Source organism: Caretta caretta, chromosome 19, assembly GCF_965140235.1.
Source record: "Caretta caretta isolate rCarCar2 chromosome 19, rCarCar1.hap1, whole genome shotgun sequence".
Lineage (NCBI taxonomy): Eukaryota > Metazoa > Chordata > Testudines > Cheloniidae > Caretta > Caretta caretta.
Genome location: NC_134224.1, coordinates 18323641 through 18394405, shown reverse-complemented (window position 1 = coordinate 18394405; position 70765 = coordinate 18323641). Strand labels below are relative to the sequence as shown.

General features: G+C 47.2%; 2 protein-coding genes across 3 annotated transcripts; one reads left to right on the top strand and one right to left on the bottom strand.

The window, feature by feature from the left end:
• Positions 1-24741: 24741 nt before the first annotated feature.
• Positions 24742-51110, top strand: CTPS1 (CTP synthase 1). Of its 2 annotated transcripts, none has more exons than XM_048825857.2 (19): positions 24742-24864; positions 25875-26052; positions 27077-27247; positions 28266-28366; positions 29261-29377; positions 30701-30784; positions 31039-31119; positions 33202-33353; positions 37427-37559; positions 38931-39019; positions 39890-39984; positions 40974-41036; positions 41765-41808; positions 42794-42890; positions 44430-44485; positions 44572-44668; positions 45500-45644; positions 47859-47949; positions 49873-51110. In XM_048825857.2, the coding sequence occupies exons 2-18, from the start codon at positions 25887-25889 to the stop codon at positions 47941-47943; spliced, it is 1776 nt and encodes a 591-aa protein (XP_048681814.1). In that variant the 5' UTR covers positions 24742-24864; positions 25875-25886; the 3' UTR covers positions 47944-47949; positions 49873-51110. The 2 variants fall into 2 exon arrangements, with proteins under 2 accessions (XP_048681814.1, XP_048681812.1); XM_048825855.2 differs by lacking the exon at positions 24742-24864 and adding an exon at positions 25416-25652.
• Positions 51111-59007: 7897 nt separating this feature from the next.
• Positions 59008-66290, bottom strand: SLFNL1 (schlafen like 1). The gene is made up of 3 exons (XM_048825961.2): positions 65480-66290; positions 62999-63688; positions 59008-59185 (listed from the first exon to the last, which is right to left on the bottom strand). Exons 1-3 carry the CDS (start codon positions 65879-65881, stop codon positions 59054-59056), a joined length of 1224 nt encoding a protein of 407 aa, XP_048681918.2. The 5' UTR covers positions 65882-66290; the 3' UTR covers positions 59008-59053.
• Positions 66291-70765: the final 4475 nt, after the last annotated feature.

The following is a 70765-nucleotide window of genomic DNA, read 5'->3' as shown; positions in this document are numbered from 1 at the left end:
TAACAGTCAAGTAGGCAATACTGGCAGGAGAATGACTGTACCCAGCTGGGTGAGGAATCTGGGCGAATCTGAGCAGAAACAACTAAGATGTTTGTACATCAGTGCAAGGAGCCTGGGTAACAAAATGAAGGAACTAGAAATACTGGTGCAGGAAGTGAAGCCAGATATTATAGTAATACAGAAACATGGTGGAATAGTAGTCATGACTGGAGTATACATATTGAAAGATATGTCTTGTTCAGAAAAGACAGAAATCAATGTAAAGGTGGTGCAGTAGCATTGTATATTAATGATGAGGTAGATTGTAAAGAAACTAGAAGTGATGGAATAGATAAAACAGAGTGTGTTTGGGCCAAAATCACTTTGGGGAAGAAAGCTACCAGAGGTTCCCTGCGATAGTGCTTGAGGTGTGCTATAGATCCCTGGATCCAATTAGGATATGGATAGAGACCTCTTTAATATTTTTAATGAAATAAATCCTATTGAGAATTGTGTGATTATGAGAGACTAATTTCCCAGATGTAGACTGGAGGACAAGCATTACTAATCATGGTAGGGCCCATATTTATGTGATAGCTGACAGATTTCTTGTGAGGCCATTTTAGCTTTAGTATTGGTTTGAGTGATCATGAGTTAATGCAGTTTAAACCAAATGGAAGGAGAAACAAAAAGAGGTCAGCAACTACGGTTCTTGATTTTGTAAGTGAGAGAAGTGACTGGACTGAAGAACTCAAGGATCTGAATGTGGAGGAGGTTTGGAATTACTTTGTCAAAGTTGTAGAAGCTATCTGAAACCTGCATCCCAAACAAGGGGAAAATATGCATCGAGAAGGTGTTGCAGACCAAACTGGATGAGCAAGCATCTCAAATGGGTTATTTAAAAAATAGCAGAAAGCCTACAAGGAATGGAAGAAGGGATGGATCAGCACGGAAAGCTACCTCTTGGAGGTCAGAAAGTGTAGGGGAAAAGCGAGAACTGCAAAACCCAAGCCTTTGAATCTTGCAAAGGAAATTAAAACCAACAGTAAAAGGTTCAATGGCCATATAAATAAAAAGAAGGAAAGATGAAGTGGGACGGCTCAGCACGGAGGATGGGGTGGAGATTAAAAATAATCTAGGCATGGTCCAACTCCTAAACAAATACTTTTCCTACATTTGTAAAAAGGATCATGAGGAATTTAGGGGTAAAAGCACGGTGGCTAATAGGAACAAGGATATGGAAGCTGGCTAGATCGTCGGGCTCAACAGGTAGTGATCAATGGCTCGATGTCTAGTTGGCAGCTGGTATCAAGCGGAGTGCTCCAGGGGTCTGTCCTGGGGCCAGTTTTGTTCAACATCTTCATTAATGATCTGGATGATGGTATGGATTGAACCCTCATCAAATTCACGGCTGACACTAAGCTGGGGGGAGAGGTAGATATGCTGGAGGATAGGAATAGGGTCCAGAGTGACCTAGAAAAACTGGAGGATTGGGCTAAAAGAAATCTGATGAGGTTCAACAAGGACAAGTGCAGAATCCTAACTTAGGACAGAAAAATCCCAAGCACCGCGACAGGGTGGGGACCAACTGGCTAAGCAGCAGTTCTTCAGAAAAGGACTTGTGGATTACAGTGGACAAGAAGCTGGATTCAGAGTAGCAGCCATGTTAGTCTTTATCCGTAAAAAGAAAAGGAGTACCTGTGGCACCTTAGAGACTAACAAATTTATTAGCGCATAAGCTTTCGTGAGCTACAGCTCAATTCATCAGATGCTCTAAGGTGCCACAAGTACTCCTTTTCTTTTTAAGAAGCTGGATAGGAGTCAGCAGTGTGCCCTTGTTGCCAAGACGGCTAACGGCATATTGGGCTGCATTAGTAGAAGCATTGCCAACAGATCAAGGGAAGTGATTACTCCCCTCAATTCAGCTCTGGTGAGGCCACATCTGGAGTATTGTGTCCAGTTTTGGGCCCCCCACTAAAGAAAGGATGTGGAAAAACTGAAGAGTGTCCAGTGGAGCACAACGAAAATGATTAGGGGGCTGGGGCAGATGATTTATGAGGCGAGGCTGAGGGAACTGGGCTTATTTAGTCTGCAGAAGAGAAGAGTGAGGGGGGATTTGATAGCAGCTTTCAACTACTTGAAGGGGAGTTCCAAAGGGGATGGAGCTCGGCTGTTCTCAGTGGTGGCAGATGACAGAACAAGGAGTAATGGTCTCAGGTTGCAGTGGGGGAGGTATAGGTTGGATATTAGGAAACACTATTTCACTAGCAGGGTGGTGAAGCACTGGAATGGGTTACCTAGGGAGATGGTGGAATCTCCATCCTTAGAGGTTTTTAAGATCAGGCTTGACAAAACCCTGGCTGGGGTGATTTAGTTGGGGTTGGTCCTGTTTTGAGCAGGGGGTTGGACTAGATGACCTCCTGAGGTCTCTTCCAACCCTAATCTTCTCTGATTCTCTGATTCTAAGTAGAAATTACCACATCCAATATGGAAGTCAAACCGTGTCATGGGACCAAATCGGGGGGCCCAGATAATCTCCATCCAAGAATATTAAAGGAACTGGCACATGAAATTGCAAGCCCAATAGCACAGATTTTTAATGAATCCATAAACTCGGGGGTTGCACCCTGTGACTGGAGAATTGCTAATATAGTACCTATTTTTAAGAAAGGGTGGAAAAGGTGATGCAGGAAACTACACACTCCATTAATTTGACCTCAATCTATGCAAGGCCTTGGAACAAATTTTGAAAGAGAAAGTAGTTAAGGACACAGAGGTTAATAGTAATTGTGATAAAATACAATATGGTTTTACAAAAGGTAGATTGTGCCAGACCAACCTGATCTCCTTCTTTGAGAAGATAATTGATTTTTTAGACATAGGAAATGCCGTAGATCTAATTTACTTGGATTTCAGTAACGCATTTGATACAGTTCCACATGGGAAATTATTAGTTAAATTGGAGAAGATTGGGATTAATATGGGAAGTGAAAGGTGGGTAAGGAACTGGTTAAAGGGGAGACTACAACGGGTCATACTGAAAGATGAACCATCAGACTGGAGGGAGGTTACTAGTGGAGTTCCTCAGGGATCAGTCTTGGGACCAGTCTTATTAACATTTTCATTAATGACCTTGGCAGAAAAAGTGAGAGTGTGCTAATAAAATTTGTGGATGACACAAAATTGGTATTTATTGCCAATACGGAGGAGGACTGGAATATCATACGAGAATCCAGATGACCTAATAAAAACAGGATGAAATTTAGCAGTGCAAAATGCAAGGTCATGCACTTAGGGACAAACAACAAAAATTTTTGCTATACTCTGAGGATGTACCAGTTGGAAGTGACAGCGTGTATTTGCGGGAGCGGCGGCCAGGACATCCCTCGGCCCGCGCCACTTCCTGAAGTCCCCAATGGCCTGGAACGGCAAGCCACGGCCAGTGGGAGCTACGATCGCTGCCGGTAAATGCTGCAGGTAAACAAGCCGTCCCGGCCCGTCAGCAGCTTTCCCTGAGGGGCCGCGTGCCAAAGGTTGCCGATCCCTTACCTACACTTTCCTTTGTCTTTCTCTTGATCCTTATGCATTTATAAAGCCTCTTTATATTGTCTTTTATATCCCTTGCTAGGTATAACTCATTTTATCCCTCAGCCTTTCGGATTTTGTCCCTGAATGCTTGTGCTATTAATCCTTAACAATTTGTCGTTTTCGTCCACTTTTGTAGGATTCAGTTTTTTATTTGCAGATCATAAAAGAGCTCTTGATGGAGCCATATTGGCCCTGTACTATTCTTCCTATCTTTCCTTTGCATCGGGATAGTTTGCTGTTGTAACTTTAATATTGTCTCTTTCAGAAACTACCAGCTCCTGAACTCCTTTTTCCCTTAGATTTTTTCCCATGGGACCTTATCTACCAGTTCTCTGAGTTTGTTAGTCTGTTTTGTTCAAGTCTGTTTTCCTTGTTCTGCTATTCGCACCTTACCTCTTCCTTAGAATCAAGAAATCTATCATTTCACAGTTTCGTTCTTACAAATTGCCCTCATCCTTCAGAAATCTGCAAACAATTCCTCCCTCTTAGTCAGATCTCAAAGATCTGTTCCTGTCCAAACAGGAATTAATTCAGGGCAAGTCTCTGGCCTCTGCTGTGCAGGATGTCGGACTAGATGATCACAGTAGTTGCTTTTCAACCTATGAAAACACTTTACAAAGGTCAGAATCATTCTCTCCTAGTTTACAGATGGGGAAACTGAGAGGAGAAATGACATACCCAAGATCACTGCAGAGCCAGGCATAGAATCACAGAACCATAGAAGATTAGAGTTGGAAGAGACCTCAGGAGGTCACCTAGTCCAATGCCCTGCTCAAAGCAGGACCAACCCCAACTAAATCACCCCAGCCAGGGTTTTGTCAAGCCTGATCTTAAAAACCTCTAAGGATGGAGATTCCTCCACCTCCCTAGGTAACCCATTCCAGTACTTCACCACCCTCCTAGTGAAATAGTGTTTCCTAATATCCAACCTAGACCTCCCCCACTGCAACCTGAGACCATTGCTCCTTGTTCTGTCTGCCACCACTGAGAACAGCCTAGCTCTGTCCTCTTTGGAACCCCCCTTCAGCTAAATTGAAGGCTGCTATCAAATCCCCCCTCACTTTTCTTTTCTACAGACTAAATAACCCCAGTTCCCTCAGCCGCTCCTTATAAGCCATGTACTCCAGCCCCCTAATCATTTTCGTTGCGTTCCGCTGGACTCTCTCCAATTTGTCCACATCCTTCCTGTAGTGGGGGGCCCAAAACTGGACGCAATACTCCAGATGTGGCCTCACCAGAGCTGAATTATCACTTCCCTCGATCTGTTGGTAATGCTCCCACTAATGCAGCCCAATATGCCGTTAGCCTTCGTGGCAACAAGGGCACACTGTAGACTCATATCCAGCTTTTTGTCCACTGTAATCCCCATAAAAAGAAAAGCAGTACTTTTGGCACCTTAGAGACTAACAAGCAAGTCCTCTTTTTCTTTCTGCAAATACAGATTAACACGGCTGCTACTCTGAAACCTGTAATCCCCAGGTCCTTTTCTGCAGAACTGCTGCTTAGCCAGTCGGTCCCCAGCCGGTAGCGGTGCATGGGATTCTTCCATCCTACGTGCAGGACTCTGCACTTGTCCTTGTTGAACCTCATCAGATTTCTTTTGGCCCAATCCTCTAATTTGTCTAGGTCTAGAACCCAGCCCTCCTGAGGGCTAGTGACTGGCCCATGCTGCCTTCAGAACTATAATAGCAATTCTTCCTCCTATCCCTGCCTTTGTATTATACTTCTCCACTCTGTTCTCAGCCCCTCATCTTACCCTCCCATCAGATTACAGCTGTTCTCCTATCTCCTCTCTGCTACCACTTTTGGTCTCTACGGCACCTTCTGGCAGCCTCATTCCTTGCCTCCTTGCTGGCTGCACCAGCAACGGGAGAGAGCAGAGTCTTTCTCTCCACAGAAAAAGAAGAAGGGGGGGGGGAAGGTAGGTGGGTCCTTGCAGATGAAGAGACCCCACTGAAAGGAACAGGACCTGCAAGGGTGGGTCACAGCTTCACAGCCTCTACAGTACAGAGGGAAACCTCCAATAGTCTCTACTGTGCAATATCAGACCCACATTTAGAAGGACACTATTTGCAAATCCCATCTAACGTTTGTAGGGTGTGTTTCACGGCACTGCTCCTTGATGGAAATCGATCAGAAAGATCTGCCTAGATGGCACTAACACCTGGTGACCTGTTTGTTGCTTTAGCTATTTCCACTCCCCATTGCTCTTTTACGGATCAACACTATCATCTAGTGGACAGTTCTGATAAAAGACACAGGATTTTTGCCTTAGCCACGTATTGCTTGATTAGGACAAGAGTTATTACTGAACTGGGTAATCTGACACTCGGTTAACAGCATCAAATTTGCTCGAGTTCTATTTCAGCTTCAAAGCTTGCCTACGCCCTTCTCCAGAGACTTGCCAAACCTCTATCCCACTGGTGGAAAACAGATACGTGTAGACAGCATGTGATAGCAAACACATGCCCAGATTCAGAATGGTGTAAGAATTACAAAGCCACTGACATCAACAGAGTTGCACAGGCTTACTCCAGGCCTCTATTTGGCCCATGGATAAAAACTGGCTCTAGTTTAAAGAAGTGGTGGAGAAGGTTCCAAGGGAGTATCCTGCTAGCAAAATTAGAGGCAACATCACAAAGCCAAAGTGTGTAACTGATAGTTGTTTAAAGGTGGGTCTGCAAACATGGCATTGTGGAGTCCCATGGCTATCATTTGGAAATGACTTCAGATCAAGTGTGCTGAGTTCAGAGCTAAATATGTTGGATGAGATTCAGTGTGGAGGCCAGTGCAGAACTTGTAACCATGGTGGGGCGGGGACTAGAGAGACTTGAAACCACTTCTGCACCCTAAGTTATGGTAGCGCACCCAGATTGTTCTATTCGCTCCAGCACTATCCAAAATCTCAGCACTACTACATGCCAACTGTCCCTGACACAACCCCTAGAACAGGACTTGCAGTGGGAGACGCCTTTATCTATCTCTGCAGTTCCTGCATCAAGGGAATCCTCCCTCAACTGGAAACGGGTCTTTTAACGATCCTTTATGCATCTCTGGACTATTATGTGGTGTAAAAGGGCTGGAAATGGGGTGAGGGTATCACTAATTTTCTCTAACTGCCTGGCCTGCCGACTGCCCTTCAGATCATCTGAGACTGAAGTTTGGTCCCTTTCTCTCCGTGCATCATAGCCAAGAATAAGGGTTCAGCTGGTCAAATTAGGCTCTTAGTGACACCTGTGCCATCCCAGTGTTTAGATTATGCCCTCGGTGACACCTGTGTAACCGCAGTGCGTAACTGACTAGAATTTAGGAAACAATTGTATTGATGATGCACAAGAAGCAATAGAACCCAGATCATTCCTTCTTAGCTGAGGTGGCTCTGCAGGGCTAATAGCAGTACAAATTCACGTGCTCACAAGTCAGCAGATTTCACGCTGTGTACAAGTAGCAGATCTGCTGAGTAGAAAGCACTGAACCGGCACCATCACGGATGTGCCAGACTTGCTGTGTAGTGCTCTCTCCTTAGAGGTCGGAGATCTTTCTGTTTGAGAAGAAATGTAGCAAAAGCACACGGCTAGTCAAAGATGAGCCTCTCAACCGTAAAACTGTGAAGTGACTGAGTGTCTTCAGAATAATGGGCCACTAGCTTAACTCTGAAGCCATGAAACTGCTGAGGACTCCAGTTATCTTTACTACCAGACACACAAACAGAGATTGTAGGGTATACCATAGAGCAGTGGTTCTCAACCTGTGGCCCAGTCAGCACACAGCTGCGGCCCATGTGACATCCTCAGGGCCATACAGGTATTCCCACAATGGTAAATAGGTTGAGAACCACTGCCATAGAGCATGAGAGCTCCCCCACAGACACTCACATACATAGATGTGAGCACAGGTGCTCTGACACAAGATGAACGTGTAGCCTACATATGAAGTTCTGCAGGAACCTGTCAAAGAAAAGGCCCAGGGAGTTTGTGGCCTGCAAAGTCAAAATGTAATGCCCCAAAAATGCTCTGCTCAAATGTGCTGATATGTTTTAAAGTACCATGGAGCATCATTAGCAGCTCCACAATTAAATGTGCAACTGGCTTCCCATAATATAAGTGATTTGCAGACTCCTGTGGAAACTAATCCTTCTGAAATTTCACATGCCACACGTCAACCCAGGTTAAAGTTTTTCCCGGAAGTCTGAACAAAAAGTTTTAAAGTAAAACATCCCTGGTCAGTTTTGAATTTTTCTAACTTTTTCATGATATCTCCAAAATGACTTCATCTGCAATTTCCAATTTTACTTCGTTTTGTTGGCCTTGCTGAGTGAGATGAAAATCCTTCCCTGTTTTTGTGCTGGTGGTGGGGTGGGTGGAGGGAGTGTAGAGGGAGGGCCAGGAAACCCGTGGGGCAACTGGAAGAACAGAACCAGCTATTTTCGCAGGTGTACAATAGCAACTTTAAAAATGTTCATAAATATTCATAATTATAAACTTAGCTCCTTACTTGAGACTGTGCTGCCACAGCGGCTGAGATGAGCCTGGGCATCGGCGATAGGAGAGTGGGGAGAAATGCAGAGGTGTGGGAGTCTAGGAGGTAGCATAGACAGGAAGGGGGAAAAGCAACCAGAAGGCACAGGGAGTGGGGTCACAGACCAGTGTCATGGGCTATACTTCTTGATCTCAGAATTGAGAGGCTCGGGGGAAGCTAGACAGAGGTCCAAAATGGAGAAGACTGGTGGGGCATGGATGGAATGCAGGAGAGCAGTATGGATGAGGGATGTCAGTGTCACGCTCCTTTAACCGCTCTGGTCACAGAGCTTCCTTCTGAGCAAGGTACACACTGGATGTGTTCATTGTAAAATCATGTAATGATCTGCCAGGTATGTCTGGGGTTAGCTTACATAAGCTATGTTACAAATTGTGCTAAACATATAACACAGTTTAACATTCCATAGCATCTCCCCCTTTAAGTTCTGCCTTCCTACCATTCACAATACGTACACCATCACACTGTCTTCAGCTTGGAAAAGAGGAGACTAAGGGGGATATATTAGAGGTATATAAAATCATGAGTGGTGTGGAGAAAGTGAATAAGAAAAAGTTATTTACTTGTTCCCATAATATAAGAACTAGGGGCCACCAAATGAAATTAATGGGTAGCAGATTTAAAACAAATAAAAGGAAGTTCTTCTTCACTCAGCACACAGTCAACTTGTGGAACTCCTTGCCTGAGGAGGTTGTGAAGGCTAGGACTATAACAGGGTTTAAAAGAGAACTAGATAAATTCATGGAGGTTAAGTCCACTAATGGCTATTAGCCAGGATGGGTAGGGAATGGTGTCCCTAGCCTCTGTTTGTCAGAGGGTGGAGATGGATGGCAGGAGAGACATCACTTGATCATTACCTGTTAGGTTCACTCCCTCTGGGACACCTGGCATTGGCCACTGTCAGTAGCCAGGATACTGGGCTGGACGGACCTTTGATCTGACCCAGTCTGGCCATTCTTATGTTATCATTGAAGTTCAGTACTGTTCAGTCTGTTAAGTGTCTCTGAATCATACTGGTTTTCTAAGTACACAACCTGAAGCGTTACAATTTGGTCATCTGGCCGCGGTCAGTTTGGAATCCTTGAGTTTTCTTCTTGTTCTGCATCTGCCATCTGTAGAGTTTGCTCTGCTGACTGTTCTTTCTGAGGAACAAACTGTAGATGTCAGTGGTTTCTACTGAGCTCTCCACTGTTGACCTCGATCGCAAGTCATCTGGGTTCTGAATTCTCTCTTTATGACAGCTGGAGTTGTCCACCCTTTTTCTCCATCCAGTTTGACACAAACGTGGTCACTGGGATCTAGATCCAGCAGTTCACTGAGCAACGTCTGGTGTAAAAGTGTTCGTAACCTCTTTTAGAGTTTTTATCCAATTTGACTACTTTCCTCATGACTGGCCACTTTGGAGATAAATTTGTTTCCAAAATTGGAACAGTAGTTCTGAGTTGTCTACCCATCAGGAGTTGTGCTGGACTATATCCAATATCGGTGTTATTCTGTAACTCAGGAGAGCAAGGGATGGATCTTCCTGCAGTAGGATTTTCTTGGCTGTTTGTACACCTCTCTCAGCCTCTCCAGTCACTTGTGGATAATGTGGGCTGCTAGTGATATATGATCAGAATCATATTTTGTTCAGAATTATTTAAATTCTGCTACAGTGAACTGTGGTCCATTGTCCATCACTAGCTGTTCTGGAGTACCAAAATGAGTAAAAGTGCACTTGTTTCTTCATAACTGTAAGGGTGCACAGATGATTGGCCATCCCTCCCTATCAATCTCGGAGGAAGGCCATGCCCCCGTGCTGTCTTGTTCTGTTAAAGGCAGTCTGGAAAAAGGGGGCAATTCGCTATCTCTGGTGCCCAGGCCCTCTGAGCTGGGCTCAGTCTCTGGGACTCAAGCCCTCAGGGAGGGTAAAGCCCCAAACAGTCTAGGACTCTGGCCCTCAAGAAGGACAGAGCAGTCAATAGTCTAGGGGCCGAGCCCTCAGGCAGGGCAGGGCACCACACAGTCTTAGGCTCCAGCCCTCAGGCAGTGCGGAGCAGTGAATAGTTTAATGTCCTAGCTCTGGTGGATGGTAGGCTAACAGGCCTCCTGGCCTCAGGTGGGGAGGCTACCACCTGAGGGGCGGAGTGGCAGGGGATAGGGGGACCTGGGCCCACCCTAATCCACCAGATCCCAGCCCAGGGCCCTAACAGGGGCAGAGCGTTCTGCCACTGGGCCAGCGGTAGGGTTGCCAACCGTTTAATCACACAAACCCGAACACCCTTGCCCAGTGATGAGCTGCCAAAATCTTAACAACCAGTTCCCTCCTCACCCCACAAGGGGGTCGTGACCCACCCCCGCCCCCCGGGACTCCTGCCCCATCCAACCCCCCGCGTTCCTTGATGCCCCCGCCGGATCCCTGCCCCATCCATCCCCTCCTCTGTCCCCTGACTGCCCCCAGAACCGGGCAGGGGGGTCTCATGGGCCACCGCAGTGGGCGCCCACCCCGCCCCTAAGAGCCAGAGGGACCTGCCGGGGGGCGAGGTGGGGAGTCCCGGCGGTGCTTACCTGGAGGGGGCTCAGGGCTGGGGAAGGGAGTTGGGTTGTGGGAGGGGCTGAGGGGCGCTGGCTCCGGTCGGGCAACGCTTACCGTGGGCGGCTCCTGGTCTGCGGCACAGCGGGGCTAAGGCAGGCTCCCTGCCTCCTCTAGCCCTGCTGTGCTCCCAGAAGTGGCCAGTACACTCCTGCAGCCCCTGGGGAGGAGCCGGGGGCTCCGCACGCTGCCTGCGCCCCGAGCACCAACTTCGCAGCTCCCATCGGCCAGGAACCGCTGCTAATGAGAGCTGTGGGGCGGAGCCTGCCTTAGCCCTGCTGCGCTGCCGACCGGGAGTCACCCGAGGTCATCGGGGCCAGGGCTCCGTGCGCTGCCCACTCCACGCGCCGTTCCTGGAAGCGGCCAGCACGTCCCTGCGGCCCCTGGGGGAGTCAGGGGGCTCCGCCCCCGCAGCTCCCACTGGCCGCAGTTCCCAGCCAATGGGAGCTGCAGAGTCAGCGCTCGGGCCAAGGGCAGCACGCGGAGACCCCTGCTCCCTGCCCCCCAGGGGCCACAGGGATGTGCCAGCCGCTTCCGAGAAAGGCGCGGGGCCAGGGTAGGTATGGAGCCTGCCTTAGGCCCACTGTGCCGCTGGACTTTTAGCGGCCGAAAATCTCCTGGTTTGGCTTCAGGAGCCTCCAGGAGACTCCCAGCGAAACCGGGAGGGTTGGCAACCCTAGTCAGTGGGGAATCCAACCGCAACACGCTGACCTGGGTCAAGGCAGCAACACAGCTGGACTAGAGCCGACTATCCCTAGACTACTTCCTACCCTCTCTTCAGTCAGTACCTGAATCCCGGGGTCGTCCTCCGTCTCCCCATGGTGAGACAATCCCAGCAGTGACAATCCCAGCAGCTCCTCAGAGTCTGGCATGTCCAGCAGCTCTGGTGAGTCCTTGAGACAGCAGCACTCTTCTGCAGGCTCCTGTTCCAGCAGTGGGTTGGAAGCATCTGTCTCCCTCGGCGGCTCCAGCCCAACGGAGCTGCAGGGCCACCTTTTGTACTTCCTACCCCACCCCTCTGCTTCCAGCAGGGCAGGCATGGCCTTCCTGTCTCAACCCATCAGGGGCAGGCAGTGGTCTCTCCCTGTCAATCTTGGAGGGAGGCCATGTCCCCTCCCTTCAATAACACTGCTACATGTTATGTCTTAAGTGTTTCTATACACCTGGAAAAATAGTCCACAACCAGGTAATAGATTGGATGCTGGTAATGATGTCCTCTGAATTCACATAAATCTGCATCTGATCTCTTCCATCGTCTCTCTGGGAGAAGTGTTTGTAAAGTATATAGTTCCGCATTCTCTCCTAATTGATTTGTACTGGATTTCCTTTCAAAACTCCAGTATCATCAAATCCTCCATCGAGTTCTTCCACCTTTCTCACTAGACCCATCCTGGCTGCCATGCTGCAGCTGTGAACGTTGGTGGTCTTTCATCACATGTACTCTGAATGCATAGCTTTTGTCTTTGTAAGCTGTTTCTGTGCTGAACTGGCCCCTGCAGTTCAGAATAGCTGCAGGGCTAGTCAGAGTTCTGTCAAGTGACTTCAGCTCTTGGGAGGGGTTAAAGGTGATTGGAAGTCCCTTCTGAGATGACTGTGACATCTGATCTTGAGTCAATTTAAAAGTCAATAATCTTTCCATAAATATTAAGTGTCACTCTCCAGGCAGACTCTGCCATCACATGTGATAGATCCCAGAAACAATGGCTCTTGATTGTCTGCAATTTATGAGTCAATTATCTGACTGCTTTGATGTCGCAGTTTCAAAATGTCCATATGTTGTTGTAATGGGGTGCAGACTCACCACCGCTGGCGCCTCCTGCTGGTCACTCCAGAAATTAGCTCTGTTCAGCTGTTGAACACCCTCCGCAGGTGATGTCTAGCCCATTGTCTGCTCTGCTGTCTGGGACCTGCAAAGCTACCCGCTCAGTAGCACCCTCTTCTGGACACAGCCCTCCGGCTATGCCCCACGCGGTTCTTTCCCCTTTCAGGGGTATCAGCAGTCCTCAGTCTGCACCCGCCCTTGTGGCCAACTGCAGCCCCAAAATCTAGCCCCTTGCCTTAGGGGCCAGCCACAGTCTGTTTCGGGCCACACTCCTCCACGGCCAGGTGCAGTGTAAGGAGGGCGGGAGGGACTCAGGCCTGCCCACTACTCTGGGTCCCAGCACAGGGACCCTCTGGTGGCAGCCATGTCCTGCTCTCCTTCTCGTGCATCCTGGGCCACTTCCCCTTTGGACCTTGTACCTTCTCGGCCCTTTCTTTCAGGGGCCTCAGTTTGGCAGGTATCAGGCTGAAGCTTTCCCTCCACTCCCCTGAGCCTGCCCAGCGCTGCTCTATCTCAGGTGCTATCCCTGGGGCCAGTCCTTCTCCCTTGCTTGTCAGGGAGAGACTCCTGTCTCATCTGCTTTGCAGCCTTTATATAGGGCCCAGCCCGGTTCTGACTGGCTACCTTTCTGCCCTTCTCTGATTGGCTGGGTTCTGCATGTCCACTCCAAGGGCTGCTATTAACCCTTTGTCTGCCAAAGTGGGGCAACTGCCCCACTACAGTTGTGCATTTACTACATTGTGCGTCTCTGGCTGGACATGCATCATCTCTTGGGATAGGACTTTTTCCATACCTTGTGCACCAATACTCCTGCTTCGTCGACAATAAACCTGATCGAGTTCCTTCGCTACAAACTGAGTCTGTGGTTATTGGGCAGTTCAATCAAAGTCTGCTATCTCTGCTCTCTGCATAGAGCTGGGATGAGCACGCTGAAAGAACACACGCCGCCAAACATCTGACCACAATGTGTAATAAAGCTTTTGAAAGAATTGTGTTCCCAGGGTGCACTAAGTTATGTTAGAGAAGTAGCAAGAGTTGTTTTCTCAGAGTGGAATGGCATGGCAGAGTGGAAGAATATTTTTATGAATAAAATGGGAAAGACCAATCCAGTTGCTGTCACAAAATGTGCAGAACGTATGGTATGTATTGTGAAACAGGTTTTAATTTTGTGATCACATTCTATTTTTTCCACAGGATCCCTGCCTCGTTCAATACACAGAGTGGAAAGTGCTCACTTAATAGGTAGTTATTAAATATTTCTCTTAATCTTCATTCAGTGTGTGGCCCCAGGTCTTTAAACAAGAGCCAGGCCTGATGCCCTTCCTCTCAGGAAGGAAATCCTTTAATCTGGTCTTCTCCTTCTGTCTTGGGATCAGGGAAGATGAGATGAGTTGACATGAGCTGGGATTCATTGGGATAAAGTTTTTTTTGTCTCTTTAAGAACTCCCCAAAAGGGGGAAAGTGGGCAGCATAGTTCACCCCCTTATTATTTTGTCCACCAATTAGGCCTAATATCTACAACACCGATTCTGGTCCATTAGTTTCCAGACCCATATCTTGTTTAATAAGTCCAGCCTCAGCACAGTACTTGAATCATATCAGTAGGCCCTTTTTTGTTTGAATTCGATCTCTCTGACTTGTTTTCTTGCACTTTTTCATAATATTCATTATTGAAAACAAGTTGACCTATTTTCCTTTATTAATTCCCAAGCAGGTAAAAACTTATAGGTTATTATTACATCTTATGAATGTTTAGATACTTTTACATTTAAGACTACAATTAGGGTAAATTTATAGGTCTAATAATCACATTTCTGCATCAATTCAGTTCTCTCGGGTCAAAAAGGAGCAACAATATGTTCCAAACCCAGTTCCCATTAACTTCAGTTGCAGCTGTAAGTGCTCAGCCCTTTCAAAAATCTAGCTCCTGGTGCCTCAAGTTAGGTTTCCAGAGAATGAGTAGTTCACTGTTCATGGCCAACTGTGAACATTTTAATTTAAGTGACCTCTCCAGCATTACACAGGAACTCCATGGCAGAGGCAGTAACAGAATCCAATTCTCAAGGATGTCGTGGAACTGCCTTAATCCCAAGGCCATCCTTTTTCTTCCTGCCTTGCCTCCTTAACTGAACACTTTCCAAATTCTGCAACAAATTCTTTCCTGGGTATCTGGCTGGTAAGTCTTGCCCACGTGCTCAGGGTTCAGCTGATCACCATATTTGGGGTTGGGAAGGAATTTTTCTCCAGGGCAGATTGGCAGAGGCCCTGGGGGTTTTTCACCTTCGCAGCGTGGGGCATGGGTCACTTGCTGGAGGATTCTCTGCACCTTGAAGTCTTTAAACCATGATTTGAGGACTTCAGTAGCTCAGACATAGGTGAGAGGTTTATTGCAGGAGTGGGTGGGTGAGATTCTGTGGCCTGCGTTGTGCAGGAGGTCAGATTAGATTATCATAATGGCCCCTTCTGACCTTAAAGTCTACGAGTCTATGAGGCAGGGGCCTTACAGACTACAGCCTCCTTCATAGAATCATAGAATATCAGGGTTGGAAGGGACCTCAGGAGGTCATCTAGTCCAACCCCCTGCTCAAAGCAGGACCAATCCCCAATTAAATCATCCCAGCCAGGGCTTTGTCAAGCCTGACCTTAAAAACTTCTAAGGAAGGAGATTTTACCACCTCCCTAGGTAACGCATTCCAGTGTTTCACCACCCTCCTAGTGAAGAAGTTTTTCCTAATATCCAACCTGAACCTCCCCCACTGCAACTTGAGACCATTACTCCTTGTCCTGTCCTATTCTACCACTGAGAATAGTCTAGAACCATCCTCTCTGGAACCACCTCTCAGGTAGTTGAAAGCAGCTATCAAATCCCCCCTCATTCTTCTCTTCCGCAGACTAAACAATCCCAGTTCCCTCAGCCTCTCCTCATAAGTCATGTGTTCCAGACCCCTAATCATTTTTGTTGCCCTTCGCTGGACTCTCTCCAATTTATCCACATCCTTCTTGTAGTGCGGGGCCCAAAACTGGACACAGTACTCCAGATGAGGCCTCACCAATGTCGAATAGAAGGGAACGATCACGTCCCTCGATCTGCTCGCTATGCCCCTACTTATACATCCCAAAATGCCATTGGCCTTCTTGGCAACAAGGGCACACTGCTGGCTCATATCCAGCTTCTCGTCCACTGTCACCACTAGGTCCTTTTCCACAGAACTGCTGCCTAGCCATTCGGTCCCTAGTCTGTAGCTGTGCATTGGGTTCTTCCGTCCTAAATGCAGGACCCTGCACTTATCCTTATTGAACCTCATCAGATTTCTTTTGGCCCAATCCTTCAATTTGTCTAGTTCCCTCTGTATCCTATCCCTGCCCTCCAGCGTATCAACCACTCCTCCCAGTTTAGTATCATCCGCAAATTTGCTGAGAGTGCAATCCACACCATCCTCCAGATCATTTATGAAGATATTGAACAAAACCGGCCCCAGGACCGACCCCTGGGGCACTCCACTTGACACCGGCTGCCAACTAGACATGGAGCCATTGATCACTACCCATTGAGCCTGACAATCTAGCCAACTTTCTACCCACCTTATAGTGTATTCATCCGCCCATACTTCCTTAACTTGCTGACAAGAATACTGTGGGAGACCGTGTCAAAAGCTTTGCTAAAGTCAAGAAACAACACATCCACTGCTTTCCCTTCATCCACAGAACCAGTAATCTCATCATAGAAGGCGATTAGATTAGTCAGGCATGACCTTCCCTTGGTGAATCCATGCTGACTGTTCCTGATCACTTTCCTCTCATGCAAGTGCTTCAGGATTGATTCTTTGAGGACCTGCTCCATGATTTTTCCGGGGACTGAGGTGAGGCTGACTGGCCTGTAGTTCCCAGGATCCTCCTTCTTCCCTTTTTTAAAGATTGGCACTACATTAGCCTTTTTCCAGTCATCTGGGACTTCCCCCGTTTGCCACGAGTTTTCAAAGATAATGGCCAATGGCTCTGCAATCACAGCCGCCAATTCTTTTAGCACTCTCGGATGCAACTCGTCCGGCCCCATGGATTTGTGCACGTCCAGCTTTTCTAAATAGTCCCTAACCACCTCTTTCTCCATAGAGGGCTGGCCATCTACTCCCCATGTTGTGATGCCCAGGGCAGCAGTCTGGGAGCTGTCCTTGTTAGTGAAGACAGAGGCAAAAAAAAGCATTGAGCACATTAGCTTTTTCCACATCCTCTGTCACTAGGTTGCCTCCCTCATTCAGTAAGGGGCCCACACTTTCCTTGGCTTTCTTCTTGTTGCCAACATACCCGAAGAAACCCTTCTTGTTAATCTTGACATCTCTTGCTAGCTGCAGGTCCAGGTGCGATTTGGCCCTCCTGATTTCATTCCTACATGCCCGAGCAATATCTTTATACTCTTCCCTAGTCATATGTCCAACCTTCCACTTCTTGTGAGCTTCTTTTTTATGTTTAAGATCCGCTAGGATTTCACCGTTAAGCCAAGATGTTCGCCTGCCATATTTACTATTCTTTCGACTCATCGGGATGGTTTGTCCCTGTAACCTCAACAGGGATTCCTTGAAATACAGCCAGCTCTCCTGGACTCCTTTCCCCTTCATGTTAGTCCCCCAGGGGATCCTACCCATCCATTCCCTGAGGGAGTCGAAGTCTGCTTTCCTGAAGTCCAGGGTCCGTATCCTGCTGCTTAACTTTCTTCCCTGTGTCAGGATCCTGAACTCAACCAACTCATGGTCACTGCCTCCCAGATTCCCGTCCACTTTTGCTTCCCCCACTAATTCTTCCCTGTTTGTGAGCAGCAGGTCAAGAAAAGCTCCCCCCCTAGTTGGCTCCTCTAGCACTTGCACCAGGAAATTGTCCCCTATGCTTTCCAAAAACTTCCTGGATTGTCTATGCACCGCTGTATTGCTCTCCCATAAGCAATATGGGAGAGCAATACAGCTCTCTGCATAAGCTGAGAGCATAAGCTCTTCACTGCATAAGCTGTCTGATTCATCTCCCAAGCACTGCCAATCGTGTGCATTGAATGAGGCAGCTATCCTGTGGAAAAAGTAGTATGTGACAATAAACACTCCAGTATGGTAAAGAACTGAGGAACTGGCTGGATTCCTTTCACTGTTCATTTCCTAATTTTCTAACATTTGAGGTTGGTATTTTTAGGTGTAGAAGTTCTGTATGGAAAGTACACACATTTTGGATGCTACTGGACTCAGTTGAAATGGACTTTCAATCTTAACCCTTTTGTTTGAGAATATGTAAGTGCTTCAGCTTTGGAGTGCATAACACACAGCACAAAGTCAGGAAACTTTCTTTAGAAAAAACTACACTCAGTTATCAGGGGCTAAAAAAATTAACTTCTGAAATCATCATAACATTTCCTCAGTACATTTAGAAAACTCCTGTTGAGGACACTCAAGTTTGATACATAATTCAAGTGAAGTATAAGTGACAATCCATAAAACAAAATAAAAATGTAAAGGACATGAAGCTATGATAGAAAAACAAAAACTGGAGAAACAGAGGACACATCTGAGGACTGCACAGCACAGATGAGATGGGACAGATAGTGGCAAGTGGAGTTTAGCATTCAAAAATAAGAAGTTATGTTCTTTACTTGCAGAAATCCAATTAGGAGAAGGAGATGATGCCTGAAAAAAAGAGAAAAGGAAAAACAAATAATATGAAAAAGCAGCCTGGAGTAATAATGTGTAGAAATATGAAATCGAGGGATCCAATGATTTATTTCCCGATATTACTTCTTCATGTCAACAATGGTATCTGCTACAGGGAAGTTCTGTGACTGGAGTGTACATACAGCATCTCTCTACTAAGATATAGTCCACACCTCTATGAAAACGTTGAAGAACTCCTGATTTAGGATCATGAAATTTAAAAAGGGAAAATTTGTGATGATTATCAAGAAAAAACTTCTGGATAACAAATTTCAGAGTAACAGCCGTGTTAGTCAGTCTTCGCAAAAAGAAAAGGAGTACTTGTGGCACCTTAGAGACTAACCAATTTATTTGAGCATGAGCTTTCGTGAGCTACAGCTCACTTCAACAAAATGGATCAGACTGTGGAATTGTCAGGAAAGGAAGTGGAGAGCAGCAGAATACAAACTCTGGACTTCAGAAAAGCAGACTTTGACTCCCTCAGAGAACTGATGGGCAGGATCCCCTGGGAGAATAACATGAGGGGGAAAGGAGTCCAGGAGAGCTGCCTGTATTTTAAAGAATCCTTATTGAGGTTACAGGGACAAACCATCCCAATGTGTAGAAAGAATAGTAAATATGGCAGGCGACCAGCTTGGCTTCACAGTGAAATCCTTGCTGATCTTAAACACAAAAAAAGAAGCTTACAAGAAGTGGAAGATTGGACAAATGACCAGGGAGGAGTATAAAAATATTGCTCAGGCATGCAGAAGTGAAATCAGGAAGGCCAAACCACACTTGGAGTTGCAGGTAGCAAGAGATGTTAAGAGTAACAAGAAGGGTTTCTTCAGGTATGTTAGCAACAAGAAGAAAGTCAAGGAAAGTGTGGGCCCCTTACTGAATGAGGGAGGCAACCTAGTGACAGAGGATGTGGAAAAAGCTAATGTAGTCAATGCTTTTTTTGCCTCTGTCTTCACGAACAAGGTCAGCTCCCAGACTACTGCACTGGGCAGCACAGCATGGGAAGGAGGCGACCAGCCCTCTGTGGAGAAAGAAGTGGTTCGGGACTATTTAGAAAAGCTGGACAAGCACAAGTCCATGGGGCCAGATGCGCTGCATCCGAGAGTGCTAAAGGAGTTGGCGGATGTGATTGCAGAGCCATTGGCCATTATCTTTGAAAACTCATGGCAATCGCGGGAGGTCCCGGACGACTGGAAAAAGGCGAATGTACGCCCCATCTTTAAAAAAGGGAAGAAGGAGGATCCGGGGAAGGCCAGTCAGCCTCACCTCAGTCCCTGGAAAAATCATGGAACAGGTCCTCAAGGAATCAATTCTGAACCACTTAGAGGAGAGGAAAGTGATCAGGAACAGTCAGCATACATTCACCAAGGGCAAGTCCTGCCTGACTAATCTAATTGCCTTCTATGACGAGATAACTGGCTCTGTGGATGAGGGGAAAGCAGTGGACGTGATGTTCCTTGACTTTAGCAAAGCTTTTGACACGGTTTCCCACAGTATTCTTACTAGCAAGTTAAAGAAGTATGGGCTGGATGAATGGACTATAAGGTAGACAGAAAGGTGTCTAGATCGTCAGGCTCAACGGGTAGTGATCAATGGCTCCATGTCTAGTTGGCAGCCGGTATCAAGCAGAGTGCCCCAAGGGTCGGTCCTTGGGCCGGTTTTGTCCAATATCTTCATTAATGATGTGGAGGATGGTGTGGACTGCACACTCAGTAAGTTTTCAGATGACACTAAACTGGAAGGAGTGGTAGATATGCTGGAGGGTAGGCATAGGATATAGAGGAACCTAGACAAATTAGAGGATTCGGCTAAAAGAAATCTGATGAGGTTCAACAAGGACAAGTGCAGAGTCCTGCACTTAGGACAGAAGAATCCCATGCACTCCTACAGACTAGGGACCAAATGGCTAGGCAGCAGTTCTGCAGAAAAGGACCTAGGGGTTAGAGTGGATGAGAAGCTGGATATGAGTCAACAGTGTGCCCTTGTTGCCAAGAAGGCCAATGGCATTTTGGGCTGTATAAGTAGGGGCATTGCCAGCAGATCAAGTGCCAGTGATCATTCCCCTCTATTCGACATTTTGTGACGCCTCATCTGGAGTACTGTGTCCAGTTTTGGGCCCCACACTACAAGAAGGATGTGGAAAAATTGGAAAGCGTCCAGCAGAACAAAAATTATTAGGGGACTGGAACACATGACTTATGAGGAGAGACTGAGGGAACCGGGATTGTTTAGTCTGCGGAAGAGAAGAATAAGGGGGGATTTGATAGCTGCTTTCAACTACTTGAAAGGGGGTTCCAAAGAGGATGGATCTAGACTGTTCTCAGTGGTAGCACATGACAGAACCAGGAGTAATGGTCTCAAGTTGCAGTGGGGAAGGTTTAGGTTGGATATTAGGAAAAACTTTTTCACTGGGAGGGTGGTGAAGTACTGGAATGGGTTACCTAGGGAGGTGGTGGAATCTCCTTCCTTTGAGGTTTTTAAGGTCAGGCTTGACGAAGCCCTGGCTGGGATGATTTAGTGGGGGATTGATCCTGCTTTGAGCAGGGGGTTGGACTAGATGACCTCCTGAGGTCCCTTGCAACTCTGATATTCTATGATTCTATGAAATCCCATTGACTTGGGACATATTAAAATGAAACTAGACAAAATACTGGGTGTGAAATCCTGGCCCCACTGAAGTCAATGGCAAAGCTTCCACTGACTTCAGTGCGGCCAGGATTTTACACTAGATAAGTGGTTCTCAAACTTTGGGTTGGGACCCTAAAGTAGGTCACGACGGGGTCACCAGGGCTGGCTTAGACTTTTCGAGGCCTTGGGCTGAAGCCAAAGCCCAAGCTGCAATGCCTGTGGCTGAAGCCCTTGGGCTTCAGCTTTGCCCCCCCACCCGGGTTGGTGGGGTTCAGGCTTGGGCTTTGGCCCCTCAACGTGGGGTAGTGGGGCTCAGCTGGGCTCAGGCTTCGGCCACCCCTCCTGGGGTCACGTAGTAATTTTTGTCAGAAGGGGGTTGCAGCACAATGAAGTTTGAGAACCCCTGCACTAGATCATTTCTGAACATTTACAAGGGCACAATCCTGCTTCTGTAGAAGTCAATGGCAAAACACTCACTGACTTCCATAGGAGCTGGCCCCACTGTGAACTTCAGCTATAGTATGGGCAACTGACAGCCCTTTCTGTGTTTGCTACTTTTCTTTTCTTTAGCTGCTGCCATTGTTCCTAACAAGTTTTTTCTTCTGTTCTGCTTCTTTTGCAAACCAGGAACAGCAGTTAACCTCCAAGAGGAGCCAGAAGATTCCCTTCTCTCTGTGAAAGAAGTAGAATACCCCAATTTTCTGCACTTCTTTTGTATTATCTCAATGAATGTCATGGAACACAGCCAGCCTGATTATCATGATGCTTCTCAGCCCACGTATTTAGCAGAAGATTATAAATAGCATATTCAGCTTTCAACAATTGTCTACCAATGGGAGCAGAATGAGAAGATAAGGAAGTCTGTACTGCTTCCATACTGGCCTCTTCAGTCTACTCACCTATCCTACATTGGCCTGAACAGTACTATCCATCCATCCGCTAGATGAGGCACTAGAGAACACTACATTGTCACTATGACTATTTCTAAATTATTGATTGAGGTCATTTCTTAAACCCATGATCTAGCTGGTCTGGGGTAAGGATAATGTCAAGGTTTAACCTTTCCTAAGCAGGATTCATAGATTCCAAGGCCAGAAGGGACCACTGTGATCATCTAGTGTGACCTCCTGTATAACACAGGCCATAGAAGTTCCCCAAAATAGGAGAGCACCCATCAATCCCTTAGGGGATGTCTCATTCATGGATATATGTAATGCAGCCATGTAAGACTTACTTCATATGTTTTCAAGCACTGTTGTTCAGACATGACCTCAATTGAGCCATTTCAGACTCTCTTTTTAGAGGATCGGGATCCCAAGCTCCATTTTGGGATATTCGTTATTAACTATGGGCAAGACTGAGGAGCTTGTTTTCCTAGTCACAAACTCATTGCTTATTGGATTTGGTCCTATTCACTGTCTGTTACAGTGTTTTTTTTTATTTCACCATGTTGGGATATCTCCCAAGCTACTTACTGTCCAAAAGCAAGAGTTTATCTAAGTGCTTTCCATGTAAAATCAATAATAATAGCTAAGTCCATAGTGGAATTTCATGGAGTCTTGATACTTCTCCCTTTACAGGGACAAAACTCTGCTTGGGATAGACTTTTTTTATTTTTGTATTTTTGGGCGCAACTGTGAAGGATTTGGGAATACAAACAATGTTTGAATACTGTCTCTCACTTACGGTGGAAAGGCTTTCTCGGGGAAGTCTTTACAACATTTCCTAAAGATGGCCAGACTCTGGATTTGCCTTGATCTTCTTTAGAAGATTGTTCCATAGCTGGATCACCTCAACAAAGAATGCCTTGTCCCCAGTTTTCACATGCTTTGTTCTGAGCTGTGTGAACTGCACTGTCCCAGAGGAGCACAGCTGTTGCAGTGGCTCATAGATCAAAATTTGGTTTTTGATGTAGCTAGGGCTTGATCCGTAAACATCTTTGAAAATTAGGACCAAGCCGTTAAACTGGCTTCAGAAGCTGAGTGGGAGCCAGTGGAGGGATTTGAGAACAGGCCTGCTGTGCTCATGGCAGCCTGAGCCATATTCTGCGCCAGCTGCACATTCTGTGTCTCTGCATCATTTTCACATTCAGCTTCTAATACAATGAGTTTCAGTCATGTAGCCTTGCGGTGACAAATGCATGGCTCATTGTGCCAGGTCCTTGTCCAGGAGGAAGGGATGAAATTTCCTAGCAAGTTGGAGGTGAAAGAAGGCACTTTTGGAAACGGATGCTAGCTTAGTGAGGACTCAGACAGGACCCCAAGATTTCACATAACTTTGGTGAATAGGGGCTGTGCAGCTTCAGTGGAAGATGGAGACAACATTTTGGCCTGCTCACAAAGCGTTTCCCCTTTACAGCCAGCATTATTTTGGACTTTCCTAGATTCAGCTTGAGCTGCTCTTCACCCATTTCCTATAGGCATCTGACATTTTAGTAGTAGTAAAGGTTACATCTGTTGAAAATTAAATATATCCCTGCCCTGCTGATATCTTTTGAGAAGGGAAACATTACTTACACTATAAGGCTTTTGAAAGTGTGCAGATTCCTTTGAGGATGAGGACTGACAGGTCAGACACAGTGATTGCTTTGTGAAAGGTGCTCACCCAGAGGTGATGTGGTGATTTTGTTTTATATCATTTTCCTGTGTGAGTTCATGCAAGAGCATAGTGATTGTCTGGTTTCACCTACCTAGAGGACCTATCAGTCCTCATCCTCAAAGGAAACCTGCACAACACTTTCAAAAGATGAGCCTGGGATCTTAAATTCATAACTTTGCTAGACACTAAAAATCACAGTCATAATAAAGACACTGGATTTATGGCTTACTACAATAATCTGTAACCCACTAACTCCACTTTTTCTCCTATGACTACAGGGGTGTTAACAGGACACTATGTTAAACTATCTATTCAATCTTGTATTTAGCTGTGAAACGCTGAGTACCTTCCCCTGACCTGAAGAAGAGCTCTGTGCAGCTCAAAAGCTTGTCTCTCTCACCAACAGAAGTTGGTCCAATAACAGATATATTACCTCACCCACCTTGTTTCTCTAATATCTTGGGACTGACACAGCTACAATAATACTGCAAATGACTCTCTTTCTGTTAATATATTAATAATATTTGTCTGGTAACACCCTAGCATGCTAGGGACTTGCTAAACATTGGTTTATATGTAACTGGAGTTTAGAAGAACCTCCCACTCTTCAAAGGAGCTGGCTGGAATGGGTTGGGGCAATTCCATAATCAGGTCAAAGACCTTGAACCAGACTAATCCGCACTTCACAAGGCCAAATAACCAGAGAGCTAGAGCAGGGCTTTTCACACTTCATTGCACCACGACCGCCTACAGACAACAAAGTTACTACATGACCCCTGGGCCGGGGGAGAGGGGGGGCCACGGCCCGAGCCCCGCCGCCCTGGGCCGGGGGAGAGGGGGGGCCACGGCCCGAGCCCCGCCGCCCTGGGCCGGGGGAGGGGGGGGGGCACGGCCCGAGCCCCGCCGCCCTGGGCCGGGGGAGGGGGGGCCCGGCCGAGCCCCGCTGAGGAGAGGCGCGGGGCCCAGCGGAGGCCGGCCTGCCGGCAGGGGCCCCCACAGAAGCTCGGCTCGGCCGCTGCCCGTCCTGGCTCCAGGGGCCGGCTCGGCTCTGGGGGGACCGAGTGGGGCCATTTCCCCCGGGCTGGTGGCTGTGGCGCGGCCAGAGCCGGCCCCGGGCTCAGGGGCGGCGAGGGGCGGGGCCCGGGGGAGGGGGCGGGGCCCAGGGGCGGCGAGGGGCGGGGCCCGGGCTCGGCAGCAGGCCCGGCCCCGCCCAGCTCCCACTGCCCACTCCAGGGCCCCACCCCCGACCGGGCCCCGCCCCCTCGCCGAGAGCCCCTCCCCCCAGCAGTGCTGAGCGCGGCGGAGTCTCCGCCCGTGTTGCTCACTGCGCAGGCGCGTCTTCTCAGCGCCGCGCGTGCGCTGCCAGCGCGCCGGCCTCATGCGCTCACTTCGCTTCCGAGCCGGCTCGGGACCGCGCGCTCACCTGCCTCGCGCCGCCGCCGGGCCCAGCGGGCGCGGTGAGCGCGCGGGGCAGGATGGGGCCATGGGGCGAGGGGGGAGTGGACGGAACCATGGCAGCAGCGGGGTGGGAAGGCGGGCGGGCGGGCGGCTGGGCCGGGCCGCCGCTGTGGGGGGCCGGCCCGGCGGGGTGCGGCCCCACGCGAGGCCGGGAGGGCCCGCCGGCCGCGGGGGGAACCCTCAGGCGCTGGCAGCCCCGGGCCGGGGAAGGGCGGGCCGCGGCCCAGCTGGGGGCGGGGCTAAGGCCGGGCCCGCCCTAAGGAGGGTTAGCGGCTGGGGGGAGGGGCGGGGTGTCTCGCTGCCCCCGTGGCCGTGGCGCCCCCCCACCAGGCCCCGGGTGCTAGCCCCCTTCCCTCCCCCCAGCAGAGTGCCTGGGTCTCTGGATTGCCAGCCGCCGGGGGTCACTGTACAGCGCCGAGCACAATGGGTTCATCCCAGGGCGGTGCGGCAGGGCTTGTGCCAGTGGGCTAGACATAGCTGTGGGGCCGGTGCTTTGACATTGCAGCTCCCTGGGCTCTGCCCCTCACCCACTTACTCCTCCCAGGCATAAGAGCCTGTGTTCCAGCCCCGGCTGCAGTGTCTACACAGCAAGATTAGGCGCGCTAGCCTGAGCCCTGCGACCCCCGGCTGCCAGGCTCAGTCCCGGTTTCCTCAGCCATTTGAATATGGACTCTGATGCTCTTTCACTCTGCTCCTGTCGAATGGGGGGGGACTTCACTCAACTGGAGCAGCAAGACTTCCATGACACACAGCACCTGGTAGTGAAGCATACCGTTAGAAAAGGACTGTACGTGGTTTATTGCTAGTCCAGTAACATCTGTGCATCTCTTCTGTTTGTGAATACTTGCTCTAAAATCTCTGCTCTGTGAATATGTTCAATCTTCCTATACTTCTCTTATTGTTCCACAGATATTTTTCAGAGAACATTCTTACTTCGGTTTGGCCATATGTTTTTGTCCACTTAAATTGACAGATCTTGCTGTCTAACAAAGAATATTTTCTTTTCTAGGTCCTTAGACAAATGAAATACATTCTAGTCACAGGTGGTGTCATCTCAGGGATTGGAAAAGGGATCATTGCAAGCAGCATTGGGACGATCCTGAAATCATGTGGGTTACATGTCACTTCCATTAAAATTGACCCATATATTAATATTGATGCAGGAACCTTCTCTCCGTATGAGCATGGTAAGCTGAACTCCGCATTCATAAAATTCCTCTAATTTAATTTTTGTATGGTCCTAAGGCTTTTGTGGGGAGTGGGGAAATATTTGGATATAAACAACTTATTTTGTACACTCTTACACCTTCTCCAGGACGAAGGTTTGAAATTAGCAAAGGCTAATTCCTAGGCATCAGTGACAAGCCCATCAGTGATTTCAGGTGAAAGTTGTATACTGTCAGTTGGCTCCTTTTTGTTGCAGTTGTAGGACCTGACTACTTGCCTAGTGGGGGGCCTGAACCTTTTTATCTGCATAAGAAGGAAATAAAAAACTGATTTTGAGTGAGAGGGAAAAGAGAGATGAATAGCTGGAGAAAGTGGATAAGACAACATTGGTGAGGATTTTGTGATCTTTAAACAAACATCTCTTAGAAAGGTGTACTGAAGATTGTTTGCCTATGAAGGGAATCCTTTTCTATATTTTCTTTAAAGCCTTTGTAATGTGTAGATTCACCTAGAACAAATATTGATACTAATAATTTCCATAATAAATGATTATGCTGGACATGTAAATATTTCCTTTCAGATTTATTGACCTGGGGTTAAAATACATTTCAGTGAAAGTCTGATCTCAAGAGCTTTACTTCAGTTTTATGTCATCATAAATAAGCTCAGACTCTTGTCTTTTATACACAGGCTGTGCAGTGGTTTATTCTTTAACATGTTAATCCTATTCCACTCTCTGATCTATGAGGGTTTTATTCTTATTAGCTATTCTTTTAAAAGTATTTAATAGTTTATTTTATACAATTTTATCAAGAAGGTTTCAGAGTGCAGACTAACACGGCTGTTATTCGCAAAAAGAAAAGGAGTACTTGTGGCACCTTAGAGACTAACCAATCTCTAAGGTCCCACAAGTACTCCTTTTTGTTTTTATCAAGAAGTTGTCTTCTTACGCTGAACTCTTTCACTTGTCTCAGAAAAACAGCTTGCTTGCATTCACTTTGTCTAGCTGACGCTGATGTTTTTGCATCTTACCATTTGCTGCAGGAGAGGTGTTTGTGCTGGATGATGGAGGGGAGGTAGACCTGGATTTGGGTAATTATGAACGCTTCCTTGATATCCGTCTCACCAAGGACAATAATCTGACCACTGGGAAAATCTATCAATATGTCATCAACAAGGAGAGGAAGGGAGATTACCTGGGCAAAACTGTCCAAGGTGATGCAATGCTTTGCTTTACCTCTTGTAGATATAAACCTAAATCTGTCTCTATCTTGGGTATTTCTACATCTCTTATCTCATTTGAGTTACAAAGAGGACATTGAATAATTCTTTGGACTGGTCTACACTTGCGAGTTGTACTACAATACCTATATCAGTCAGCGGTGTTACATTTTAACCAACATCGTTATACTGGTAGAAGTCCTAGTGTGGGTGCAGTTACACTGGTATAGAGGTGCCTTACACCAGCATAGTATTGGTATGCTCCCATATAGAAATAGCTATACCAAACTGAAACACCTTTTTTATACTGATAGAACTGCCCACATTAATGGTGTTGCTTTAACTGTATCACTGTAGTTAAAGCGGGACAACTTTCTAGTGTAAACAAACCCAAAGTGTCAGTAATCTAATATCCTGGGACCATCATGGCTTCAACTACACTGCATACAAATAATCTCCTTTTCAGACCAGTATCCTCTGGATCATGTACATCTTGTGGCTGATTTAAGGTGGGCCACTGCTTTTTTATAACTCATTAAATAATACTACAGGACACAGTCTAGTAATATTTAAAGTTGCCTTCCTGCTCTTCTGATTTCAGGTTGGAAGCTGCATTCCCTGTGGATTGAGTTAGTCTTTTTGCCCCCTCCCCCCCCCCTTTTTTTTAAAAGGTCATCTTTGTCTGCTTGCATAAAACTCCTTTCACAGACCATTTTAAAATAACAAAACTCTCCAGGCTCTACATATAATACAGTTCATATTGGAGGCTTCCAACTGAAAAACATCACTTACAGTTAGTTGTCCGAGATGTGGAGTGGGACTACGTCTCCTCATCTGAAAGGTCATGACTAGGAATTACCACTTATTAAAAGGAATGCTTTGATTAAAAAGACATAACTTTAGATGTGAATGAGAAGTAATGGCCAGTTAATCTTAACTTGCTACACAATGAGTTTTAGACTCCAATTTATGGAGATTGTGGTTTTAACCTTTGTCCCTATTTCTCTTCTAGTTGTCCCCCACATCACAGATGCTATCCAGGAGTGGGTAATGAGGCAGGCACGAATTCCTGTGGATGAAGATGGCATTGAACCCCAAGTGTGTGTGATTGAGGTTTGTAGCATTTCCTTCCTTAGTCTTGATTTTCATGCAGAGTAAATGGAACTGTGCACTGACAGTTAAACCTTATAGAGAATGGTTTTTTGTTAAACAGTTTTTCATTCTATTGATTGGGACAATTCAAAAAGAACAAACCCCATTTTGTGTGCTTGTCAGCATGGTGTTCTAGCAGGGTGAAGTGGTGGTACTTTTTTTCAGAGTAGCAGCTGTTTTAGTCTGTATCCGCAAAAAGAACAGGAGTACTTGGGGCACCTTAGAGACTAACTAATTTTTATAAAGCTTATGCTCAAATAAATTTGTTAGTCTCTAAGGTGCCACAAGTCCTCCTGTTCTTTTTTTTGGTGGTACTTTGGGTTTCTTGTTGCCTAGGGCATTGGAGCTCAGTTTCAGCACAGAGTTAATATGCCTGGACTCCAGGGTAGTAAGGCATGTGAACCAAATGTCCTTGCATATCAATTCTTAGAGCAACATTGGCCTCGTGGGAAGCTGCTTTTCTTCTGCAATCAAAACTGTCATAAGAAGAGGGCGTTAAGGAGTTAAAATAGTGGTTGGATAGAAGGAAGAGTGTGGTGTCCCAAGGACCCTCTCTTGGCCAGCTTTGCTTACGCTGCATCTGGCCATGTACAGCTGTCTGAGAGGAACAGAAAAATGCCATGGAACACATCATCCAATACCCAGCATCTCATTAAAGGACACCATATGTCCAGCAAAAATCCTGCTGCTATTTCTTCAGAGATTCCGCACAGTGACAATGATAATGGCTGTACAATAGGCTAGTTTCCCATTTTTTTTTTTCCCTCTTAAATCATGTGAAGAGACCGGAAAGATACTGGGTAGGATCAGTTATGAGAAGTTTGGTGCTATTCTAAATGGTTTTCTTTCATTTAGCTTGGTGGAACAGTGGGAGATATAGAAAGTATGCCCTTCATCGAGGCTTTCCGCCAGTTCCAGTTCAAAGCCAAAAGAGAGAACTTCTGTAATATTCATGTCAGTCTAGTTCCCCAGGTAAGTCCGTGGAAAGCTGTGATGGCCAGGGATTTCTTGTATAATTAGGGTTTATTTTATAAACACACACACACACAGAAAGAAATCTGTGTAGTGTGTGTTTTTAATGCAAATCATAAGTGTGCACATAAGAAAATAATTCAGACCATGTAGAGACATAGCTGTTCACAGCTAGCCTGCAGTACCTATATCCTCCCAAAGTATACTGTTGTGTGCCTAGTAAATAGTTGGGAATTTCAGCAAATGTAAACTTCTGTATTTCTTTTATATATTTGTTGCACAATTTTGGAATATTTATTTCTGTTTGTTATAACTGAGGGCACTCTGGGAGCCTAGTGTCCCATTTCCCTGCATGTTGAGCAGCCGTTTACACATCTGTAAAGTGATTGTAAAATGCTATCAATCAGAGTAGATACCATTTTCACCCAATTTGTGCTGGTGCAGATTACACAAGGTACTACAGAAAAGAGAACTGGGTTCTGCGTTTCTTATTGGTACCCTTTTAACAGCCTCTCTTTACATGTGTCGTCTTGTAAGTCTGAGATAACACAATCTATAAAATAAAGCAGATAACTTTTCAAACTTTAAAATAGTCATTTCCAGGATATTCTTTTAGGCAGTCCCCCAAAGTTTTTTGGTTTTTTTTTTGAGTGGTTTTAGTTACAAAGTTGAATAGTTCTGATGTAACGTGCATTTTAAATTTGATTAAACTGTCTCCCTCAGTAAGACGTTTAATTGACACTGTAACCTTTTGTAGACTCTCAGATTTGAGTGTTCTTTAATTCATGATGATCTGACCGAGAACTCCAAAGGTTGTCTCTCTCCCCAACAGAATTTGGTCCAGTAAAAAATATGACCTCCCCCACCATGTCTCTCTCATATCCTGGGAATAACACCGCTACAATACCACTGTATATTTCACTGGTGATCATTTTAGCAGAAACATCTATCTGATGTGATTATCCAGCACTATTGGATGTAGATGGGGTACAGCAGGCCAACTAGTTTGCTAGTTCCTGGGGGTGGGGAACAACTAATTCAGGCCCCCTTCTCTCAAAGAGTAAAACGTTATTCACTTACAGGGAGCATGCACTCGACAGGTACCTTGACCTTCTATCCCGCTAAAGTCTTCATGTTTTCCCTCTCCCTTCCCCAATACCCTGCAGTCCCTCTGGCAGTGAAATGAGGGAAAGACTATCATAAATTCAGGGTTCCTGACCCATAATTAAAACTTAATATGAGGGCTTGAATGACTATTGCACTCCTCATATGCACATCTAGACATTAGTTCAATAATATATTTTGATCTTCTTTGACTACTAGCCAAGTTCTACAGGAGAGCAGAAAACTAAACCCACCCAGAATAGTGTTCGTGAACTCAGAGGACTTGGTCTTTCACCAGACTTGGTAAGTTTTGCTGTATTGCATTCGTTTGGAAAGTGTGGGGCTGGCATCCTTCAGCAACCTTTCCTGATTTAAACTGGACTTGGGATGACAGGATGCTGTTTTATACCAGTGGTGGTACAGAAGTAATAAACTATATTGACAAATAATCCATGATAGGAACTTGGCATAGAAACTGTTTTTAGCGACTGGTCAGATTAATGCCCGAGTGCTGCTGTTCTGCTTCACAGCTTTGATATTGCTGCTTTCTCTGCTAGATTGTGTGCAGATGCTCCACTCCGCTGGACACCTCAGTAAAAGAGAAGATCTCTATGTTCTGTCATGTAGAACCAGAACAGGTAAAAACTGCTGTTCTTGCTCCCTTTCCCTGTAACCAGTATTTCTGCCATTTGTCAGATGCTGAGAGCAACATTTTATTTGGTGCCTAGAGCTCCTGTGTGTTAGCTATACATTAAAAATACATCTACATGTTTCTTATCTCCAGTTCTTAAATACGTCTCTCTCTCACACAGAGAGGAATTGACAAATATATGTAAGCCTGATACCTGGCTGAATAGGCAGAAGTACATGAGGTACAATAAACCTCTTACAATTGTTAAATCAGATTGCACAGATTTCTCTTATTTCCCAATGGCTAGTCTTGAGACCTGTTAACCTTCTAAATTCCTTCTGCATTTAGGAAAGACTGTGGCTTCTAAAACCAGTGTTTAGAACTCAAAAAGTATTTGCACTACCTTGAGTAATGGGATTTGTCATTGTGTTTTGCACATTACTCCTTGTATAAAATATGCTATCTAATGGTCATACTTGGGCATTGCTCATATCTGCCTGTTCACATTAGGGACAGATTACACAAGAAGAGATTATCCAGGAAAATGTAGTGCTATTTGCAACACATTTATTTTTCACTCCAGAATGTGATGTCTTTCATGTACAAGAAACTCATTGTTAAATGGTAGGCAATCGTTATTTGTCAGTAGATAAATCATTGGGTATGAACAAAAGATGAAATTACTACAATAAGTGTTTTGTAGACTAAAAGGGATAACACCTTAAAGTATCACTTTCATGAAATCCTTGTGGGGCACCATATTTGTCTCTTAATTATTCCAGACTAAGCTTGCTCATTTTAAAAATAGTTTTCTAAATTCTAGCACTGCAAAGTCAAGCTGAGTCTTACTGGTTCATGCATTGTCCCCAGTTTTGCAGTTGGATATTGGCTAAAAATTCTGTTGCTGTGTAAACTAGAATAAAATCTAGCTGCAGGGCAGATAGAAGTAAAAAGTATTGAATTTTCAGTAAACTGACTAAGTGGGTACCATTTTTTTACATACTCTCCATTTGAACCATAATCACACTTTAATGCTAAATGCTTTTTACCATATAAGGAGAAATTGCTGTTTAATTCTTTCTGTGGAGAACTGAATGCAGCTTCCATTTGAATCCAGGAGGAAGCAGGACTTTCAAAGTTGGAATGGAATGTTTTGTGAGATTTCAAGTGCAGTCTTATTCCCAGTGGACAAGTATCACAAGTCTAATTCCTTCATCAGGAACATGAAGAGTTGAATGGACTAGAGATATTGAAATAATCCCCCTTCTCAGCCTTACAGAATGGTTTGGCGAGTCTTAAATTAACTATTTTTTTAAAACATTTTTGTAAATTTAGTGGTGATGGAAGTTGTCAAATTCTCTTAACAGTACAAGCTTCTCTATGCCCTGCATACATGCCTCAGTCTTGGTCTGGAGAGATCAGTTATTACGGGTTTATATTACAGTAGTACCTAGAGGCACCTGTCAGAAAATGGCTCAATTGTACCGGGCACTGCCCAATCCTAAAATAAGAGAATCCCTACCCCAAAGAGCTTGTAATATCAGTTCAAGACCAGCTGCAATTGGGCAAAATAAACAGGGAGCATGGGAGGGTTTGGAGTTCAACCTCTATGGCCCATTCAGTCAGTGGTCTCTCTACTGAAACAGCCAAGGATGTGGACAGCCAAGTTGTGCTGGGTGTTCTGTAAAGTGCACGCTTAGTCACTGGAAACTGGCTTATAGTTGCATTTATTATTTTAAATAGTAGATCTTACCTTACGACAGTTTTGAGATTTCTGCTTCCCTGTGCATTCAAGTGGGAGCTGGATTTGCTCTTTCCTACTTCATTCCATTAGCGGCACTTTTTGTGAGGAGCCATAGGCAAATATTAGCTTCTCTGGCTAGACCATTCATTTAGGAAGAATGTTCTTATAAGCTGTTTGAATTCAAAATCAATTTTTGTTCATTTTGAGTAAATGTGTGTTAAATGATCACACAGTTGTCTTCTGGAGGCAGAAGGAAGTAGTAGTGTCCAGCTGTCTGATGTTCTGCTAGGATCATTTGTAGGTACATATGGATATGTTTTAATGACCCTCACTTTTTATGAACAGGTCATTTGTGTTCATGATGTCTCTTCCATCTACCGGGTTCCTCTATTACTGGAGGAGCAGGGAGTTGTTGATTACTTCCGCCGCAGGCTTGACCTTCCCATAGAGAAGCAGCCCAGGAGGATGCTCATGAAGTGGAAAGAGATGGCTGACAGGTGGGCTCCACCATCGGGAATAGTTTGGAATTGGATTGTGCCCTGGCTTTCAGTGGTCAGCTAGGGAATGGTTCCCCAGAAGGCCTGTGTTTCAAATTCCTCCAAAACTCTATCTGTTTTCACAACAATGCATTTTATTTTTAGATAGTTAACTATTCAACAACAACAACACGGAGAACTAAGATACTGTTGGGCAGTTTATTTACTGAGTTCCTTAGAACTGCATCCTCTGCCTGTAACCTGGTACTACTTCAAAACATGCTTAAAATAATGTAAAGGGGAACAGGAATGTGTGCTTTAGGATTTTTTCCTTTTTATTCTGAACAGGCCAGCTGTACTAGAAATTATTGATGTATGTTTAGGAGTCACTGGAGGCATTTCAACAACAATATCATTCTTTCTTTATTTCACTTCCAACCCAGCAAAGCAGCTGTCTCTTGATGTGTCTTCTGTCTTGGACTCCCTGGCACATATTAGTACCCCCGTGGACAGCAGGGTAACGAACACCCTACCATTGGGGAAATGGTGAAGTCAGGATTTAGTCAACATTCAAGCATGTACTGAAGCTTTCAACATTGTATGTTCCATGGGGTATAAGTAGGGCCCTACCAAATTCACGTCCATTTTGGTCAATTTCACAAAATTTCATTATTTCAGCTATTTGTATTTGAAATTTCATGGTGTTGTGATTTTAGGGGTCCTGACCCATAAAGGAGTTAGTGGGGTTGGGGAGTTTGCAAGGTCATTGTAGAGGAGGTTGGGGTCCTTCTACCCTTACTTCTGTGCGGCTGATAGTGGGCAGCCTTCAGAGCTGGAGCCAGCAGCAGCGCAGAAGTCAGGATGGCATGGTATGGGATTGCCACCCTTACGTCTGCGCTGCTGCTGGTAGGGCCCTGCCTTCAGAGCTGAGTGCCCGGCCAACAGCTGCTGCTCTCCAGACACCCAGATCTGAAAGCAGTGCAGAAGTAAGGGTGGCAATACTGCGATCCCCCTCCCCCCGCAAAATAACCTTGTGACCCCCTGCAACTCCCTTTTGGGTCAGGACCCCCAGTTTGAGAAACACTTGTCTACCCTGTGAAATCTATATAGTATAGGATAAAAGCAGACACAAGACCAGACTTCATAGTGGGAGACCAGATTTTACGGTCCATGACGCGTTTTTCTTGGCTGTGAATTTGGTAGAGCCCTAGGTATAAGAAAATGGTAAGTTTCAGAAACTTCTAAATGAACAAACCTTGATTTACCTTTACCCTACAGACTCCTCCCTGCTCCGCTGTAGCTAATAGAGGTCAGTGATATAATTCGTTTTGCATGTGTCTGGGTGAGAAATGAGTGACCTTGCAGAACTACTTTGTAAAGCTAGTGGAGAAAAACAGCTAAACTAACTCAAATTTTCACTGGTGTATTTAAGATTTAGCAACTTCTGATACGGTGGTTGAGGGTAATCCTAAAAATGTAGGACTGGAAGGAACCTCGAGAGGTCATCTATTCCAGTCCCCTGCACTGAGGCAGGGCTAAGTATTATCTAAATCAAACTGGCAGGTGTTTCTCTAACTTGTTCTTAAAAACGTCCAGTGACAGACTCCACAACCTCCCTAGGTAATCTATTCTAGTCCTTAACTACCCTGACAGTTAGGAAGTTTTTTCCTAACTTAAATCTCTCTTGCTGCAATTAAGCCTCTTGCTTGTTGTCCTGTCCTCACTGGATAAGGAGAACAATTTTTCACCCTCCTCTTTATAACAGTCTTTTGAAGTACTTGAAGACTGTTATCATGTTCCCCCTCAGTCTTCTCTTCTCCAGACTAAACAAACCCAGTTTTTTCAATATTTCTTTGTAGGTCGTGTTTTCTAGACCTTTAGTCATTTTTGTTGTTCTCCTCTGAACTTTTTCTAATTTGTCCATATCATTCCCAAAGTGTGGTGCCCAGAAGTGGACACCGTGCTTCAGCTGAGACCATATCAATGCTGAGTAGAGCGGAAAAATTACTTCTTGGGTGTTGCTTACAACACTCCTGCTAATACATCCCAAATGATGTTTTCTTTTTTTCTTTTTTTTTGCAACAGTGTTACATTGTTGACTCATATTTAGTTTGGGATCCACTATAACCCCCAGATCGTTTTCTTTATAACTCCTTCCTAGGCAGTCATTTCGCATTTTGTAGTTGTGCAGTTGATTATTCCTTCCTAAGTGGAATACTTTACATTTGTCCACATTGAATTTCATCCGATTTATTTCAGACCATTTCTCTAGTTTGTCAGTATCGAATTCTAATCCTATCCTCCAAAGCACTTGCAGTCCCCACCCAGCTTGGTATCATCTGCAGACTTTATAAGTACACTCTCTATGCCATTATCTAAATCACTGATGAAGGTATTAAATAGAACTGGACCCAGGACAGATCCTTTTTGGATCCACCTCCATGTTCCCTATCAGCTTGACTGTAAACCATTGATAACTACTCTCTGAATATGGCTTTCCAACAGTGGTGCACCAACCTTATAATAATTTCATCTAGACTATATTTCCCTAGTTTGCTTATGAAAAAGCCGTGTGAAAGAATACTAAAAGCCTTAAATTCAAGATATATCACATCTACTGCTTCTCCCTGTCCAAATGGCTTGCTACCCTGTCAAAGAACTGCATGTAATGTTTTATTCTTGACAAATTCATGTTGACAGTTATCACCTTATTGTCTTCTAGGTGGTTTCAAATTGTTCATTTGATTATTTGCTCCATTATCTTTCTGGGTACCGAATTTAAACTGACAGTCTATAATTCCTTGGGTTGTCCGTGTTCCCATTTTCATAGATAGGTACTATATTTTCCCTTTTCCAGTCCTCTGGGATCTCTCCTGTCGTCCTTGGGTTCTCAAAGATAATTGCTAATGGCTCAGAGATCTCTTCAGCTCCTTAAGTATTCTAGTACTCTAGAATTCTAATATGTTCTAATCACATGGATGGTGAAAACTAAATTAAATATGACTGTACAATGTAAATATGCTTACAAAGGCAAAGCAAAGTAATACCCATAACACCACAATGTATAATGTGACTAGTGATGTATGTTTAGTGCACTGACAGTTTATTGCAGCATTGTACCAAAGTTGGGCTGCCTTTCAATGTTCTCTTTACTATTTATGGGTGCCGCTGTTAAAGGCGAAACAAAAAGGCATCTGACCTGAACGGAATGATTGGAGGAATTCAGATTGACAAGAGTTGTGCTCTCCAAGTTTATAGTAACTTGGGTCAGTATTTTCAAAGCAGGGTGCCTGAAGTTAGGCACTTATAGCCAGGGCTTTGGAGCTGTGCTCCGGCTCTGCTCCAGCTCCAGGCAAAAACCTGCATCTTCACTGCTCCAGAGCTGCTCTGCGCTCCAGCTCTGGGCTCCGCTCCAAAGCCCTGATTATAGGCATATTTTGGAACCTCAGTAAGAGACCCCATTTCAGAAGTGCTGAGTACCTGCAACTTTCATTGACTTCAGTATGAATGTGAATGCTCAGGATCAGGCCCAGAGAGTCCTGTGGCTTTCCAGATCCTGCAAACAAGAATGTAACATCTTGCACTGCCAGGCTGTGGAAATCTGCATTCCTGTGGGATTTAGAAGTCTTTCTTTTCCCTCAGCCATCAGAGTGGACTGAGTAGAATGCACAGAGGACAATACTGTGCAAGATAAACAAAATTGACTGTGCTTTCCTCTGACTTTTATTTAATAAATTTGATACCTATTTTGGACCTAGTACAACTAAGCTCATCAAAAACAAAGCAAAACAAACCTAAAACTGACCAAAAGATAACTGGAAATAAAGGTAAGAAATTATTTGTTCTCCCATACCATTATTCTTCTCTGTGGCTACTTAGCAGAATTTTTCTTCCATTATTTGATAAAGGAAAGTCCCCAGATTACTGTCATTCATTCAGAGTAACAACTATTCAAAGGCCAGACTTGTAAAAGGGGTCAGCAGCCAGTCTTTCAAGCGGCCAGCTCCCATTAGGCCAGATTTTGAAAAGCGCACAGTACCCATCAATTCCCATTAACAATGAACAAGCCCTGTATTTTGGTTTTGTGTTTCTAGATATGACCGTTTGCTAGAGACCTGCTCCATTGCACTTGTTGGCAAATACACCAAGTTCTCAGATTCCTATGCTTCTGTCATTAAAGCTTTGGAACACTCTGCACTGGCCATCAATCACAAACTTGACATAAAGGTATGCTCTTTTTTTCCCCCTTCCTAGCTGGAGTGGTATTTGTATCTCAACCAGATTGTTCTTGCTTACAGTTTTTTGCACACATCTAGGATACACCTCACAGTTTTCAGAATGATTCAGCAGCCAGGAATATTATAACTCATTTCCCTTGGATTACAGCATCCAAACATCTGTTACATGCATACAACTCAATAGCAAACCAACCTCCCACTTTCAGAACAGAGGATCTATATAATACGGCTGCTACTCTGAAACCTATATAATACATGTGCACTGTCTGGTTTTTTTAGGTGTTCAGTGTTGACCCGAGTAGTGTTGGGAAGGCCAGCGTTCATTTTGAATTTCCTCTAGCCATTACTATAACCAATTCTTTGTAGGGTAGTCTAACTTAATTTGGTGGCACTGTCAAGCTTCATGGTACTCTGTCCTACTATTCCACTGTGATCTTGACACCAGCTGGAAACTGATTCTCTGTAAGCCTCTTGGAACATATTTGAACTTTGTGAACATTCTTGGAGTACTGAAATGTCTGCCATCTTTCATCTGAACCTTTAAAGAAAAGTTTCTTTAAACCATGTTCTCTCTAAATATGAAGTGGCACCCAAGAGGTGTGTGGCAGCACTCTTTGTAATCGGACTAGTGACGTATGTCTTGTGCACTGGCACTTAATTTATTGTAGCATTGTACAAAGGCTGGGCTGCCCTCCATCATTTGCCTTCCCTGATTATTGATAGGATTTGCTTGTCACAGTAGTCTGTCATTATGGGCACAGGGGACCCCTGCATGTAGGTGTTTCACAGGGGCTTAAAGAGCTATTTAAGAGAGAAGAGAAAAGTGAAACTCCCCAAAGTCAGGAGATGCTAAGGATAAGAGTGCCTGCAGAACTGTAACTCTTTTTCATATGTGCCATCATAATGCAGTCTAATTGTTCTCCTGGACGCCTGCCACATTCAGGGTGCAACTTGAACATGCACAGTTAAGGAGACTGTTTGAATTTTTTATCCTCATTATTGTAGGTGTGGCTTATACGCTGCATGCAATCTAAAACCTGTGGACCTCAGCCTTACTTACCACTCAGGCCTTATCAGTCACCATCCAAACTGCTCAGTGAGGTAGAGGACCTCCAGAAAGCCTGGTGTCCGCACATGTAATTAAAGACTGTAGTGATTATGAACAAGAAGCTATCTTGCCTAGCAGGTGGAAAATCAGACCAAGCAAGCCACTAGTAAATGTACGATAAGAAACAAGCCTGTGTTGGCAGGGAGGGAGTCTAATACATCTAGGTTCAATGAAAACTAAACAGCAGGGTTTGGTATCTGGGGGTCTTGTGCCAGTCTCTCTCACTGTGATTATTCCTGGATTTCTTCCTAGTATATTGATTCTGCAGACTTGGAACCAGCTACTCTACAAGAAGAACCAGTGCGATACCATGAGGCCTGGCAGAAACTCTGTAGTGCTGAGTAAGCAGTTCATAACCTTAGGCCTTTCCTCAAAGAGGATCTGACTTCCCTTGGTTTTGCTGACATTTTCTAAATGATTGTACACAGTTGTACTCAGGGACCCTCCCCACATTGTGCTATGCACTGAGAAAGCCCCTGTCCTGCAGAGTTTACAATATAATTTTGCGTAATTGTAACAACCAAATCGGGGAGGGAGGGCCAGCAATAGCAATGTGATTACACAGACTAGCTATGTGTACAACTGGCTAGTTTTGAGGAAGAGAAGGAGAAAGGGTGGGGGGCAGTGTGAGGCATGGGAAGGGCCACTGGGGGAAAAGTGGGATGGGGAAGGGTGAGGATTGAGGGGATGGCCAAAGCTGGGAGAAAGAGGAGGGTACAAATGTGGGATTATAATTTTTTTGTAGGAAAGAGGGATGTTGGAGGAGGAAGGGAGAGACTAGGTTGCAGGGAAGGGGTGGAGTGAGCCAAATGAGCAGTGGTGGGTCATAACTAGTGATCGGTTATTTAGGGAAGCAGATATCCACTTCTTGCCATTGGTCAGTAATACAAAGAATCACCTGCAGAATCCTTGTGTTTTTGCAATTGCAGCAGGTCCAGTCCCCTGCTGTCATAGGCAATCTTGTCATTTAATCCCATTCATCAGATTATTTTAGTACAGATATTTCTTGCCATTTATAAGCACCTTTAGGCTTTTCACTACTGTGCATGCAGTTATATTCAAAGAAATCTTGGTAGTAAAATGAATTGGTCAGGTCTTGTAACTCCAAGGTCTTAAAGCAGAAGAGCTGCAATACTTGTTTGGAGGGTATAGAAAACTGCAAGTCTCACATAGCTGGATTTTTTTTTTTCCTTCCCCCTTCCCTTGTACAGTGGAGTCCTGGTTCCAGGTGGGTTTGGTGTTCGAGGAACAGAAGGGAAAATTCAAGCTATTTCCTGGGCAAGAAAACAAAAAAAGCCCTTGTTAGGTGAGAAATAAAACGTATCTGACAGTATGAAGTAATGATGGAGGGAGGGGGGAAGCAAGGAGCCAACAGGTGTACATCCAAAATCTGAATCCCACTCTAGCCCTCTGATCAGAGACATCTCTACTGTGGATGAATCAAGCTCTTGCTTTAGACTGTTACGTGCTAATGCTTTCTTAACCCCATAGTGTTCTCTTGATGCAGGTGGGTGGTATATTATTCTATAGCTAATGACTAACACTTAAAACTAACAGAACACCAAAGCAGCATTTAAAATGTTTTTTAATATTCCCAAGGAAACTTGAGTTTCTTCTGGATGTGGTTGATTGTACTCATTTCCCCCATAATTTTAATTCTCAGAATGCATGCATGTAATGAGAAAAGATAAGAGAGACACATACAGTACTCAGCATTGTTCTTGATTCACAGTTGTGCGACACTGTGTGTGAATATATATAAATATTTTTTAAACCACTGTGTTCTGATTCCATGTACTAAGGGAAGATACCTTACTCTCCAGTGCAGCCCTGGCATATCAATGACTGCTGCCAGTGTCTATCAAGAAGTTGTTAATATCTGTATTAAGGTAGCACATAGGGCACAAATGAGATGGGGACCCCATTGTGTTGGGCTTTATATTCAACTCTTTTGGGCAGAGACTCTTACTTAAAATTGAATTAGACCATATGGACAAGTAGTGTGACAGATGAAATATCCCCATTTTACAGATGGGCAACTGAGGCCCAGAGATCAACTGACTTGTCCAAAGTCTCACAGGTAGTCTGAAACAGAGCAGGGAATGGATCCCAGTCTGAGTCCCAGTCAGTGCCGTAGCCACAAGACATCCTTCCTCTGTAGATAAAGTATGTTTCTTTGTGTTGTAGACGTCTATGCAGGTGCCAAAGTGCAGAGCTTTGCATTACTGCATGCTCTTGGAGACCATCCCAGCTCACTACCCAATGTCATTTTCATACTCTCTGCTCTTTCTACAGGAGTTTGCTTGGGGATGCAGCTCGCGGTTGTGGAGTTTGCGCGCAATGTTCTCGGCTGGCAAGGTAATTGCAGTGATAACTAACTTTGAGTTCAGGTTATTAATGGATTGATTGGGATGATGGCTGTAGCTACTCCCCATTCTTTGTGGGTAGCAGATGGCTTTTGGGGAAAAATCTGTCTCCAAGAACCAGTTTTAAAGGAAAACTGTACCCACTTTGCTCAGTCCATCAAGCTGAAAGTTAGCAAGGTAGGAGATACTTGTCACCGTAGATATAAATATACTATAAAATACTGTAATCCAGTTTCAAGTTTGCTTGCTAGTTAGAATTAAAATGTGAAACAAAAGATTTAATTTCCAGAAAATAAGCCATTTTTTCTGATGTTTAAAGCAAATTGGAAACTGGTTTACAGTATTTCATAATGGTCTCGCACATTGCCTTTGTCACAAATGATGATGCTGTCCTCAGGAAGATGGCAGCTTCTATCTAAACTCAGAAATACTTATCTAAGAAGGCTAATAAATACATCTGGGCTTGTTTGGTGTATGGGACAGATTCTGCTCTCACAAGTGGTCCCTGCATAAGTTGGTACTGCTCACATGAGTATGGGAGTGGGATTCATTTCTATCTTACTCGTTTCAGAGTTGCTCCCGTGTTAGTCTGTATCCGCAAAAAGAAAAGGAGTACTTGTGGCACCTTAGAGACTAATAAATTTATTTGAGCATAAGCTTTCATGAGCTCATGTTCAGTGTGTGACTTCTTGCTTCTAATCTAAGAATGTCATTTTACAGATGCCAATTCTACAGAATTTGACCCCAAAACTACTCATCCAGTGGTGAGTATGGTATGATTCAAGTGTGGCTTGTTCTGACCCCCCCTTCAAAGCTAGAAGTGTTCTCTGTGCATAGATAAAGCTAAACAAACTTGTACTGAAATATCTGAAATTGGAATTTACATCTCTTGATATCTTCATGCAAGTCTGTGTATGGGCACTTTTATTTTGAAAGTAAATGTCCTAGTTCGGTTTACCTTAAATCAATCTGTCATCTTTTTGGCAGCGGGATCATATGCTGTAGAATGTACAGACACAGAGGGTTTTTTCCATCTACGCATTTTTATAAAACAAAGAACTTACTCCTGAGAGTTTAGAGGGCAGTTTTCAGCATTAATGACTTTTACAGAGCAATCAACAAAATTTATAGTGGAATGGTGGATATGACCAAACAGAGAAAGTTAGTGGTGACCGTGCCAAATATTAACCTACCTAAACATTAACTTCTTAAGCATTTTCTTCTTGAGCCAATTGAGTATCTGTCCATGCAGAACTAGGGCTGCAAGTCCATAAAAATCTCAGCTAGGTAAGCCAGTCAACAACCCACAGTATTGGGATAGTTTGTGACCTCAGCTACAATAATTTACAGTGCTCCTTTTTCTCAGACTTTGGAAAGGAGTATGTTTAAAATATCAAGTTTATAAGTCTAGCCACCACATGCTGATGATGATTCTGATTTTGCAGGTAGAGCCCTGCAGTTGGAATCCTGTTACCGTGATTACACTGGGATCTGTATAGATGCCACCATTATGAGACTATCTCCTATATTGAGACTGCCCCAAAATATCGCCAAACCTACCAAATACAATTCTGCATCTTCATTAAAAGAACACCTCAATTAAATGTCTGATTGTGCTGGGCCACTGGAGTGGCTGCTTAAGACAGATTTAGTTGTTTCTATTTCTTACGTTGTTTGCATTTGAATCCTGTTTTGGGTTTTTTTCTTCCTGTTTCAGTCACAGTTCACTGTTTTAATAATCTCCTCTAGGTCATAGACATGCCAGAACATAACCCTGGGCAAATGGGTGGGACCATGAGGCTTGGCAAAAGGAGAACCCTCTTCCAAACCAAGAACTCGATCATGAGTATGGGATTTTTTTACTCCTCTATCTTCTCTAGTGTCCGAAGTGATTCATGAGAACACAGTGTCACGTGGGACAGAAGTGAGATTTAGAAAGTTAGTCAGATTGTTTAATGCTTTAAAAAAAAAAATGGCTCAGACTGTTGTCTGCTAGGCATTCCGTAGACTTTCTGTGGTGGCAGTGAAACATCAGCCCCCCTGTCTTTGGAAGAAGTAGGTTCTGGTGGAAACCAGTCACTCTGGGTTAGATCCACAAAGGTCCTTAAGCCATAACGGTCACTTCAGGTGCCACTGAGCTACTCCGCTGCTGTCTTAGGCTGTAGATGCCTGAATTCCATAGATGCCGAAGTTTCTGCTGGTCGGGGCCTTAGCTCATACCTGAGCCCTACCCCCATTCTCAGGCAAAGCACTCCTCGCCTATTTCGCCTGTGGGACCTGATTCAGTAGGCATGCTCAGAACACCCATGGGGCGGGGGACACATGTCTCTGTCCCATAATACCCAAATAGCCCAGTGGCTCACCCAGGATGTGGAAGACCCAGGTTTAAATTCCTACTCTTCCTGATTTGGAGCAGGGACTGGAACCTGACTCTCCCGTGTCCCTGGGGAGTGCTCCAAACACCAGACTACAGAGTCAGTTTCTCACCACCTCTGTCAGGCCCAATGCATATTTAATGATTTATACAGAATGGAACAACTTCAGCAGGGAAGATTGAGAGAGACTCACACCAAATAGCCTGGTGGCTAGGACACTCACCTGAAATGTGAGAGACCTGGGCTCAAGTCCTTGCTCCAAAACTGGTAGAGTGGGGATTTGAAAACAGGTCTCCCAGATCACAGGTGAGTGTGCTAATCCCTCAGCTATTGGCAGTAAGGGGGAGGGGGTCTGACCTGTGCCTGGCCAAGTGCCTGACTCCAAGAGAGTGTTCCCAGCTGTGAAGTCTGAATGGAGACAGGTGGTTGACTACCTCCGAGGGTGGGGTTTAGACCCTGCTCCTCAGCATTTCCTGTTGGCTGATTTAGGTAGCTCTCTGTTCAGCTTGCTGGTCTCTGTGAATCCCTTTCGTAGGTGCCTAGGCTCCCCAGAGTTAGGTACCTAATTCAGGTCTCAGAGTAGCAGCTGTGTTAGTCTGTATCCGCAAAAAGAAAAGGAGGACTTGTGGCACCTTAGAGACTAACCAATTTATTTGAGCATAAGCTTTCGTGAGCTACAGCTCACTTCATCGGATGCATCCGGTGAAGTGAGCTGTAGCTCATGAAAGCTTATGCTCAAATAAATTTGTTAGTCTCTAAGGTGCCACAAGTCCTCCTTTTCTTAATTCAGGTCTGTAAATTCCACTGGGTGGCAGGATGCCTAGGAGCTAATGCTCAGTTGTAATGCTGCAGTGCAGATTGTATGATTTGTGGCTAACACGGGGAAGATGGTGGGAAAAGTAGGCTGGGGTTATAAATTAATTGGTTAAAGAGAAGTAGGAACATCAAGTGGAGTTTACCATGATTTTGGATGTAATTAAGAAGGTAAAAGGTCCTCTCTTTCTGGGCAGGAAAATTGTATGGAGATCATGACTTCCTGGAAGAGAGACACAGACACAGATTTGAGGTATTAGTTGGTGTATTCTGGGCTCTTTGTAAGCTTTCTCACTGAAGAGCCTGAGAGATCGTGTGTATTTTGCTGCTTTTCCTCAGGTGAATCCAGAACTGAAATGCTTCTTTGAAGAGCAGGGCCTGAAATTTGTAGGCCAGGATGTGGAAGGAGAGCGAATGGAAGTGGTTGAGTTGGAAGGTGAGCACTTGAGCAGCTGTGCTGGGAGTTGGTGTGTCTGTCAAGGAGAGAGTTTTTTGTCTGACATGGCAGCTTCTCTATGGGATCAGGGTAAGATCTCAATATCTCAAGTCTGTTCCCCGAACAGAGCTATTGAAATGCAAAATAGTAATGACTGTTAGGAGTCGGAGGACAGAGGAATACGAAGGACAGAGCAGGGAGGTGACCTCCCAGAGCACAGAAGGAACCAAAGCCAGGGTTGGAACTCGGAGGTCCTGAGTTGTCAGCTTGGCTGTGCAGCTCAGATCCTAATGATGTTCTCTAGACCAGTGGTTCTCAACCAGGGGCTTGGGGGCCAAGAACAGGTTTCAGGGGGTCCGCCCAAATAAATCAGAGAGCAGGGCCAGCGTTAGACTCATGGGGGCCCAGGACAGGAAGCTGAATCCCAAGCCCTGCTCTCTGGGACTGAAGATGAAGTCTGAGCCTTTCCGCCCTGGGCTGAAGCTGAAGCCTGAGCAACTTACCTTTGTGGGACCCCCTGTGGCGTGGGAACCTGGGCAGTTATTCTGTTTGCTGCTCCCTAACACCGGTCCTGGGTTTTAATCTACTGAAAACCTGTTGTGGCCTGGGTGGGCTGTGGAATTTTTATGGCATGTTTGGGGAGCCTCGGAAGGGAAAAGTTTGAGAACCCCTGCTCTAGCTGGTCTGTCAGCAGCAGATGCCAGCTGTGAGGTGTGAGGAGGTTATCCAGCAGGGCCTTCCAACATAAGATGTGGCTGCTCGGTGGTGATCTCAGAGACTCATTATTCAGAATTAACCTAACACACTCCGTGCTTTTCTCTCTTCTCTTAGAGCATCCATTTTTTGTTGGTGTTCAGTATCACCCAGAGTTCCTATCCAGACCCATAAAGCCATCTCCCCCATACTTTGGCCTCCTGCTGGCCTCCGCAGGGCGGCTCACTCATTATCTACAAAAGGGCTGCAGGCTCTCACCCAGGTAGGTTTGAATCAGTATCCTAGTTCAGTGCCTGACTTCCTATAGTACAGAGCTCTCCAGTGAACCATGGCTGACTCTCTAACACTTGTGCTGGGGACTCCAAGATCTGACAGGGATGGGGATCCCAGCATGTCTGGCACAAAAACATCGAGTGCGTACTTTCAGCTTCCCTTCTTTCATCTCTTTCATCTCTTTCATCTTGGGCTAGACTGTGCCTTGAAGACTCTGACCAAATGGGGCATTGTGGAGTTATTCTGCCCAACACAGAATCGTGGGAAGGTTTTACCTTTAAGGGGGATCAGACCCTTGCAAAGAACAAGGGGTATGCATGTTGTACCATTCCTTGGGGAACAGGTATGCCGGGGTGCTCTCAGGCATTGTGGTTGGGCCTGGCCCTTGCGTAAGGTAAGGACGGCTGCTGGCATCCTCCCCACCCTCCATGAACATTCAAACAATTACCAGGCACAACATGATCACTGTTGGCCTAGATGGCGCACCTAGATAATCTCCACACTGTTCTCTGTATTGTCCTCTTGCTGGATCCAAAGTAAGAGTAGATTCCTTTCTCACTTTTTGTTGGCCTGGGTTGCAGAGGGATTGACATGCTGGAAGAAGTTAAAAGATGAAGCAGTCGTGTCCTTCGGACACACGGGAAAATGATGCGTGTAGAATACAGCAGGCAGCAGAGACAGCTTGGTAACTGAGCAAAGCACAGTAGAAAGCATCTTGAACAAGTGACTGTATCAGGAAAAGCTGTGTCCTTCACAAGTGGACCCAATAATTTACTACAACGAGAAAAGCGTTGAAACTCTTGGGTGGAGTTGCAAGCATCCTGCATACAGCAGTTGGTATAATAGTACCTGGAAATGGCTGGCATTTGTACTCCAACCCTGCTCATTTGAATCTCTGAGCTAGGCGGGCACAAAACCAAAATACAGAAGACCAAGAGAATGTAAATGTGAAATATCTAGACCTTGAGAATATTGAGACGACTTATCTTAGGGCTTGTCTACAACATCAGTGGTCGATTTAGTGGGTCTAGTGAAGACCTGCTAAATCAACCACAGACCGCTCTCCCATCGACTCCTGAATTCCAGCTGAACAAGAAGTGCAAGTGGAGTCGACGGGAGAGCGTCTCCAGTCAACGTAACGTAGTGTGGACCCTGCAGTAAGTAGATCTAAGTACACTGACTTCAGCTATGTTATTCACATAGCTGAAGTTACGTAACTTAGATCAATCTCCCCCCATAGTGTAGACAAGGCCTTAGATTTCCCTTCTCTAAACGTGCTGCTGGGAACGGCTGCGCTGAGATCGGGCGCTGCTGGTCGCTTTGCTGTCAGGAGGGAAGAGGTAACTTGGAACATTTGGGGTTGTTATAATCTATTGCCGATTAAACACTTCACCGCTTGGTGATGAGTCTGTATTTCATTGCACCAACATACAATGTGCTTCCATGCTTAGGATGTGTTCTAGGCATAAGGTGCCTGTCTTACAGCTCTTCTCATTCCTGAGTTATCAAAGCTCCTATGAAATAGCTCTCTCTCCAGATTAAAGGCAGCAGGACCTCTGCCCTGGAACGGTTGCAGTAGAATGGGTTATACTAAAGGTTCTGGCTAGCTTACCTGACATGTCACTGGGGCTGTGCTTGCCTTTATGAAGACGTTAAATAGCTTTTGAAATGCACAGACCCTTAAATTTTAAACCAGGTCATTGTGATTTAGCCTCATTCCCATAGAGACTACAGACTTTAGTCTTAACATGCTTTGTTTGACACGTCCTACTGGGTTTTGTACTTCTCTCTTGGGAGAAATTCTTAACCTTTCATGCAGGGTTTCAGGTTTCCAAAAACTCTGTTCAGAAGTAAATAAAGGCCAAGGTCCCTGGTGTTCTGGTTGTGTAGTGCCTGGGGAAAAGCTGTGGAGGCGCCTGGAGGCCAGCAAGGCCACTGATGGCTGTTCCACAAAATTAAGCAAGAAAAACCATTGTGGGGAATGATCCCTGCCTTTAAAGACAAGAGCAGCAGAGTGTCGTCTAGAACCCCCAACCTGCTACACCTACAGCCAGCTCCCACTCAGCCATGATGTGCAGCCTGATCTCTAAAGGGTCTGTGCTCACTATAAACAACAAGTGCAGTTGAACTAGGCTGCCTGGCTAGTCCTGTGGTATAATCTCTGCTAGAGCTTCCCTTTCCTAAAGCTGTCTGACTTCTACAGGGACACCTACAGCGACAGAAGTGGCAGCAGCTCGCCTGACTCTGAGATCACAGAACTGAAGTTCCCATCAGTAAATCATGACTAATTCCCGGTAATGTTAAAACATGATGTCCGTCTCTTTCCTCCTTTATCTTTTCTTTCCTTCCCTCCTGACATCTGAATTCTTCAAATCAGTCTGAAAAAGACTGGCAAGATGTGAGTCAGCTTGCACTGTGCATATATGCCAGCTGCATTCTGAGTGATGCATGGTATTTTTGTGTCTGGGAACGCTGTCGCTGGTTCTGATCCCCTTTGCTGCCTGCCCATTTTGCTAAGAAAGTACAAAAAGGTACTTTTTATGGGAGTTTTTTTTCTTTAAATAATAAATGTACTATGCACTCTTGAAATGAGAGACTCAGTCAATTACTAGATTTAATTCTGTAGAACCATTATCTGAAACATTACACCAAGTAGAGAGAGAAGCTGAGGATTTAAAAAGCTGCTGTTGTTTTGATGAGGAAACCTTTACCTTAGAAACGTGGTATAGAAACAGTTCAAAAGGAGGGGGAAAAACCCCTGTAATTAGCCTGCTTAGGCTGTGATCACGTGTATTTACCTATAGGCTCATCTGCCTGTTTGCCTCTTATGTAAAGGCAGATTAGGTGTCCTTATCACTCTTTCAGCTGTTCTGACTACAGGTTCCCATGTCAAAACAATGAACCAGAATTTCAGAGGTGCTGAGCTCTCGCCACTCAGATAGGAGCTGCAGAGGCTGAGCACCTGTGGAAAATTAGGTTTATTGTCAATACTAAAACCTCAGTTTTTTTTCTCATTAAAAAGTCCTAAAATTCAAGCTTCTGCAGGAAAACAAAATTGTTGTAACTGGTTTTGTGAAGTCACTTTTTCTTCTTGGAGTTGGTGTCTGAACGTGATGTTGTTAGTTTCTCCATTGCTCCCAGCTATGACTTTTTACCTATCCTGTAGGCGTACTTGGTATTTTTCTAATAAATTAAGCAGAATTTGTGTACGTACATGTAGTATTTGCAAGAATGAGGGAGGATTTTTGTTGTTAAAGCCATAGGATTGGGATAGTTATTTTCCTCCTAGTAGCGATCATTTCAAAGGAACTGCAATGAGTGTCAGAAAATTACTAGACTATTGTGCGTAGGTCTCCCTAAAAAGATGGTTGTTTGCACTTGGAACAGAAATACTCTTTAAAAACTTCTCCCTCCATAAAGTTTTCTTGGTACCTTGAGTCACTGAAAGTATCTCAGAAAGCCTATGATATTACAGATACAGTGGATCGTATTGAGACATCTGGTGCTCACATTCTAGGAGATCATCAATGGAAATTCAAAGACTTCCCAGAAGCTGTTGTACTTATTTCTGTGCTGATTTCCCCCACAGCCTGGTTAGTGGGGTCATTAGCACATAAATCTGGGTTTAACTCAGTTGTCATTTTTGCTTTAATAACTGGCCCAAGGAAGCAGGATTTTGCTTCTTGGGATAAGATGTGACCCTGCTTAGCCCAAGGGAACAGGTACCCTGATTTTATTCTTCAGCTCTGCAGGGTTTGTTTTCTAGTTTACTTTAATGCTGTCTTATATAACCGGCTTTCTTTCAAAGGGGTAGATACTGCATTTTTTTTAAGTTGTCTCAGTGCCCCCTGTAAGCTAGCAGGCATCATTATGCTGGGGAAGAAGAGCCTCGTGAGGTAGGTACTACACGTGGAACTCCTACAGGGGTGGGAGATGCAGCGCAGTGCACTGGTTGCAGAGGAGCAGCCGTGTTAGTCTGTCTTCGCAAAAAGAAAAGGAGGACTTGTGGCACCTTAGAGACTAACCCATTTATTTGAGCATCAGGAAAGCTCATGCTCAAATAAATGGGTTAGTCTCTAAGGTGCCACAAGTCCTCCTTTTCTTAGTGCAGTGCACTGTCAGTCACACCACTGAAGGCGGAGAGGAATCTACTCTGCACTTCAAATCTGGTGCTCTTGGTCTTCAATAATTCCTTCTCTTGTCCTTTATTTGTCCAGGTGGATCTTCACTAGAAGAGGAGCAGAGTCTTCGTTAGACTTCCTAGACTTCTTACAGCAATAGCCTGAATGCTGTCAGCTATGGGCTTTAAGTTATGTTTATAATTTTGACAAAATCTTGTCCCTTTTTATTTTCTGAATTTTTGCTGTCTTTTGTTGAATGTTCCTCTGTTGATCCTTATAACTCCCTGAGGAGCATTCGCCATGGTGCATGCAGCTCTGGGCCTTCTCTGCAGCTCTGCCCCACCTCTGAGAATCAAAACAAAGTCAGGAAGGCTAGATGCTGGAACAGGCTCTAGTTTCACCGTGGAGAATCCAGTTGCACATGCTTCTTAATGCACGGTAATACTAGCATGAGTTTGTGTCTCAGAAACTTGGTATTTGGGCTGCTTTCTCCAAATACCACATGTTGTCATACAGTTGAACTCTTTGCAGGAGGTCAAATTTTGGGGCTTTCTTCATTCAGCTCTTGAGCTGAGCTAGGAAAGGTGGGATGTCAGTTTATTGTGCTTTAAAACTACTATTTAAAACTCTTTGGCACTGGTGGTTTTTGTGCTTTCAGTGCTAGCAATGAACTTAGACCAGGAAAATCTGGCAGAGTTAATCTGTTCATGAACATGATCAACTCTGATTCTAACTGTGACATGTCACTCTGCAGGGATGTAATTAACTTGAGATCATGTAAAAATGCCACAGTGTCAGGAAACCACATCTTTGCGTGAATGAGGCATAACTTTTAGCCCTTTAATGCCAGCATTTTCTGGTGCTGCTTCTTGGGCTGGGAAATCTTAACTCCTTGCATCAAGGGGGTGGTATAGAAAAGAACGCAATGAACTGTTTTCAGATGCTGCCTTTAAAAGCTTTCATTGCTATTCACCTTGGATTGAAACATTCAAGATGCTATATTTTATTAACACTTTAAAGGGAAACTTTCCCTTGCCTCTTTGTCATGTCCATCTTCCTGAATGCAATAAAAAGTGCCATTGTCCTAAAAGTTGGGCTTAGCAACTTGCCTACAGTATTATTTGGCTTAGTCCTTAAATGGGCACTGCCTACTAGTGATATGCTCAGAATTGCCAGAGATGAGGATGGGGTGATTCCTTTTGTTCTGCCTTTTTGCCACGCTGTGAGAAACAAAGTTTGGTCTTCAGCAAGTTAGAAGAAAGGAAGACTGTTTCTTTATTGTATTGTGTCATGTCCTAAACCCTCTTCAGTTTATTAAAGTTTGGGCAAAGCTGTCTGTGTCTCGCCTGATGGAGGATTAACCCTTACGTTATCTGACTCTCAAACGCCTTCAAAACTCTATTCTAACAGCGTGAAAACTCTTCTCAATACTGTGTCCTCCTGACACTCGCAGCCCTCCAGGCTTTGTTCTTAAATACACATTTTAAGAAATCTCCATTGTAAGGTTGCACCTTATTGAGGGGGATTTTGGTAAGAATTCCTGGAGTGGTTTGTATGTGCCGTTACAACTGTCCTATAATAGTAATCTTTGGTAGTGAGGTTCTATGTATTGAAATAGACACTTCCTATAAAGTGACTAATTCTTTAGTATTGTGATCTCACTTATCTGTGATTATTATTTTCCTTTCTAATAATTTGTTAGTGATTGAGAAATTAAACTGTTTGGTCATAAAATGTCTAATAAATACCTCAGAGCTGACCATGTTTTTTCCAGATTTCAGGACAAAGGACCAAGTCAGTGTGGGGTGTAATATTTAAGTGTAACTCTCTCCACCCACACAGCCTCAAATATATTGGATTAGTTAGTAAGGGTGAGCACCTTTTTTTTTTATGCTGGATGGATGTGGTGCTAAAATATACCCCATGCAGCCCCCCCCGATACCACGGTGCAGAACTTCAGTTCAAGTGCACCATCATCTTCAGCAGTAGGTCCCAAATACTGGAATCAACACTTCTCTGCCCTTTGCCATTCCTTTTGTTTTGGATTTTCCCTATCTTTGCCTTTCTTCTTCCCATTGCATGGCCAGTCTCATCTACCTCAGCACTCAAGGGCTGCAACAGGAAGATAAACCAGTCTGAGAACCTGACTCTGGGCCCAGTTCAAATCGACAGGACTTGTCACTGGAATCAGGGACTAGGGCCTGGTTCTCCAGGCAATGAGTTTTTCCTGAGGGGATTGGACTTTTCTGGTCAGTTTCCCTTTTCAGTAGACTCCATGCATAAGATGCTCCATTGCTGCAGCATTCTTGCTTCCTGCATAGCTGCATTGGGGCTGAATGGAGCTGCTGCTAACCACCTCATGCAGCTTTTGTAGAGCAGCGAAACCCCACATTGTTTAACTTCACCAGTTGCAAAGGGCACCTCTGATCACCCAGTTGTGACGAATGACCATGGCTCCTGTTCAGCTGTGCCCTGCAGAGCTCTCCTCTCAGGGCCTATCAGCCAGGCACAATTAGAAGAAATGGTCCAGGACGCTGTTCCTAATCCCCATTCTCCTGCACACCAGGGATCTGGGCTTTTTAATGACAAGTGGACTGGTTCTTTGTCGCCTGAACAGGGGACAGTGTACTTCCTAGCCCCACACTGGAGTTGTGGGTCAGAGGGCAGAGTACTACCCTGAACCATCCACCCTACTTCTCTAGGGCCTGGGCTTCATGCTCACTGCATGAGATCACAGCTGCAGGCAACTACTCAGCACCTGAGTTGGGCTTGGGGAACTCATGAGTGCCTGAACACTTTGGGGACAGTATTGATCATGTGATCTCAGTCTCTTCTCCTCTCACATACTGATATGCAAAGCTTCAGTACTTGACTGATGTTAGTGCAAAACTGCTGTCCTCCTTGCAGCTAACAGCTGTTGTTTGCCTTGTCAGCATGACTTTCAGCCTATTTGTAGGTTTCAGAGTAACAGCCGTGTTAGTCTGTATTCGCAAAAAGAAAAGGAGTACTTGTGGCACCGTAGAGACTAACCAATTTATTTGAGCATAAGCTTTCGAGAGCTACAGCTCACTTCATCGGATGCATGCTGTGGAAAGTGTAGAAGATCTTTTTATACACACAAAGCATGAAAAAATACCTCCCCCCAACCCACTCTCCTGCTGGTAATAGCTTATCTAAAGTGATCACTCTCCTTACAATGTGTATGATGATCAAGTTGGGCCGTTTCCAGCGATTACAGACATCAACAGAAAGTTGAGATATTACAACAAAAAAACTTCAAATCCAGACTCCAGTGAGAGACTGCTGAATTGGAATTCATTTGCAAATTGGATACAATTAACTTAGGTTACCTTGCATAATGACTTAGCCACTCCCAGTCTCTATTCAAGCCTATTTGCCCTTGTTTTTTCCTACCACCCCCCTCCTCAGACGTTCTTGTTAAACCCTGGATTTGTGCTGGAAATGGCCCACCTTGATTATCATACACATTGTAAGGAGAGTGATCACTTTAGATAAGCTGTTACCAGCAGGAGAGTGGGGTAGGGAGAGGTATTTTTTAATGTTTTGTGTGTATATAATAAGATCTTCTATGCTTTCCACAGTATGCATCTGATGAAGTGAGCTGTAGCTCACAGAAGCTCATGCTCAAATAAATTGGTTAGTCTCTAAGGTGCCACAAGTCCTCCTTTTCTTTTTGCGAACTTATTTGTACTTTCCCTTCTCTTAGGCTTACAAAGTTAGTTTGACATAAACTGCCTTGCAGGTGCTTATGCTTAAATTTGTCTTCCACTGATGTAAGTGCCCCTTGATGTTGACATAACGACACCACCTCCCTGAGCAGCACTGAACCATGGTTGCTGTACTGAGGTTGTTGCAGCATCAAAGTAAACCCTGCATTAACTATGTCAACCCTGACAGTCCTCCAGCAACTGTCCTACAGTGCCTGATGCTGACCTTTCTGGTCACAATTGTGCACTCCACTGCCCAGAGGTCAGGGAGACCAGAAAACTCCTCCAATCCTTTAAAGCCCTACACATTTTTGAAATGCCTTTTCCTGATTATCTAGCTTAGCAAGCACACTTAGCTGCTCGCTGGTGTTGGCACTCAGCCCCCTGTGTCAACTCCACCCTCCAGCTGCGCTCCAGCTTGGAGCAGGCAGGAGCTGTTGGCTCTCCTGGGCTTGGGGGGAGAAGAAAGGCTGTAGGCACAGCTGTAGACAGGTGGATGCCTGAGCAGGTTGCACGGCTGATGAAGGAGAAGGGGTGACAGGGATTAGCAGTCACATGAAAACAAAGGAAGTACAACAGGCTTATCAGGAGGCCAGCAGTCAATCCAGTGCCAAGCAGCAGACCTGCTATCACCCTGCCACACCACTGTGGATACCTCCGAGGAGCCCAAGTCCCAGGCCCCTTGAGTGAATAGCAAGGAGAGAAGAGGAGGATGGGGGAAGTGAAAGCAGGGAGTTCAGCTATGCCGAGAGTCAGGGCCTGTTTGAGACTCCACTGCAGTCCTGGCAGTTGAGCCTGGGTGAGCTTCCTTCCTCAGGTAAATGTATTTTCCATTACAATGATGGTTCCTCCAACTTAGCAGGACACAGCTATCACCTTTTCACTATTTACTTGTACCAGAAAGTGTAGCAGTACGCAGAGAGGTTGTTTTTCATTCCCCTGTACAGTTAGGCAGGGGAAGCTGTGCAGATCAGATTCTTTAGCTACTAGAGCTGTCCCTTGAATCCTCCTGAGAGAGCTCAATAAAACATTCACGGAGGTACTTAGCAAACCTCTCCCGAAGGTTTCTAGGGATGGCAGCCTTATTGCTTCCTCCTCAGTAGGACGTTTCCCACGCCACTTAGAGATAACGTCGGCAGGCACCATTGCAGTAAACAGTCTAGCAGCATATGCGCCCAGTGGCTTCAGGACACCAGAAGCAGCTGTGCTGTCTGCCTGTGGTCCCCTCAGGAGCGAGAGATCAGCTAGAACCACCGCCTGTGGAAAATGGTGACAGGATTCATTGCCACTGCCCTATCCTCATAGTTCCATCATCTCCCTCGTCCCTTGCGGGCCATGCTTGCAGCTGAGTGACGCCATGCACAAGCGCTCCGAGCAGAAGCGTCAGCATGTCTTGTTGAAACCTTTAGGGGAGCCAGGAAAGAGAGTTCTGAACCTTAACTTTCTCTTTCGGTTGTGACTACGCTGACAATGGTATCGCTGGGTTTTAGCTGTACCTGCTGCCATTGCAGCTTCAAGGGGATCCCCTCCCCACTGTCTGAATGTCGGAGCTAAATAAGGAGAATGAAGAGAACATGGGATGACATGTTCAGCGAGATCCTGCAAACCAGTGCTGCATCAGACTATGCACAGAGAGCCTCGAGGGTGGATATTGCAGACTGTGTGGAGGAGGAAAGAGCAGACAGGAGAAAGACCCAGGCATCCCAGCAGGAAAAGGAGAGGGAGATGCACCAGGACATCATGGGGCTTTTCCAGCCACAAATGCAGATACTGCAGACTCTTGTGGACCTACCGGTTCATCAGCCAGGGGCTCACATCCCTTCGCAATCCATGGAGAACTCCAGTATAACACTTCCCTACACCCTTCCCCCTACTATCCCACACGGCACCAGGGAACTGCATCTCTACCCCGACCACTCCACAGCAGGGGACTACCACAGCTTCACGTACACTGATGTGCGTGTGGCTAAAATGGACATGACTGTTCCTTCCCCTCTAAGGTCTGTTCCATACATTAATTAAGGTTTTAAAGTATTTGCTCTTAACTTGCACAGAATTTTTTTAAAGTGTTTGTTCCTCATAAAGGTCTTTCATCTTTATTCGTTCCCAACATGCTGCAGAATGGGCAGCGGGGTCCTGAAGCACCCACTTACTGATGCCTATGCTTTGACACAGCTCACAGGATCAGTGACAAACAGTGTAATAATCATAAATGTACAGCAAGCACCACAAATGTAATAGGTGCATTGTCTGATAGATGGGCTCCAAGCACTGCACCATTCCTCATACTCCCCCAAACTGCCAGGCTAGGTGGAGCACAGTTAGCCATAACACATTGACAGCAAAGCAAGTTTCAAAGCCTCCTTGAGCCGTTGAGCTTTTCTAATAACTCTTGTATTTGGCTGGTCAAACTTAGCTTGACCCCAGCAGAAACTTTTCTGCCTTTGCCACCCATATTTTGCAGGACCCAGCAGGAAGCTGTAACGTTGGGGTATTTTTCTCACTGAGATACGTTCTCATGAGTAAACAAGGTCGTCGTCCCTTCAATCTACCAAAAGCACATTCAGCTCTCAGTCTTCGCCTGCTGAGCTGGTCCCTGAATCTTTTCTTAGCACGGTCAAGATGGCCAGTGCACGGTTTTGGGAGTAAGGGGTTGGCTGTGTCCTCCAGGCTCACTATTGGTATTTCAACATAACCAATGGTAATCTGCGGTCAAAAGAGAAAGTCCCTGCTTGTAGCTTTCTGAACAGTCCTGTGTCCTTAAAGATTCAAGCATCATGCACCCTCTGAGCCACCAATGTTGATGTCAGTGAAGCGTCCCTGGTGATCCGCCAGTGCTTATGTAACTTTTGAAAAGTAGCCCTTTCCGTTGATGTACTCCGTGGTGAGGTGCTCTGGTGCCAAAATAGGGATAGATGTGCCATCTATCACTCTGTTGCTGTTCAGGACACCATAGCTGCAAATCTGTCCATTATGTCCTGCACATTGCTCAGAATCACAGTCCTGTGCAGCAGGAGACAATTAATGACCTTGCATGACAGCAGCCCCACAGTGGATTTTCCTGCTCCAGAATAATTTCTGATTGGTAACAATCCAGCATTGCAAGTTTCCACCATGCAACTGCTAGTCGCTTCTCCACTGTCAGTGCAGCTCTTATTCTGGTGTCCCTGCACGGAAGACTTGGGGTGAGCTTGACGCACAGATCCAGGACTGTGGCTTTTTGTATCTGAAAGTTTTGCATCCGCTGCTTCTCATCCCAAACCTACATTATATTGTGATCCCACCAGTCTGTGCTTATTTCTCAGGCCCAGAAGCAGCACCCCCACCCCCTTTTAGCTGCTCCATGAACACCACCAACAATCTAAGTGGTTCTTGCCCTGTCCCATGGCAATCTGACTCCAGGAAATCTTCACGTTCCCCATGGCTCTTGCAGCTCTGCAGATACCAGAGGATCATCATGCTCGTGACAGTAGTGCAGAGCTATGCAGGCTCTGTACTGCTGTCAGAGATCACAGGCAGTAACAAGTCCGATGTGGGTTTGTGGGATTTTCACAATAGATGCAAAAATGATGGGATAGAGATGGCCTTGTTTTGTGGAGAAAGTTGCAAAACTGAAACTTGACCCCTTGTGCCCAGTCACCCCTGTGTGATTTGTTTCTGTCCCACCATATGTGGCCAAAACTTCCCAAAAGACAGTGCGTTGGACACGAGCAAGTTGCACACTGGCATACCTACTCATGGTGCATTGCACTGTGCTTTGACACAAGTGCTTTTGGTGAGTATGCACAGCACCGTGCAAGGCGCCAAGTATATGCCTACGGTGGCTTTATGCCAACATAACTTGCATGGGCAACAGTTTGTAGGTTAACATGCCCTTCGATACGGCATGTCTCCAGTTCCCTTCAGTACGGCATGTCTCCAGTTCCCTTCAGATGAACAGGAAACTATGACAGTTGCTCAGGCTGAGTTTTGGGCCAAGGCCCCCTGCTTATGGAGCATTCCAGAAGGCTCAGTTTCCAAATCTAAATATGTCCAAGGCCGCAGTGGCAGTGAGAAGGTGGGGGTAAGCCCTGAGCATCGCCAAGGTCCCAAGGCGGTAGGATAGATATTCAGAAAGCAGTGGTACATCTAAATCATAGACTAATCTACCATAATCATAGACAAATCATAGACCTGCTTTATGATAATACCCATTGCTGCATGCCCCCCATACCATGGCCCGTCCTCTTCCAATGTAAAGCCACCTGGTAGGCAATGAGATATGCCCTCCAGGGCATGGATAATTGATGCTGCCCTTCACAAGATGCTTAGGAAGGGAGTAGAGGGTGTTGCAAGAAGAGCACTACCTTTCTTATTTAAAGTACAAATAGAAAGAAAAGCTTAACCTGTACCTTTTAGGTCAGACACCCCCAAGACTCAAAACAGGCATGGCCTTGCTTCTTATACACAATCATTACTCAAGCTGGAGTGGCTGCACAGTAAGTACCACCATGCTGGATCAGACCAAAGGTCCATCTAGCCCCGTATCCTGCCTTCTGACGGTGGCCAGTGCCAGGAGCCCCAGAGGGAATGAACAGAACAGGGAATCCTCAAGTGATCTACTCCTGTTGCCCATTCCCAGCTTCTGGGAAACAGAGACTAGGGACACCATCCCTGCCCATCCTGGCTAATAACCACTTATGGAGCTATCCTCCATGAATTTATCTAGTTCTTGTTTGAACCTTCACAACATCCTCTGGCAAGGAGTTCCACAGGTTGACTGTGCGTTGTGTGAAGAAATACTTCCTTTTGTTTGTTTTAAACCTGCTGCCTATTAATTTCATTTGGTGACCCCTACTTCATGTGTTATGAGAAGGAGTAAATAATACTTCCTTATTTACTTTCTCCACACCAGTCATGATTTTATAGACCTCTGTCACATCCCCCTCATTCGTCTCTTTTCCAAGCTGAAATGTCCCAGACTTATTAATCACTCCTCATACAAAAGCTGTCCCATACCCCTAATCATTTTTGTTGCCCTTTTCTGAACCTTTTCGAGTTCCAATATATCTTTTTTTGAGATGGGGCAACCACATCTGCACACAGTTGCCAGTTTGGATGAGGAACACACACTATCTCTGGGGGCTCAGCACTTCCTTAGTTGGCTAAATTAAGTTGCCAGGTTTTGAAAACATTTCTCCCCTGGACTGAGACTGTCTCAGTTTCCACCTGAGTTCACAAGGGAAATACTGTTCATAGTCTCTGGGGTTTTGTAACTTCATGGGCAGAGCGATCAGTGATGCAGAGGTTCCCAATGGCATAAAGTCCAGCTAGTCAGAGCTGGAGTCAAACTCACAACAAATACGCTGTGTTACAGCCGTCAGCTGCAGGGCGGCATGCTGCCCAGAGATGAACAAGGCAAGCCTTACCCTGGAGTTACTCGGCCAGTGCGCTATATTGCAATGAATTTACTTTCAAAATCTATACAAATATAAATGAACTGATTCCTTTTCCTTACTACTTTTCCCCTGGCTCCAGTCGTGCTGCTCCCGCTCCTGCTCTGTTGTGACTCACAGGATGGTGCAGAATCTAGATTTGGGATTCCAGCTCCGCTGCTGGTTGATTTGTTGCTGCAGGCTCTCCTTCTCCTTCATCAAACTCTCTATCCGCTCTTCCAGCTTCCTCACTTCTCCTGTCCATTTCTGAGGAGGTACAACCGCACAGTCACTCTGTCTGAGAGCCATGGGCACAGCAGCTACGGGCTAGATTCAGAAAGGGATTGAAGTACCTGACTGCTTCTTTAGGTGCTGAAGTCCAACATTTAGGTACCTCTGCCATTCACAAAATTACCATTCAGCTGCCACCTAACCCTTAAGTTTCTCCTGGTGGGCATGTGCAGTGCTAGCTAATTAACAAGCTGGTCTGAGCCCTAGGTCACGCCTAATCCTCAGTGCGCTTCTCACACGAGCTTGCATGCAGGGCCTGATGTGGGAGTTGTGCTGTGAGCATGGCTAGCCTGCACAAAAGGCAGCCAGGGGAAAGAGCAGGTGTGTGTCTCTGTCCACCTGGCCCCCGGGCTACCCACTAGCCCACTTACCTGGGCTGTGGGATAGCCAGCTTTGAATCCCTATGCTGCCTGCTTTGGCGTCCTCACTACTAGGCTGTTGGGGGGTGGGTCTCTCTCCCCTATTGAGGCTGTTCCACTGTGTATAACTAATAAATGGTCATTGGAGCGAGGACGTGAACCTGACTCTCCCACCTCCATGCCCAACCCAGGGGGCTAGTGGCTGTGAGGGGGTCACTTGTTTTTCCCAAGAAAGGGCTGACCTGGCTCAGGCACCTACCTCCAGGAGAGGGTATATGGCTGAGAACCCTCTGCAGAGACAGGCACCCCGCCCTGCTTGTCAGGTGCCTAAGACCCAGATCAAGGGGAGTTAGGCACCTAAGTACATTTGTGGAGCTGAGCCCTAAGCCTTGCCCCTTTCCTCAGCATTTCGTTCCTGGCTAGCTTAGGCAGATCCTGGGCTGGCTTTTGTGAATCCCTCTCTTAGGCCCTACGCTCCCTATGCACTGCATGGGGAAGTATGGGGTCTACCTTGGGGCTGTGAATTCCACTGGATGGCAGGGCACCCAGGAGTTAACCTTGTCACGCACAGTATTACAATGTCTGCATCCCCTTTGTGAATCTCGCCCTAACTCCCTTGCCACATCCATGGGCTCATTCACTGCATGGTGAACACCTGAGAGCGAAGCCGCTACTCTGCAGGTTCATTACAGCTGAGATTCTAGCAGGTGACTTGCCAGGTTTGGGTGTAGTGTTAACCAGCCTACACCAGCACTTATAAAAGCAGGGAGCAAGGCTACAAGAGCTTTTGAGGAAAGAAAAAAAACGACCCCAGCCACTTCTGCCTATAGGATAGGGATTGCTTTTTGCAGACACGGAGCCCCTCCCTTCTGTATGTGGGCAAACAGTGCATCTGTGACTTGTTTTATTTGTCCCTATGTGATAAAAATAATAGCCTTGAACTAAACATGACAGCACAAAAAGAAAGGTAGAGGGACGGCATGGATCCAAAGCAAAATATCAGCCTACACAGCTTAAAATGAGGCTAGTGCCTCCCTGCAATCAGAGCAGCCTGCTAGGGAGGTAGAGTGCAATCACCCAGCTTAGAATTCAGCCAGGACACCTGGCAAAAGCACTTGCAAACATGCCAGTGTTTGTGACGGCCACACCACTAGCCTTGCCTGTTGTGTGTGAAAAGCTCTGTGCTGGAGCCTTGAGTCAGGGGGAGCAGTGAAGAAAGCTGGTGGTACAAAAACCTTAAAAGAATATGAAGGTGACCCTCTTGCTAATGATGAGAGTAAATTTCTGGAGGGGTTGGGGGAATCTACATTATAGAGCACTCCTCTCCCAGCTCTTCGGATGGGAAATGACACAGCCCCTTAGAGGCAGGCTAGAGAGACCCAGCAAGGGCAGTGCCTTTGACATGAGATTAAAAGAGCAGTGGCACACAGGGCAGGGAGATGGCTAAGGAGATTCAGACAACGGTCAGCACACAGGACATCTGAACACTGGAGCGATAAGGGAAGGGGCCTGGGGAGCGAGTGAAGACGGGGCAATGGGTAGGTCCCAGAACCAGCCAGGGCAGGATGAGGGGGGAAAGAAGGCAGGCACATCTGAACTGAATTTGCAGATGGCTGGAGCAGGCTTTGGGGGTGACATGGCCTGGGTGATCCATTCTTTCTGCAGGCTACAGCAATAACCCGCATCCTGCATATGGGCCAGCAGTAGCCCTAACCCAGGCCTAACCCCAACCCTTACTCTCATCCTAGGGGTAGACCAAGCAGTAACCCTAAACCTAGCACTAGGCCTAATGCTAACCCTAAAGCTAGGCTGAGAGGTGACCCTAACACCAGCCCTAGCCCAGTGCCTAGGCTGAATGCTTTCTCTAACAATAACCTTCATATAGGTTTAAATTTAACCCTAATGCTAATCCTGGGTGTTGGGTGACCACTGTTCCTTACTCTAACCCTAACCTAGTCCTAACTTTAACCCTAAACCAACACGTGACCCTAACACGAGACCTAGGCCAAGCAGTACCACTCCCTCTACCCTGAGCAGTCACCCTAACCTAACCCTAAAACTAGACATACACTGGAAAGTAACCCTATTCCCAAACCTAGCCACAGGCATAGGCCAAGCAATAACCCCAAACCTAACCCTAACCCTAATCTGTGCCTACTCTTAAACCAGGTTGAGATGTAAGCCAAGCAGTAACTCTAAAGATATTCCTAACCCTAAATCTAGACCGAGAAGTAACCCGAACCTAAAAGTTTACAATAACACTGCATACACTGAGCAGTAATACGCTAACTCTCACCTGAGAAGTAACCCTAATTTGGGCCTAACTTTAACCCTAAGCCTAGGCAGAGCAGTAACCTCACCTGATGTAAAGTATCCCCAGCCCTAATTGCAACTTAGGCCAAAACCTAAACCTAGCCTGAGCCTTAACCATAAAGTTACAGTCAACCTAACGCCAACCCGATCCCTGACCCTAACCCAGCCCTAGGCCTTAGCGAATCTGCCATATTTCACCTCAGAGGTGGCTGGATTTCAGCGGTGCGGGAAGCAACTGTACTATAGGTAAGTAAAGACTGGAATATGTAGTTACATTTTACAGGTTAAATTAATAATACTATAATAATTCAAGATCATTATCATTGTATCCATTCACAAGAAATGGCACCAAACCAGAACTCTGTGATGGACAACTTTGCCAAATGAAGAGTGATCATTTTATCTTCTAATCAAAATGTGTTAGGCTCTTTGGTGGAAGTGGGGAGATGGCTACGTTTTCTGGAGCTACTTTAAACAATGATTTCTTGGAGTCTCAGCGTTATTTTCCACTGTGTGTATTTTTGCTCCTAACCCTTCTGTGAAATTGTGGTGTTTAGGAATTGGGTGGCATCTAATGGTGCTCACTGTCTCCTGTCTCGGAAACCACCAGGACCTTGAAGATCAGCAGTGTGTGTCTGTAGCTGGGCTAGCTGGCCAGGGCTAGTTAATAACCACGGTTGTCTGGACCCCGCTGTGCCCATGCAGGTCCTTTACACGACACATGTGCTGTAAGGGCCAGAGACAACAAACATGGACAAATACAAGGGACAAAGTGGGTATCGGAAAGCACTGTGACCAAGTCTTCTGAAAGAGCCATTGAGGGAAGGCATGTACGTAGACAGACAGACAGACAAAGAAAGGGTCTGCGGATCAAACCATCTCCCCATGGCTTTGCCTAGGGCCTGTTGGTGAGAGCCGAGCCACAGACGGGTGGAATTCAGCCTTGCACTGACTCTGCTCAGGGGTGAATCCCCCCTTGGATCCCTTCGGCATGGGGGGCTGCAGTTCCCCCTGTGGGGCAGGCTGCAACAGCATCGCTGGGTGCAGCTCAGGCTCACCCTGTAGTTAGCAGCCGTTTGCTGCCTTGCTGTATTAGCGGCCCTTGCATGCCAGTTACCTGCCTGCACCACTCCTGGATGGCGCTCCCTGAGAGTGGTCCCTGGATGCTGCCGTCCCGGCGCAGGTACACTTCTCCCTGGTCCGTTTCATAAAGCAGCAGCTCTCCCTGCTGTCTGGGCAGATGAACGCTTAGCCGGATCACCTTCAGGAAGATACCGGTGTCTTCTGCTTTGACCACAGGGATGAAGGTCAGGGTGTAGGCGTCAGGGAACACCTGCGGCTTGAACCCTTTCAGAAGGGAGTCGATGAGCAGGCGGATGCGGTCCTCCTCTTTGTGACCACACCTGACCCCATTCACGAAGCCGTTGTCCTCCACCCCCACGAAGAGGCTGCCCCCTTCGCTGTTGAGGAAGGCGCACACATACTTCCGGACGTGGTGTTTGAGGGTCACGCTCAGGTATTCCCCCCCACCCCGCTTGAACTCCACGTTCCTGGTCTCACTCCCCATGAAGGCTCCATAGAACAAGCGCTCCTGGCCCACGATCTCCCGCCGAACAATGGCGCTGTCTGACCTGGTGCCGCTAAGAAACGCTGCCGGCCGCTCCGCCAGCTTCTGGGCTGGAGGGGGGCCCTTCCAACAAGGGCTGGGTTGGGCTTCCTCGGACCCCCGCAGCCTGCTCTTGCCAGACTGCAAACGCCCCAGCACGGGAGACTCTGGGGTGCTGGCTCCAGTCACCTCTGTGTCACTCTGTGCAGAGGCAGAAAGAGTAAATGACACATGCATGCAGAGACAGATATGGAGACAGCGCAGCGTGGGGGCAACACAGACGACTGCAGCCAGCGTTATAACAACAGCACAAGGGCCCTCGTCATAATAATATTCAGGCTTTAAAGCACATGGGCCCTTTTATTTAATTGCAGTCCGGCTGCAACAAGTGACTATACTCAGATCTGCCCCCTGTGAGAATCACCAGCCGAGCTGCAGGCTTCTTACTCCCGTCAGAGCAGCCCAGTGACAGGTGAGGGCGCTGGAGCCTATTGCGTCTCGTGCAGCATCCCCAGAACCATTTACTTCATTCTCCCCTTGTCCCTGGGCAAACCCATTGAAGGCCTGGGGGTTCCATACAGCGTCTTTGTAACTGGTGCTGATGTGTGAGGAGGAAAAGAGCCCAGCCTGACTCCCAGGTCTTGGGGGAGCTGGCAGCGCTGGCAGTTCGACAGCTCGTCTTTTTAGCAGTAGACTGAGCATGCCTGAGCTGGAGTCATGGAGAAAAACCAAGTATGGAGCCCATGATGCCATTCTCAGTCACATGTCAGAGCAGAACTGCAAATTACTATCCTGGATGCAGGAACCGTGAAATTCTCTGGCCTGTGTTCTGCAGGGAGTCAGGCTGGATGAACATAGTAGTACCCACTGGCCTTAAAAATCAACAAAATTCTGCCCTGAAATTAATGGGGATGCCCATTGTGTAAGTCAGTCCACGTCACACAGTCCTATCTCCCTGGACACTGCCAGGTCCTTCCCTGTAGCACGTTTTCCAGTGCACTGGTTACTTGACTGCTCCTGCCAATTTCTCTGGGATCTGAGAGTCAAGCTGGACTCTTTCCTTCCCGCACATTATCATCTGTATTAAAGGTTCCACGGGGCCAAATTATATCCTTGGTAGCACAGGGACAACCCTCATTGTCTCCTAATCATGCCCCTAGAGACACAGCCCCAGGGCCTTGGCTGGACTTGCCCAAGTTGAACGGATTGGAACATGCAAACAGTTCTGTTGATGGTGCACAAGAAGGAACGGACTCCAGCTGGTCTCTTTTAGCCGTGCTGTCTCCTCGATGCTAATGGGAGGGGGAATGCAGTAACAACTTAGTGATTAAAAAAAGGTCAGCAGCTCTGGCTCTGTCTATGCAGAGGGGGTGAACCCCCCCTCCCTCGGGCAGGGGGCAGCACAAGGCACAGCGCAGTCCCTTAACGGGGGTTAAGAGGGATTAGGTGGCACAAGGACCTCGAGCAGAGGGGTGGATGTCACCTTTGACTGCACTGTATCTCGGCGTGTCCTATCTCAGCGCATCTCCTAGACACGATGGTTAGGAGAGAAGCTATCCCAGGGTGGATGACCTCACGAGCTGGCCAGACGGGGAACCCAGCGCGGGGGTCGATGGGGAAGCTCTGCCCCATTCCAGGGCCAAGCCAGGAAGGCGACATTGCTGCAGAGCAAACCATGGGGCCCAGTAATCCTGCAGGCAGTGCCGATTGCTGGGGCATTCTGCTTCTTAGAAGCTCACATGCTGCTCCAGCCCATGGGATGAGGTAGCTCATCTCTTGGAAGGGGGGAGTAACGAAGCGCCCAGCCTTCGGATGGAAGTGCTGCTGGGGCTTAGGTCTCCTGGGTGGGAACTCCCCCTTGTACTGCTGCCCTGGTGATCTCAGTACCAAGAGGCAGCATGTCCAGCCCTGTCCAGCCCGCCCCACTGGCCTTCGCTATCACACTGCTAGTGTAGTGCATTGTGCCTGTCCCGGCACAATGCCTGGGCCTACCTCTTGGCACTCCTTAGCGCTGGGCAAGGCTCTCTTGCCTTCCTCCACCACCAGGGTTTTCCCTTTCATCACTAGCTCCCTGAGGAGACGTTGCTCCATGTCCGAGGCAACCTGGAGCTGCTTCAGGACGTTCTCCAGGCTCAGCTCAGTGGCCACCTGCACCAAGGCGTAGGCCCGTCTCGGTTTCTTCACCACTTCTATGTCGTGCCGCTGCAGGGGGAGGCTGGCGGTGCCCAGAATGTCCTTCAGCATGCTGCAGAGAACCTCTTGCGAGTACTTGGGGTTCAGGTTCCTAATACACAGTGTGTAGACGTGAGTCGGGCACGGGAGCGCCTCCTCCACGGGCCCTGCCAGTGGCTCCCCTGCTGTCTGTTCCGTAGTCTCCACCGGTGAATCATCCATTGCTCAGAGCCCCATCCAGCCCCCTGGTCCCTGTCTCCAGCCGTAACGGTGCTCCAGTTCCAGTGGTTCAGGCAACAAGACTAGCAATGGCTCTTTTCCATCGTGCTGCCTCTGTGCTTTGCTGCTGGCCTGTGGAGCGCCATGACAAACCCAAAGGCACCTTTCCGCCTGCAGGAGCCTGTTGCGGCTGCAGCCCCTGCACAATGTTATATTCTGCACGGAACGAGCCAGGGAGAGAGCAGATCCTTCAATTCAGCCCTCGACTGCATAGCTAGGCCCAGAGATTCCTTGTTGCTGGCCCTGGAGTGTGGGGTGGGGGAGTGTCACCCACAGCGTTAGCAGCAGGGTCCAGACAATCGCCTGCAAACCTGCAAAATAGGAGCAAGTCAGTGCAGAGCTGCTGGCAAACGGGCCAGCACTGATCTGTGCAGCGTTGCGCCTTCGGTCTCATCAAAGGGAGAAAGCCCAATGCCCAGGCCTCTGCCGTGCAATAGCGCCCAGGAGAACATGCAGCCCCCAGGTGTTTCACTCCTACCTGGTCAGTGCACTGAGGCGATGGGGAGGAGTCGAGGGCTGCTAGGAGGAGGCTGAGGATGGCAGGCTGGGCTCCTGCCTGTCCAATTGCCCTGGCAGCATAGCGCCCTCTTCCCCGCCCCAGGGAGTGCAACGGGCAGGGACAGAGGCAGCGTGGCACAGAGCTCCCCAGGAGCCTGGCAGCGCCCTGCTCCTGCCTGTAGGCTGCCCAAACGCCTCATCCCAAGACCCTGCGATGCCCCACCCTGCGTGCGCACAGGGGGCTGGCTCCCCACGCCTGCCATGGCATGAGCACAGCAGTGACCGGCACAGCCGCTGCCCTGGGCATCACATGCCCTGGCCTGTGTCGAGCGGACAGTGCTTGGGATGGAGAACAAATTCAGCTTAGTGTATCCCCTCTGCCTCCCCACACCCGTTCCCCTTTGCTGGGTCCCTGGGGTTCCCTCTGACCCCCAGGTGTGGGCCTTCCATCTCCTCCTTCCCAACTGCTCTCTCCCCTGTCGTGATGCCCACTCTCCTCCTCACGCCCCTGGCGCTGGGTCCCCCGTCCTGTCCCCCGCTCCACTCAACACTCCAGTCCTGCTGCTGCCCTCACTGACCCCTCACCCTGGGGCGGGAATCCCACTGCGGGAGGGGCTCTGTGATACCAGGAACTTCAGGGAGCGCGACCCCAGCCCCCCATGCCCTGCTGGCCCTGCCACTTTCACGGGCCACAGACCAAAACCCCTCAGCAGTGCCCTCGGGAGCGTGACCCCGACTCCCTCGTGGTGAGGGCCCCGCAGGCTGAACGGGCCAGGCAGGCTGGGCTCAGGGCCAGCCTGATTCCTGATGGGAGGGCACAGGTCTGAGGTTTGCAGGGGGTGGCAGAGTGAGGCTGCCGGCCTGGCGCAGGGCAGTGCCAGGGCCTAGGGGAGGCTGTGGGGTTGTGGAGCTGGAGGGCCCAGCTGAGGCAGGGGAGGAGCAGTTTGCCTGGCTCCCCTCTCTGAGGATGAAACATCCTGCGGGTCCTTACGGGTCACAGCAGCCCTTCTCTCTGTCCCCAGTGTGCGAGGTCCATGGGTGTGGGAGAGGGGCTGCTCCAGGACCATGCCGCCAGCGCACTGGCTGATGGGCACCCCAGAGGAGCTGCTGCCAGTGTGTGTGTACGCAGAACCCTCCCTTGTGCCCTGGGCTGGGCCCCACTGGAGCAGAGGACAACATCAGAAGAAAGGCCCCTGCCCCTGGTTCACTGCCAGGTGCGCACACGGACTGTGGTGAGATTGAAGGCCAGCCCACTGCAGCCTCAGGTCTGCCACCCTGACACCAGCCCGGCCAGCGCTTTGCAGCCCCAGAGCACTCGGCAAAGGAGGGCAGCGGTACCTCCCTGTTACAGGGGGAAGCGACTTGACCAAGGGCACCAAGGAACGAATGGTGGAGCTGGAAGGGCACCAGGAGCCCTGATTGCAAGACCAGCATCCTAACGTGTGTTTGCAACATGCTGGGGCTGCCAGCTGCGTGTGCTGGGTGACGTCTGCACTGTTTAGCGCGATGCCCAGGGCCAGCGACGTTTGTGCTGACTCAGACCAGACCAGGAGGCGTCTCCCCACTTTCCGGTGCCCTTTGAAAGAGAACAGCCAGGACGCGGCTTGGGATGAAAACGCTGCCAAAGACTTGCCAGCGTGTCCCTCCGCCCATCAGGTACAGATGAGAGCCGCAAGGACCAGGCCACCCTCTTAATCCCTTTGCCAGGTCCCTGCTTTCCCACTCCTCCTCTTGGCCTCACTTTCTAAACCTTCCCAGCTCCGACCCCTCCTTGCTCACGATGTTGGCCTCATCCCTGCTCCAACAGCGCTGCCCGCCACAGCCACCCATTGGGGCTGATTCTCAGAAGCACACTGGGGTCTGCCAACGTCACGTCACCTATCGCAATAGATTCCTATGAGGGTTAGCTCAGGCACGCACCTGGCCCCCATCAGCGCAGCACTCTGTACCTCGCAGTCTATAATGGATTCACGCAGCCCTGGGGGCAGGGCAGGGTCGTTATTCCCATTGTACATGTGGACAACTGTGGCTGAGGGAGACTAGGAGCCATATCCACAAAAGGGATTTAGGTCCCAACCTCTGTAGACTTCCGTGGGAGCTAGAAGTCGAAATACGTTTAGATCTGGGTCCAAGTGACTTGCCCAAGGCCACACAGGGACTCAGTGGCAGAGCAGGCACTTGAATCCAGGCCTACCCAGTGCCAGGCGAGTACCCTGGTCGCAGGCTACTTACCTGAACCACTAGCCCCTAGTGCAGCAGCTCCCACTGCATGACCCCATTTGCAGAAGCCTTGCTGCCCATGGCCCCCGGCGCACAGCGTGCGTGACTCCACGCTGCACGGCAGGCGCCATTTTGTGGAGTAAAATAGCTTCACTGTGTGAAATGGCGACGTCCCCACCCGCGGGACGCCACGCCCCGACCTGCTGATGGAGCAAGTCCGCTTGGGGGCGCGACCCGCAGTTTGGGAACCGCTGCCTTGAGACCACTGGCTTCCCATGTCAGCGCCAGCAAGGAATCTGGCGGCCCTGAGGGCACGGCTGGCCGGCGGGCAGGCGGGGATACTGGAGATCGAGTTTGAACGGTACATTAGCTCCGTTTCTCTCTTCGGCTCATGCTTGTTGTGTTAGGCTGTGAGCTCTTCAGGGCAGGGCAGGGCAGAGGGCCGCACAATGCCTAGCGCTCTCAAAACGTAAATTAACAATTGTTAAATCACTGTCAGGGGGCTGTTGGCCCCTCATTAACACTCGGGGGGCGGAGGGGGTTGGGTTGCTCGCTCCCAGTCCCAGAAGAAAGGGGAAGGGTGGATGGGGCATCAGGACCCTGAGACTGACAGTCCCCAGGGGCAATGGGGAGAGGCCAACGCTCCCGGTCAGCCTGATTGACAGGGCGGGCAGGCCAATGAGGGAGTCAGGAGGCCAGGGGGGTCCCCTCGTCCATGGGAGCTGGAATGGCCTGGGTCAGACCGAGTGGGGCCGAGCTCAGGGGAGAGCAGGGGCCCGAGCTGAGCTGGGGAGCAGGGCCGCACCGGCAAGAGGCAGCCCAGGGAGCAGACCGGTGCTGGGCGCAGACGTGCAATAATCAGAGCCAGAGGGGCCAGAGAAGCAGCCGGGGGGAGGGAGGCAGAGCAGCAGCAGCAGGGCTGGGGCTGGAGTCGTCCGGAGCTGGGTGCAGGGAGCAGCTGGGGAGGGCGAGGGGGACCCTGGGCAGCGGGCCAGACTTGGGGGGAGGGACGACCGTACCCCAACGGCATGGGGGAGGACGCTGACACTGGGAAGAAGGGTCCTGCCACCCAGAGCCTGAGGGCGTGTGGCCACCGTCAGAGCGAGTGTCCGACCCGCAGCGTCCCTGCAGCACAGCCAGGGCCTGGGCAGGGGCCTGGGACGTGTGAGGAACAGACTGAACTGCCCTGACGTGCCAGAGACGCTGGCTGTGGCGGCCCCGGGCCACAGAGCGGGGTGACGGGTTTCCCTTTCACCTTTCCCAGTTTTTCCTTATTTTTTAAATCGGTTGCTGTTTAATAAATTGTATTTGCTTTGAGCTGTATGCAATGATCAGTGGGGCAAGGCAAGCATCCAGAGTGGAGTGGGGACACCCTAGCCCCTATCCCAAGTGACCACAACAAGGTTGGGGGTCGAGCCTCCCAGGAATCCTGGGCCCAGCCTTGTTGAGGTTACGAGGACTCTGCTACACAGGAGAGTGGAAGGGGAGCCCTCGAGTCAACCAAGGCTCTGGGTAAAGGAAGAGGGAGCAAGGACTCAGATCCTTTCGCTAGCCCACTTCACCAGGGTAGTGTATGAGCCAGGAAAGTTCCCCACAGCATGTGACTTATCTGACCAGTCACAAAAGACGGTTACCTTTCATAAGTGTTGTTCTTTGAGACGTGTTGGTCATGGCCATTCCATTGTAGGTGTGTGTGCGCTCGCCACATGCATCAGTGCCGGAAGTTTTTCCCTCAGTGGTATCCACAGGGGACCAGGTCTGATGCCCTCTGGAGTGGTGCGTGTACGCACCAGCATAAAGGGTGCCGCCAACTCCCCCCTCGCTCAGTTCCTTCTTGCCGGAAGGAACTCCGACGGAGTGGCAGGAGGGCGGGTCATGGAATGGATATGACCAACACATCTCAAAGAACAACAGTTATGAAAGGGTGTAACTGTATCTTCTTCTTCGAGTGCTTACTCATGTCCATTCTAGGGTTGCCAGGTGTCCGGTTTTCAACTGGAACGCCCGGTCGAAAAGGGACTCTGGCGGCTCCGGTCAGCACCGCTGACCAAGCCATTACAAGTCCCGTTGGCGGTGCAGTAGGGCTAAGGCAGGCTCCCTACCTGGCTC

Bases quoted from the DNA above. Each gene is read 5' to 3' on its own strand.
- SLFNL1 (XM_048825961.2), bottom strand. From the start codon at position 65,881: ATGGATGATTCACCGGTGGAGACTACGGAACAGACAGCAGGGGAGCCA. The intron at 63,689-65,479 runs GTAGGCCCAGGC...GCCTCTGCACAG, and splicing joins GCGCTAAGGAGTGCCAAGAG to AGTGACACAGAGGTGACTGG. The intron at 59,186-62,998 runs GTAACTGGCATG...GTACCTCCTCAG, and splicing joins TCCAGGAGTGGTGCAGGCAG to AAATGGACAGGAGAAGTGAG.
- CTPS1 (XM_048825857.2), top strand. From the start codon at position 25,887: ATGAAATACATTCTAGTCACAGGTGGTGTCATCTCAGGGATTGGAAAA. The intron at 39,985-40,973 runs GTGAGAAATAAA...CTCTTTCTACAG, and splicing joins ACAAAAAAAGCCCTTGTTAG to GAGTTTGCTTGGGGATGCAG. The intron at 44,486-44,571 runs GTATTAGTTGGT...GCTTTTCCTCAG, and splicing joins GACACAGACACAGATTTGAG to GTGAATCCAGAACTGAAATG.